This window comes from Protopterus annectens, chromosome 12.part0 (assembly GCF_019279795.1).
Source record: "Protopterus annectens isolate FY-2018-M chromosome 12.part0, PAN1.0, whole genome shotgun sequence".
Classification (NCBI taxonomy): Eukaryota; Metazoa; Chordata; order Ceratodontiformes; family Protopteridae; genus Protopterus; species Protopterus annectens.
In genome coordinates this window covers 1,067,155,374-1,067,227,462 of record NC_056746.1, presented here as the reverse complement: position 1 = coordinate 1,067,227,462, position 72,089 = coordinate 1,067,155,374, and positions in this window count along the sequence as shown.

The window sequence follows — 72,089 nt, the reverse complement described above, 5'->3', positions numbered from 1 at the left end:
TGTCTGAGGCCCACTGTCCACTATACCAACATAGAAGGTATGTTACCCGTGGGGTATGATGTTGACTCTGTCGCTTGTTACAATGTGTATAGGGGTCCCGGACACAGTTAGTTGCACGTGGAGCACCTCTGATGCATTGTGCTAAGCAACTTGCCAGGATGTGTGCAAAACATAGTGGGATATGGGAACCCCTCAGCTGTGGGTGTGCCGGTCCAGGTATGTGCCTGAAAGGTATGGTCTGTCTATAACCTGTTATTGCAGGTGTGCTTTGCAGAGCCTAGAGGCAGGTCCCAGTTACTGCACAGATGTTTGAGTGGTGCATTATAAGGTGTGCCTTGCCTGCGTGCGTCACAGAGGAAGATGTAAGCATTGTGTCACATGGCCCCATGTCGTGCCTGCCAGTTACCACCCTGCCGGTGACAGTTATTGGAAACTGTGCAAGACAGGCAGTATAGAAGCAGCAAGAGCCTTACATGTGAGCTGTACTCCCAGAGCTGACAGGTGCAAGACATCTGTGCCACAGCATTGTGTTTGACCAGGACAGTCATAGCGGACAGATACCACATGCCTGTGGAATGACAATAGGAGCATAGGCAACTGTTGAAGTGACACAGTCGGTCATTGTACAGTGGTATCGTGTCCGGACGAATGCAAAATGCTCCCCAGGGCTAGGCCCACACCCTCAGGGCTATAAGACTGGTGAGCTATTGCATGTCCCTGCACACGTAGTCTGTGAAGTGGCATCACAGGGCAGTCACACTAACATGGTGAATGACAGACATATCGTACCTGGTGAGGTGTGGCATGGGTGCATAGGTTATGTTGCAGAAGCAGTTACCCGACAGCAAGATGTAAGCGACTAACGCCTTGTGTAGCCTGCTGTGTGGAACTGCAGTGTATCTCCCTACAGAGTCAGCTATGACTGGTGTGTTGTGAATGTTATAACTCACTATTGGCTGTATGTGATGGGCACACATGAGTCTGTGGGCTATAAGCTGGTGATGTTGTCTTCCATGATGGGGGCTACCTCTGATGCCTACAGTGAGTATGGAGACGTACTGCACAAGTTGTCCTCATGGGTGTGGCCATTGGTGTAGATCATGTGAGACTATGTGACGGTGGGGTGTGTTGCGAATGTTACACATCCCCAAATGACTGTCAGGTGCAGTCAGGGTTGGTGACAGCATTACCCCCAGCCATAGCTGTCAGCCTCCTGTCCCCAAACTGAGGAACATTAGCCCTCATACCGTGTGACAAATGGGCGAAACGTGGAACACTTACAAATGGCTTACTAACAGCGTCAACTAGGAAGGGCATATGATGGCTAAAATAGGCTGGTCTTACATATAAAAAAGATATTCCAATGAATTAATATGATTCCCATCTATTTAGCCATGGCTAGCAGGTAAACTATTTACAACAATGAATGTGTGACAGACCCTTCCAATGTGGAACCTTGAGGAACATGCACCTTTTAGAACCCCAAATGAGGTACGTTCCCCGTAATGAGGTACACCTGAGAGCTATGGGCCCAGCACGGCTGCAGAAGTGCATCCCCCACAGGCTGTAGTGCCGTATGTTGGGAGGTGAGCATTGAATGTGTACATGAGACAATTGCTCTATTGTCATATGTACGACATATCCCTCATATAGACAGGCAGTGGCACTGGTACGTGACAGTTGGACATGCCTGTATATACAACCATGTCCCACAGGATATGTGCGTTACGTGTGTACAACAGCTGTCGTACCTTAAGCAAGCTGGGAAGTGTAGGACAGCCAGTGTACCTGTGGGAAATGGTGTGGAATGGGTGCTATAGTAATCAGTAGCTCATGACATGCTCACATGTTCTGAGCAAGTGCCTAGCATGACCATACAATACAGATAGGGTGTTGGATAATATCAACCCACAAGTGGTGATGACAGTCATTTAGGGTGGCACTGCACTATAACCCTGCTGAGTATGGTGTGCATGTCCATGAACCATTAGCACTGTAGATGTTAGCAGTACAGATGTACAAGACAGCACAGATATTTGATTACAAATACCTTTGCATGTCACAGGAGTGTTCCACCAGTGGCCTGTTGACAGACTCACAACTACAAAAGGTGCAAGAGTGACATGTGCACAGCACATCAGTGCCAGATACAGTAGAACAGGGTTAATGTGTTGTACCCCACCCTCATTGTAGCCCATACCACACAGACAAATGTTAGGCATCTGTGTATGTAAGGCTGTGAATGGCCATGACCTATCAGTATAGCTGTGTCAGTGTTGTGAACAACATACAGAATGGGCTGTGTGGGTGAGGTGTGTGACATATGTGCACAGGCTGATGGATGATACCAGCAGTGTCACAGCTAGGTGAACATCCCTGTACCCATAAACTACTACTTAGGCTGTGGTCAACATTATGGACACTGTGTAAGGGATGGTGTTGTGCAGTGCACCCCCCGACATGGTGACATCTCCAGGCCCCTTAGGTAGTCATATGAGGTACCCATGTCATGTCAGGGTGACATCCATGAGCACAGAGATCACTGGACAGACATATACAGCACTGTGGTGACCAATATTGGATCACATACCACCTGTAAGGGGTAATGGTTATGCATGGATGTGCGATACCAGCCTTCACAATCCACACCATTACTATGCAGCATGCTGTCTACCTTGCAGAAGGACATTTGCTACACCATGATGATGGACATGCTACATGTCCATATCCTGATTTATATGACATATGTCATGGACAGCCACCGTCCTAATACTAGGATCGCCACAGGCTGGACAGATCCCTGTGCCATATATGTGACATACTCCTGTCATACCATGCAACCCTGTCCATCAAAACTGCACATGTCATCCCAGTCATACATGGTGTGATGGCCGCATGTTAGATGTACTATCAACTGACTGGATCAGTAATGTGGCACTGATGCACCTTGCGGTGGCACAATGGCTGTCTGTTACAGCATGGAAACCATGCCTGCACATGCTATGGTTGATGACCATCCCTGCGAATGTTGTCTGACTAGCCATTGTGCCATGTGTATCACATGTGCAATACAGGCGATCCATGGCAGGATGTTGAAAAGTTGTACAGTGCTGTGTAGATGTATATGGCAAAACACATGCATGTACAGGTGTCCATGCGCATGTGTGCTTTGTCACTGCTCAAGTCCATTACGGCTGTGTCTGTGTTGATATGTGACATATACACAGCATCCAGGTCAACAGTAGTACCGTGGACACATCGAGGCATGTGCAGATAGGTAAGAATACATGTGCAGGCAAATAGACATGCCCACAGCAAGACAGCATTTACATGGAGTATGAACACTGTAATGAGGTGACACACATATATGGTGATGATATCCAGTGCATAATGGGTGTGACATGTGTGACACAAACACGTCAGTCATGTCAGTGTCATGATGCTTTGCAAAGATAACTGTGCAGATGTAGTAGATGTCATAGAAATGTATGTGCAGCAGTATCTATGTACATCTCTGAAACTGTGACCTGTCACCATCATTATGTCTTACAGATAATGCCCCATACATGCCACCCAGCATACACCGGCCAGGAGGATGATGTCCTCATCCCACAGCTCCATGACAACTATGACTTGTTGTTCAGCCATGTGCCACAGCATGCCCAGCAGCGGGATGACCTGTGGCAGGATCTACGCAGGAGGGTGAACGATGTGGGTGGCCATAACCGCACCTACCAGCAGGTGCGCAGACACTGCATGGATCTGATACGACACGCAAAACAGCATGCCACTGCAATTGCCAGGGAACAAGGTGGAACAGGTGGTGGGCCACCAACCCAGCCCCCACTCACACACACTGAGGAGCTACTGGCCAGTCTGGGGACACCCAGGGAACAGCATCCAGAAACACTAGCTGCCATCGTGGAGGTGGGTGTCTCCCAACCAATGAGTCTGGAGTTGCCTGGTAAGTCAGTACTGCACATATGGCTATTATATCCCATGTAGCTGCATGTGTCACTGTACATTATGTAAAGTAACAACATATGCCAGGTATGTGGACACACATGCTGCATACTACAGTATGCTATGTTGTGTATGCACACATGTGCATACTATATGCTATTACACAGGTGAATGTGTTCACATGCACAGTGCAACCTGTGGCTGTCATACAGTCATGGATAATGTTCATACTGGTGTGTCACCCCTATACAGGTACCTCTGGTGTGCCACACAGACATGGGTCCATTGCAGGTGAGACTGTCATCAGTATCAGGCATGTTACAGTTTAGATCTATTTGCCATGTGGCCAGTTAACACTTGCACACCTGATGTTTGTTCCAGTCACGATATGCAGGTCGCACCACCCTTCATTCACACACGCCACCCATGTGCAATATATACAAACGTAATGATACACCAACTTGAAACCACAGTACTTGTCATTGTGACATGTGTGGTCAGCTGTGCATACAACGGTGGAGGTGTTCTACAATGGAGGCATATGTAGTATGCATTGGAACAACATGTGTGGTACACACACAGTACCACACAATGAGCTGTGATATGGGCAGCCCACAAGTGTCACCATTGTGTCATATGCCCCTGCATTGGGTGCACACATTGTGATGTGCCACCTGACATGTCCCAGACATGTAGTGTTCTGTCTGCAATATTGTCACACTATCACATGACCTATACCCCACATACCAAACATACAACCCGTTGTCTGCATAGCCCTGTGGATTGTGACATATCTGACATCTATGGGTGTACGTCATATGGGACAACACAGACATGTGGAAAAGATGCCCATCACACACAATTGGCCAATACATGTGCACACATGGCCATGGGGGATGGCCAGAGACATGCAGCCACACAGTACTTGGGATGTGTATACACCCTGTTGCACATTGTCCACACATGGTCCAATTATAGCCTTAGTTGACCAATTATACAGTTGATGTGGTACACTGGACAACCTAAAAGCCTGTGCACAGCTACTGGAGGTGTCACTGAAGTCTACCATATACGATCTGTTGAACATCACGACTGTGTTGCAGTTATGGCTATGCAATGTGTACATATTATGCATTCTACAGCAACATGCATGCCTCATGTTGCCATGCAATGGCACAGTGTCTGTACTTCACACTGTATAGCAATGTAGACAGCTCACACTATCTTCCCATGCTCATGCACATTTGCTAAACATGCATTCTATCTGTAGGGCATACACACAACACTGCAATGTGAAGCCCATTATGATGCTGTACATGTGTCAGGACACCATTGTGTCAAACATGTATGCATGTTAATGCACATGTCAGCAGATTACATGTCAAGGTCACGTCAGCCATATGTACTGTTATCCTGTTCTGGGCCACATGGTGTATCACGGGGATGCATGCATACTACCATGATTGTGTGAACTGCATGGCTACTGATATGACACCTGCTTGCTGTAGTGTGCACCCCAGGGAGGTATGCTTACTAACACTATTAATGTCTGAGCTGCATGCCCTCTGCTGTATCGCAGGCATGCTGCATGCCATCTGACAAATCACATGCATGGTGTGTCTGTGTGTGTGTGTCTGTGTGTGTGTGTGTGTGTGTGTGTGTGTGTGTGTGTCTGTGTCTATTGTACTTTACAGTATTTCTTTGCATTCACAGGTGATGTAGGTGCATTACCCTCCTGCGGTCCATCTGATGTTAGTGTCCCCACAGATACTAGTGGTGATGAACATATGCATGAGGTACAGGCAGGGTTGTCAGGGGCTGAATCTGTGCCAATGGTTACCATCCCAGCTATGTCCCCCTCTTCCCTGCACACAGTTCTGCTGCCAACACATACCGCATCACCGGTGGCCATAGAGGAAGGACAGTCAGCGTCTGTTGGCATGGAACAGGAATGCGTGGTGGCTACAGAAGGTGTGTCTACACACCATGGTGTCAGTGTAATGACTGTAGATGTGCCACACAGGCAGGTGGCCGGTGCTGCTCGCAGGAGGACCTCTGGCAGACATGCACCTGCAGGACAGAGCGCAGCAGCTGGTATCACCAGACACATGTTCCAGACTGTAATGGCGGCACAGGCACGTGCTGAACAGCAGAACAGAGAAGGGCAGAGGCTGCAGAGGGCTGCTATCCATACCCTAAATGACAACATCCAGGCATTGGCAAATGCTCAACAGCAGATTGCTAATGTTCTGGATAGGCGATTAGGTGAAATGGTCGGAATCCTTGACCAAGGCATGGCAATCCGCGAGCAGGAGCTGTCTGTGCTGGAACACCTGGTAGGAGTGAGGCGTAGGCCACGTGGACGTAGGCCAGCAACACCACCTAGTGTAGGTCGACGTGAGCGTGCCACCTCACATGCCCGCTCCCATAGTGCCGGTAGCAGTAGCAGTGCAGCTGGTGCTGCACTGTCAACACCAGGACACAGCAGGCCACATGGACGTGGCCCTGGACGGTCTCAGCGGGGACACGGTTCCAGCGGACATGTGCCGTCGAACAGTAGCCACTCTGTACCTCCACCTGGTAGTGCCCATGCAACCCCAGGCAGGCACAGGTCACGTGGCCGTGGACAGACACAGTGAGCTGTACAACCTGCACTGTACAATCTGGGGCTGTCAATTATACCCCGTGTAGGCATCACAAATGGCAGAACTGTGTACACACATACACGCACACAGCAAACACAACTGTAGGGTTTCACAACATCCACATGCATTCTGCACAGACATGTCCAGTCAACTCACCGGCCCTTACACACACACATGATGTTATCCATTGGTGCAGCCTATGCCCCTGGCAAACATATCACCCTGTGCATATGATGAAGCCTGTGCCACATCCCTGTCATCCACACCATCGGTGCAGGTTTATGCACAAATATTCTGATGCACAGGGTGAACAGCATAGTGAGAGGTGTATGTAATACCTGTGTATGCATGGTGAGGGATGTGTATGTTGCAGTGGTTGTGTGTGAATACTGAGAGATGTGTATGTGACATAGGTTGTGTACTGTCGACATGCACCAGTCATACCATGTAGTGCAGGTGCAGCATGCATTGTGATGTGTTCACGGTATGTGTCTCGGTTACATCTGTAGCACCATGTTGGTTGTGATACCCTGGTTCCCTCCTATGGTGTACTTGCATGTGCCTACAGGTAGCAGTGTTTGCAGTCCCCCACGTGTAACTGTGGAGTACACACAGGCACTTCTGGCAATATCAGCATGCTACATGTGCCCTCATCCTGACTTTTGGACACACCAACATGACACAGATGTCCGCACATATACTGCACCTGACACGTGGTTGGTGCCACAGGCTACACTGGACAGAGACGTGACATACATAGCAGGACACATTACAGGTATGGTGACATGGTGCAGGGGTTGTACACAGCGGCCTGGCCAATGATGATGTGAGGTGTCACTTGGTAGCTGGAGGCCACACTGTGCAGCAGTAGGACCCTGTAACAGTACGGGAACATGGCCGCATTCACGGGGTGTACACCACTATAACGCACACCCCATAGTGTGCAGGTGGGGACCCTTGCCTGTGTGGTCATCACCCTCACAGTACTATGCACCCACACAACGTGTCACAGAGAAGGGACATGCACAGGTAGCCAGTATGGCTGGGACCTATGGCATCAACAGGGTTGTGCAATGCATCACCATTACGGGTTAGTCACCACGTGGGGCTAGTAATCATTTCCCACCATATATTAGCATACACCCTCACACCAAGCACCAGACATACATACAGACACACACACACTGTGGTGACCACACATGTGTATACAGACAGCCGACGTGTGTGATGCACCACACCGGCCGACGTCATGCTTCCCACACTGACGTATGTACAGATCTCTACAATGGTGTACAGGGATGTGTAGCAACTGGGACATATTCCCCACGATATGTGGCATCCCTGGTCACACATTCGGACACACATGGCAGTGCTGGGAATGATATACCTGCCATATGATGACACGTTTGATAGACATGCAGCGGTATTGATTGCATTATGTGTACCAACGCTATATCTAGCAGATGTGCTGCTATATGCACACGGGAGGTTGTAGGTGTTACAGGTGCCATGTGACATATAGTTGTTAACACCTGACCGCTGTGTATGCATTATGTCAGTACCGTCACATAACAGCGACATAGCATACTGTTTGCACATGGCATGATAGGATGGTGCGTGACACAACTGTGAGCCACCCCCTGCACACATACATCTAGACAGGTGGTTCACCACGTTATGTACACACATCCCTCCATACGTGCTGTTTGTATGTCACCGTATACAGGTGTCAATGATGGGTCTGCATTGCGTCTGCATTGCGTCTGCATGTTGTAGGTAGGTGCAACTATGTTACGGACATCGGCCACTGCACATGCATGGTTGCTGCATGCACAGTACAGATGTCACATGTGTCTCCTGTTGCCATGTTTGTATGCATTGCTATTGTTGGACATGTGTGTTGACATACATAACACATGGACTGCGGTATGATATCACGGGTGTCACAGGCAACCAGCACAAGGGTATGTGTCCAGATCAACACTGCTACCCCCTGTAATGTGAGCATTCAACAGACATGGGCCCACCTTCCATTCATGTGTGTAGCATTAATTAGGCCAGTGTTATGCATGTGGTACATTAAAGGCTATGTATGTATGTGTTGTGTGTGCAGTCCATGCACACATCCACACAATCACATGTATGACATATCCAGACGTGTGTCCATTGGTGTACAGCAACAGTCAGGTGTCACAGCTGTGTAAGGGCCGTGGTTTGTGTTGAGCCGACCTGTTCATGTATACTGGTATCATTGCAATGCATAACACCTGTTGGATCCCTGTTGGTACATGTGTACTCTGCACAGCTGGTGTACATTGCTGTACAGCCCAGTGGTCATGTGTCACATGGTGTTGTGGGACCGTAAGGCTGTGTAGTGCTGCACCGATGACATGGTGCTGACTTGACAGCTACAGTGTACACTGCAGTGTGTACGTATGTGACCTGCACCTGTGACAGCTGTGATGGCAGCTGTGTGTGTACAGGTCACTGCATGTGTGACCACCCTGTGCGTGAGGACAGTTTTACCTTACTGTGCCCTTCTGTACTGTGCCCTTCTGTGTGTACACTCCATCTGCATGCAAGATGGCCCTTTGCAACTGCTAAGTGTGTGAGCATGCCCAGTATGCTGTTGTGTAGATGGACACACAGTACATTCCACACTGCGCCCTTCCATGATTAGACCCCGTGTGCATGCAAGTTGGCCCTTTGCAACTGCTAAGTGTGTGAGCATGCCCAGTATGCCATTGTATAGATGGACACACAGTACATTCCACACTGCGCCCTTCCGTGATTAGACTCTGTGTGCATGCAAGATGGCCCTTTGCAACTGCTAAGTGTGTGAGCATGCCCAGTACGCCATTGTGTAGATGGACACACAGTACATTCCAAACAGACGTGTAATACTAAGCGTGTGGGCATGGCCATTGACATCCTGTATAGCCATGGTGGTCATCCAGGCAACCGATGTCCATTTTCAATGTCACGATGGATGTCTACATTGAACACACTGGTTGCTCTCTCGAAGGGTGTACTGTCTGTGGCACATCCAGTATCTATTTAGTGTTGTAGTGCTCCATAGATATTTAGTTGGCCCGATGACAGCACTGCTGTGTTTGTGTACGTCTACCTTGGGACAGTAATATACTTTCAGACTGCTCACTCTCTAAACATTCCCTATCGGCATCTTTGCCTTTGCGGATGATGTCACCCACCTAGAAGTATGCCTCTGGGAGTGCTGTGTTCAGTAATCTCGGTAGCGCGTTCTGTAAATGCATAATGCTGTAGTGTGTTAAAGTAGTTAGGTGTATGTTCAACTCCCGGCCCTTCCAAGTGTGTGTGTGTGTGTGTGTGTGTGTGTGTGTGTGTGTGTGTGTGTGTGTGTTTCCAGCTGCCTGGGGACACAGTAATGCTTTTAGATGCCTCACAACACATACATTCCCTATCGCCATCTTTGCCTTTGCGGATGATGTCACCCACCTAGAAGTATGCCTCTGGGAGTGCTGTGTTCAGTAATCTCAGTAGCGCGTTCTGTAAATGTGTAATGCTGTAGTGTGTTAAAGTAGTTAGGTGTATGTTCAACTCTCGGCCCTTCCAAGTGTGTGTGTGTGTGTGTGTGTGTGTGTGTGTTTCCAGCTGCCTGGGGACACAGTAATGCTTTTAGATGCCTCACAACACATACATTCCCTATCGGCATCTTTGCCTTTGCGGATGATGTCACCCACCTAGAAGTATGCCTCTGGGAGTGCTGTGTTCAGTAATCTTGGTAGCGTGTTCTGTAAATGCGTAATGCTGTAGTGTGTTAAAGTAGTTAGGTGTATGTTCAACTCCCGGCCCTTCCAAGTGTGTGTGTTTCCAGCTGCCTGGGGACACAGTAATGCTTTTAGATGCCTCACAACACATACATTCCATATCGGCATCTTTGCCTTTGCGGATGATGTCACCCACCTAGATGTATGCCTCTGGGAGTGCTGTGTTCAGTAATCTTGGTAGCGCATTCTGTAAATGCGTAATGCTGCAGTGTGTTAAAGTAGTTAGGTGTATGTTCAACTCCCGGCCCTTCCAAGTGTGTGTGTGTGTGTGTGTGTGTGTGTGTGTTTCCAGCTGCCTGGGGACACAGTAATGCTTTTAGTTGCCTCACAACACATACATTCCCTATCGGCGTCTTTGCCTTTGTGGATGATGTCACCCACCTGGAAGTATGCCTCTGGGTGTGCTGTATTCAGTAATCTCGGTAGCACTTTCTGTAAATGCATCATGCTGTAGTGTGCTAGGGCACTTAGGTATAAGTTCGATTCCCAGGCCTGCCAGATGTGTGTGTGTTGTGTGTGTGTGTTCATGCTCCCGTCTGCCTGGGGACTCAGGTTATGCTTTTAGACACTTCGCAACACAGATATATCCTTCTGACATCTTTGTCTTTGCGGATGTTGACACGCACCTAATAGAATGCCTGTGTGTCTGCTGTGTTTAGTAATCTCGGTAGCGTGTTCTGTAAATGCGTCATGCTGTAGTGTAATAGGGTAGTAATGTGTAGGTTCAATTACCAGCCCTGCCACGTGTGTGTATGTCTGTATCTCTCTCTTTATATTTATATATGTATATATAATCTATTTTCTGCCCATAACTGCTCTTGCATGGGCAGCTGACTGTTTCATGTATCGCGTATTTGCATAGCTTTCACATACCAATGGGGTATGTTGCAAATCCCAACATTGTCCATGCAACGTCCATGTTACGGGTGGTGTTACACACCCTTACAGGCATTTGCTGTATATCTTGGCAGACATCTATCCTTGCTGTACTCTCACTGTACTCGTACGCGCTGGAGGCTTCATGTATCATGGCCTAGTTTTGATGTGTGTATGTCTATTTGTGCTGTGTGCATGGCTGTGGGTATGTCCCACTATCATCATTTGTAAAGGTGACAGCCCTATAGGTACTTCATGTAGACTGCTGTGTCATTTGACATGTCAGCACATACCTGCGGACAGTACTGAACGTCCTACTGCAGCGCATTTCATACCTTCTGCGTTATCTTGCAGTTGATATTGCTGTTTCCTCACACATGTATCTGTTTCTGTTCATACCACTCCACCTCCTAGAGCAAATTTCTGGACAAGGCCTTATCTGATAGTGGGGCACATAGGGGCAGTATTGACATGTTGCTCTTACAAACGTAAATAGTTGACACAATAATAGGTTTTGCATTAGTATGGCTTTTCTGTCGGATTTGGTGTCTTAATCACATGTTTGTCATTATTTCATGTCTTCAGTTATCATGAAAGTGCCAGAATGTTACTGTTGTTACGTGGAACACACCAAACATATGAGGCAGAACTCTGCACATTCTGCGTAAATCTGTACAGTTGCGGAGTATGTGTCTGATACAAAATATCAACTTTCTGACACCAATACACACACTGTATGGCGGCATCACAGGCCACATGCCATTACATTTATATTGCAGGACACACCCACCTAGACAGTTGTATTCCTCACACAGGCCAACAGCTGCTTATCCACACTAATTGGTCTATCATGTACCGTATGTGTGCGCCGGTATTTGAGCTTTCCGTCAGTGGCAGAGCTCAGGTACGAGTATGGGGGACTGGACATTGTTACGGTGACACTGCATGACACCCTGAGGGACACATTACGTTTGTGTCTATTAACCTTCCACATTGACATTCACAGGGCATACGTTGTCATTCACATTTGTCGGAGTACATGCGTATGACTTGTACATGTTTTCTCATTTGTCCTGATGTCTTTCTTCCCACCTGTCCACCTAGTATCACTAGTTCTGTACATGTATTTTGGACAGGTTACCTTCATACCCCTAACCTGTACACATTATGGGTAAATGCCCTGACATTTGACCTTTGCCCTTGTTACATTTGTCATAGTAATGTGCCTTTGTGGTAAATTGCTGGCAAGGCATTACGAACTGTGTGGTTAGATAATAGTGACTGACATTTCCATTACATGATTAGTAACACTCATAACATATGTATTCCTGGCTACGCCAGTATTCTCACAACGTTCTGACTTTGTCTGGGGTATATCTAATATAGTTCCTATTTGTATTTCATGTACTATGCCTTAGTGCAGCTGTGTTATTCTGAATGTTTGCCAGTTATGGGTACCATCTTGGTCGTACGCATGTCCATCCATGATAATCGCCTACATGACACTGATATAGGGCCCTACATATTGCCAAAATGGTTTACGCAATATCCAGTGGATGGTTTGCCCCATTATTGAGAATATAGGCGTGTGCTATACCCACATCACTCCCACGGGGCGGGCCTACGAAATCTCTGCCAAACAACACCTAGGCCCATTTCTGCATACTCATGATTCCCATACCTGACAACCCTCTACAGTACCCATTATACATGTTTAATGTGTGCGGTACTGAAGTGTGGAGACACTTATATGCACTCCCCCTCTCCGGATATCAGTTCGTACGTCATACATTCTATCGACACATGTGTCATCACCCTTGCACCTGATACTGTTGCATGTACAGCTATATTGTATTTGCTGAGGTCACTTATTTTGCGTCAGTGTCGGTTGACACTACGTATGGATCAATTTTTGGAGTCCTGCAATGGACACCTATCTGCATGTTTAAAGTGTAGAACTTGCTGGACTGTCACTTTCTGGCCAATGGTTTGGAATGCAGTGGTTTATTCACCTTTCGTGCATGTTTGTTTGTCTACCCATATTAGCTATAACGTGGCCTATTTATGTACATATGGCATATCTATGGGACATAAGTCTGTTGTGTATACATATATACATGTACACTCCTCATTTCATAACCTGCTTTGGTTTACGTCTGTGGATTATGTGTATACACATATATCTATATCCATACCATACCTTTCCACTGTGCAGATTGTCGCAGGGTGTACAGCTGGTTGCCTCTTTATCTTCGGTGTGTTTTACATAAACCTGTGTCTATCTGGCAATGTAGTGGCATTTCATTTGAGACTTACGGTGGGGAATTCTGGCAAGCAGTTCAGGTTACGACTGCATACCCTTCAGAGAATCCATGCTACTGACACACCCATTATTCTATCCACTTTCTATGTTTGTTCTGGCACATATCTGGGGTTTGTCCCTATTTGTACCGGTAGTTTGCATGCCTTTGTCCGGTTTCATACTTTACGGGGTTAACAGGTTTGAGCCATGTATAACTAACGTGGGGGAAACAGCATTCATTTACTATGCTGTGAGCGGATCACACACGCACAGGCGCACTTCCATTTCCTTATTGTGGGTTACGCGCAGGTGCGCATGCATATCCTTATTGTGGGTTACATATGTTTACTAAGTCTTTGTGCTTACGTGAGCTTTATTACTTGTGACAGTACCAGTATATTATCTGTAATCCGGTTAACAGACGTATGCGAAACACACGTTCACCTTTACATATTTAACTGTCTGTACACCACAGACAAATTCATTACACTTTCACATTATATGTGCTGTAGTCGTAGTTGAACCGGGACTGCTTTCACGTTGGCCGGATGCTGTAACCACTATACGTTTGGTGTTCTGACTCATTTATATGCTTACCCATAGTACATAGCTACATTAACATATGCCTCACCGCTTCACTTACGACACAGGCATCCATTCTCCTGCTGGGAAAAATGCGGTACTACATGTTACACATTCCCTATTCCCTACTGCTCTGGACCCAAACTGCATATTTAATCACTGCAGGGATATTCAGAACCCAAAGGCTTATAGTCCTGACACATACAGGTCTTTAATTGTCAGGGTGTTCATGTGGTGATCTGGGTTTAGGCTTGTCCGCCTGGTGAACGGAACTGCCCTGACCATGTTCAAATGTCAGACAAAGCACATGGACAGGGTTTGTCCATTTTAAACATTTTATCTGTGTTTACAGACACAGGTGTTTGGGCACCTGTCAGCAGCTTATGATGTTGGCAATACATAATATGGGTGGGGGTGGTTACAATACATAATCCACGGTGAGTGGTGTTCCCATTCACATTTGACTATTTCCTGTATTCATTCTTACGAGGGTTATTATTTTGCACATGACTTAACTATGAATTAACTACAGGTATGCAGTAGTACAGTCAACATATGTGACGGTTTATTACAGTATAAATGTACAGACCTCTGTAATACTGGGGACTACCCCACATCCTTCACAACATGTCATGCTTATGTACATACTATTATTCTGTGAACTTTCGAAGTTTGTGAGAGCAGTAATTACATCTGTCCCTATTTGTCCACCCATCCTTTTAGGCTTTGTCCACATTTTGTTGCTGTAATAGGTTGAGAGGTGGTGTCGGTATGTGATTGAGTTGAATATATACTGTTGATAATTCAGTGGGGAGTAGGGTTACCACTTGTTCCTCTTTGTGAGGAGAGGTCCCACTTTGGACAGTTCTGTCCTGCGACGACACCTAAGACATGGCAAATGTCCTGTGATTTTAAGACAAATATATATTTCTTATTTTCTTTACTAGTTGCATGATACAGGTATTTTGTATCTGGAACACATAACTATTATTTGGGATAGCATAAGCTATTCAAATGCTATGGAATAAGCTTTTATCTTGGCATACAAGTGTAATTCTGTCCTTTGCACTGGCCGGGGGTATGTTTTATCCTGCAAATTCTCACATTTCTACAAGGGATGTCCCACCTTGGCCATCTAAACAGGTGGCAACCCTAGTGGGGAGACCTGCATGGTGGACAGCTGTTCCATCCTGCGTAGTATGTTTTGCATGTCTGTGTAGAAACTGAACAGTACCATGGCTACACATACATGTTTTGTCCAGATGTGTACAGTACTGGACACCATGGCGTGTAAACAACTCTGAGGTTTCAACAGGTTACTTATCCCACGCGGGATGTACACACATTTTGCGAAACATGAACACGCGGGCATTTGGATTTACGTAACTGTGATGGGATGTTTACAAACGTGGGATACATATTTGCAATCCTGACACTGCCTAAGACGATACTTCCTACTACATATGAGGAATACTCGCTATGTGTAGGTGTACGGCTGTGCAAGGCTGGTAGCTGGATTTGGTGGACATTCGGACATGGGTGCGGGTTATGTGCTATACAGGGGTTGTTGCGTATTGCATTTGCATGCATGGGTTCTGCTTTTGGATATCCCGGTTCCGCATATAGCATCCTATGTGTATGTGACGGTTATGTTCCTGTTCATGTGTATAGCACATTTTAATATACATATGTTTGTGTGTGTGTTTGGTATACAATTTGGACTGTCAGGTTTCTTTACGGTTGTTATATAGCCACAACTGCCCAGCTGTGTACTATCACTACCACTGTGGGACTGCTGGTGACCATGCCCATGGGGCTAGACGTGTGTATTGGCGGCGCGCTGACATGATGTGCTTCACTTCCACTGGGTATAACTACTGACAGTGCAGTACATTACGGACACACAATTTTAAATATCATTTGTTCCATGGACGGAAACTCATATTGTGTTGCGTGCATTTCTGTTTGGTTCTCCATTTTGTGTGGCCGGGAACTGTCTTGCATGCTTTGCATACGTTTCATTATCCACGGACACTGATAGATGCGATTACTATTGCAGGCAGGCTATAATATTCAGCAGTTTAGGTTGCTCATCGCCAGCTGACATTGACACACCTCTGGGCGCAGCTTAGTAACGCCCCATGCACTATTGCACGTGTCCTATGCACATGGATGTGGTGGCGGCGCACCTTCATTAATATGCATATGGTGCTACTACACCATTTATACGCCGCACGGCCGGCGCAGGCCTTACACTGGCCTTGCGCCGAGCTTCATGAATCCGGGGGATATTCTATTTGCAATAGTATATGATTTATCATACTCTGTTTTGATACTGTGCATTGCTTTTAGCACATCTATTTTTCTAAATATTTTTGATGATCTGTTTCCTTTTCTGCATTCTTCTAACAGCTATACTTCTTGTCTAACTTGTCTATTTGATACTTCCATGATAGCATTTTACTTATTCTTTTCATTCCTTTGTTATTCTGTGTTTTTGTCTTAACACTTTATCCATTACTAGTTTAGCTGCAAAGTAATATATTCTATTAATTTCTGTTATAGCACACGGATTTCTCTTAATAATCCTGATTACCATGTTCATCTGTTTTGCTAATCTCATATTTTGGTCTCATTTACTTTTTCAGTCTATTTCTTTCATCTATCTATTACTATTAAATCAAACAGGCCTTCCCTTATATCATTTTCTTCTGGATTGAGGCCATATTCTTTGCTTTCTGCTTCATGCAAGTAATCTACAGAAGGTTCCAGAAAATCTTCCTGTGCCATATCCTGTTCAGATGCACCCTCCTGCTTTTGCTGCTCCTTAATATGGAAATCATTTGGCCTATCACTCTGTAACATTACCTGTGTCAGAACTGCCACTTTTTTCTGCTCCTTCCCTTGCTGTGCAAATTTATCTGGACAATTGTGCTGGTCTCCTAAAGAAGGGTCCAGAGCATCACCATATGGCAAGTCTTCTTCAAATGTCTCCTGCTCTACCTGTTCATCCTTAATCTGGGGACTCCTATTTCTATCATGCTGTGACATTTCCTGTTTTGCATTTTCCACACTAAACACGTCACGTCTTAGATAATCCATAGTTTCAGTTTCTATTTGTTTAATTTCTACCTTACTAATCTTCATTTCTGCACTCCTGCCTTTGTTTTCTTTTGTGTGTGTGTGTGTGTGTGTGTGTGTGTGTGTGTGTGTGTGTGTGTGTGTGTGTGTGTGTGTGTGTGTGTATTCTGAAATGGTCAACATCTGCATGCTTTTGGCTGTATTTCTCATCAAATATCTATGAGATGTTTTTTTATTGATTAGTTTAGTTTTTTTCTTTGCATAAATATTTCACCAAACCAGATAACGTTTTATTTCCTATGTCCATGCTTATTTTAATAACCTCCAAAAAACTTTGGGTTTTGTTCTTTATATTTTCGCACTTCCGCTGTCTCTCCTTTTTCTAGGCAGTCTAAAGTTCCTTCATCTAAGTAATGTTTTTCATAAATCTATCGTACTAATGAATACAAATCTTTCTTTTGAAGCATTTGACCATTCTTCTTGTGCAAGTATTTTTCTTTCCTTTAATGTCTCTTTTAATCTTTTTGCATATCCTTTGGAAATTTGATGCTTCTTTCATAATAGTCGCAATATATAATGTCTGCCTTATCCTCCGTAGTCCACTTTATCATCTTAATGGCTCTTTTTCCATGTCAAATTTTCTGTTTTTTTGTGAACTACTTCCTCTTTCTACAATGATGCAGGGGGGCATCTAATTCTTCTCTACAATTTTGCTGATAAACTTGAAGAAACAGATACACCAAAGACCTATGCACTATGTCCTGTCTGACTGCACAGCAAACAGATCAGTTTTAGACACCTGTTTATTTCTGGAATATATAACTGAAAAGTGCATTCAACTGAGAAGGCAACCTTTCTCTGTATTATCTGTGGGCATAAAATCTACATTTGGTAGTATGAATATTTATATATTTGGAAGTTTATGTCAAAAAGAGGATTTGCAGAGAATTTGACTATTATTATTGCCACCCTGTATGAGGCCACATGGACCCAAGTAAAACATAAACAGGACAATTAACAGCAATTCTCAAAGCAAGTAAGGGTGGTTATTTTTAGTTTATATGGCTAATCTAGTCAAAAACTTGAAAGTGGAAGGTAAAGATCTGTCCAGAGTTACTAATTAGTTAGAAAGTGTTCAGCAATTACTTGTGTGGATGATATTGTCTTAATGGCAATATCCTATGCCTATTTAAAGAGGCAGATAAGATCCTTGGAGATTATATATCATACAATACCTGTTTAGAAACACAAGCAAAATGAAGCTGATAGCATATGCCATAAAAATAAACAGAATATAATTTTAACAAGAAAAATAAAAGAAAAAAAATCAGTAAGTAAGCACACAAGAAGTGGCTCTGTAACCATATGAAATGTCAGGTCTGGCTAGAGTGAGTCCCAAAATGCAGAGACTGAATGGTTGAAAGAGTAGACTTACATATGCTAAGTGTGAGATGCCATTTCTCAGACTATTCCCTTTTCTCTGAGGTATGACAGTCTCAGTGTTTGTATATATAAGTTTGGCGAGGGCTTGCTCTCCCCACAAATAGAAGTTTTAAGGAGGAGAGCGATTTTCGAGATTCATGCTTTTCTGGTTTTGGTCTTGCTTTTGTCTTTTCAGCATTTCGAGTGCCAACATTTCAATAGTGAGATCGTCTAGAATACATGCATTGCTATCTCTAAATAATTATCTCAAGAAGAATGTTATGTTAAGTAAAACTTTATTTTCACTCTTAATACTGCAGTTAATAAAACAGATAAAGATTTCTGGCAAAACAGATCAAGATGTTGTAAGAAAAAAAACAGCATTTTCACAGTTACATGGAAAAATAGAGCCAAAACAAAAGCATAGAGCATCTGATTATCTTAAGGGAAAGAAAGTTAAGAAGCATGTATGCAAGATACAAATTAAAGATTCAAAATTATAGTCTATGAACAAACAGAATAAGTAGTATAAAGTTATTGGTTCATAGGTAGTTACTCAGCATGAAGACCCTCGAAGAGCTACCAAAAGGTTTGTAGCAGAATCAAGAGACAAGTGTTTCCCAGAGCACTGTCTGGTTAAGTGACTTGCTCAGAGTCACACATTAAGCATTACATACTTGTCTCGAAGAGTTGAATAAAAACAGTCTAACACATGCTGTATTGAAACGTCCTTCACGTGAATTTTATAGGTAAAATATGTTTCAAAAAGTGTTTGCCTAAGATGCAAGGGAAAACTACTCAGAAACTTTGAAAGATTTCGGCTGGATTTATAGAGATATGTTGCATTCTAGAGTAAGGCTTGTGCTGCGTCACAGTGATGCATTGTAGCACAAAGAACACATATATCCAATGGTTACAAAGTATACATCTGAACACCTAGTAGTATTTTGATGTGGAAGTCTAAGCAGTGCTAAAAAGCCCCACGAAAACCACATCAGAGAAGAGTAAGAGGTAGGATGTATAGCAGTGGAATGAATGCTGGCTTTTGAAAGCAAACCTAGTAAGAGTAGAAGCCTACATACGCACATGCAAGAGCAGGCTGTCAGCAAGCACCATATAATAAAAACTTACAGCACAGTGTAAAATCTACTGTGTGCTGTCCTCTCACCTGGACACTTCTTAGTTCCAAGAAAGGGGGAAACAGTGTAGAAGACAGCTGGGAATGGGTGACTATAGTAAGCGGAGGTACACACACTGGGAAAGCATGAAGGAAAAGCAGGTGGAATGCAAACATTTTATTTAGTGAGAATGCATTCTACATACATGTGTGTGTGTGCATATATATATATATATATATATATATATAGAGAGAGAGAGAGAGAGACATAAAAGGGATGATGTTTAAGGTGACAAGAAAACAGAAGAAGAAAAGATGGGGAAGGGTAGCAGCAGGAACAACATATAAACACACAAAAAAATAGTAGAACTGACAGTGGATGCACACACTCTATGAAGGATAGGCATGGACTGGAGTTGGAGACAAACAAAAGGTGTACAATTGGTGAATGTAGAGAGTCAGAAACACACAAGGGACTAGTTATAACACAAAAGTATTTGAGACCCATCAGATGACTGAGAGGGGGTCAGGTGGCCATTGTTTGGGGCCTTGCCTAGATGTACCAAAGGTCTCAGCTGTCACCTGATCTCCAACAGCCAACATTGTTAGCTTCTCAATCTGCCCTTGCTAAAAGACAAAAGAACAAAGCAGCCTTTTGGTAGCATAGCTAGGGTGGGGCAAAGGGGGACAACTGCCCCAGGCACAAAGTATTAGGGAGTGAGATTAGCCATCTGTTCCATCATCCCAATCATTCTTTTTAAAAGGTAGTATTGCATTTGCAGTCAAACCTGAGTGCTGTTGCACTCACTGTGTGGTCTAAATTGTAGCAACTGCTTTGGGTGGTGTTTAGCCACTATGGAGAATAGCCTCAGGCACTTCTAAAGTCAATTATGAATTGACAGCCTTCACACACAAGTGCAGCTGAGATACAGATAGAAGTGAAAAACTACATTCTTGCATGAAAGTAAAATTCTGAAAATGGGGTCACAGTCTCACAATTAACCTACAGACCCAGATATAAATGCATGATCGCAGAAGTTTGGAAATACACCCATTGACTCATAACTAAGTCACAGCCCCACGTGTAAGTTCAAGTTAGCACAAACCAAAAGAGGGTACCCAGAGCCTCTCAACTAAGTAATCATGCATTACTCTAGGGAATGCAGCAGCACCATGGCAAATAGACAAGCAATAGGGGCAACACATAGCCCTTAGTAGCCCACCTGGAATGTCCTGGTATTTATCAGAGGAAATAGCCTGTATTAGGCATAAAGTTTTGAATGACTGAAATAAGAATTAAATTACAATTTAAGAAGCTGTCTCAATGCAAAATGCTAACTATGCTATTTGGGATCTTCCTGCCTAGCCTCTGTTTCCCACAGATTTTCAGGGTGGCAATGCCACAAGTCATAATATTGTTGGTTGAATTGCTAATAGGTTTAATGGATGACAGTGGTCTCAGTGAGAACCTCAGCCAGGTCAAACCAGGCCTCTTCTATATGAAATAGGCCTGCACAGAGTCCCAGCAACCACTCTCTAAACTGGCTGAGTAGAAGAAAGAGCACAATCTTGCTCTCATTAGCACAACAGGCAGACATTCCTCATGGGGCTTTAGCACTGGCAGCTATCACCTCAAATATCATATAGAATAAGATGGTGGCTTGTCATTCTTTCTGAATATGCACTGTAGCTTTGGAAGTTAGTGCATTATCAAGATTGTCTATCCCCAGGCTATATTAGTATGTCCTAAACTGGTATGCTGTGTTTATATGCTATGGGAGCACTTGTTGTGTGCCTCCAAATGTGCAACTACAACATCACTTCCCATTGTCACTTGTGATCCCTTACCTATGCTGCCTGTGAAGCTGAAACTTATCCTGTATATCAGTGTGAGTTTCTGTGTGGCAGCCACCCCAGATGTTACATGCACAGAATCTATCTATCTATCTATCTATCTATCTATCTATCTATCTATCTATATTTCTATCTATCTATCTATCTATCTATCTATCTATCTATCTATCTATCTATCTATCTATCTATATATCTATCTATCCATCTAGATATTAATCAAGTTAACCAGTTCTACTATTCCAAGTGATTCTTTTTAGGAGATAAATGAGGTCATACTTAAACTACCTAAGGAAAATTTGGCTATTGTTTTGGAAAATTTCCCTATTCTTCCATTCTCTGCTTTCATTTCCAAAGTGACAGCTTCTGGAAGGCCTCATTGGAGGAAAATTGAGTTGACAATGTTGTTGAAGGAAGAATGCACAAGACAATCAGAGCAGAACTTTCAGGAGGTGGATTGGGCAATACAGTTCTTTTGAAGATGTTGTCAGAAAGAGAACTAAAGGAAGGCAGCCATGTGTCATGGGGCAATTTACTGGATAACTATAGCCCTCATAATGAGGCATGGAAGCTATTTTCAGTGCCAACACTGCTGTGGAGGACAGTGATAACATTGCTTATAGCAGTGACTATGTGAAGGAATTGTGTGGTCTGGAAAAAAAAGGATTTCGATGAAATGGAGAAGAGTTTGGATCGTGGCAAACTGCATGGTGTAGATGACTAGTATGACACAGTCTCAAGGAATGTAGAGACTGCCAATATAGGAGGGTAGAAACCCGAATCATATGCATCCACAGTCTGCAAGGGGTAGTGTGTACATAAGTGAGAAGACAGACTGTGCACTGGTAAGGATTTTATCAGAGAAAGATTCTACAATAAGCAGATATGAAATCTGGGAAAATATTGTCATACCATTGTGATTTAAGGTACAAGACATGATAACATTAATGCATTTGGGGCTAGACACAGTTTTGTGACGTGACTTTTGAAAAGCTTTTTTTTGCTGAAAAAGTTGTGACTTTGGCTGATAAAAAATGTTTTCCTTTGGAATAATTACATAATAGTCCTAAAGAATTCTCAAAGCAAGAACAAACTGCACAAATCCGGTATTCTGAGCTACAACAAATTATCTTAAATAATATAAAGAAGAATATGATGTCTGTGAAGTTAAACAAATATTGAATGAAAGGCAATTATGTATTGGAGCTTAGAAAGTCCCAAAAAGGTATCAGAAAGCTTTTAGGTTTGAGTCCTACAATGATAATCGAAATGAACGCAATCGTTTTTTTCTCTGTACTCAGTCTACTACAGGTTACTGAAAGGCGATCTGTGCCTAGCATATAAGACATCCTCAGATCCAGCTCTGATGGACCTCTTGCACATCTGCAAGATAAATGGCATCAAAAACACTAGAGCCAAGGATATGAATTTTGGCTGTGACATAAACAGAACCTGGTGGAGGGATTGAATTGTGTCTCAAAGGATCCCTAAGCTATGGAAAAAGCTCCCCAATCTATGTGAAGTATAGTTCATTCCTGACCCTATTGAAAAGAGGCATTGATCACTGGATGGGAAACTACAAATTCACCCCTGGACTGGGACCTATGTCTCTGATGGACAGAGTAAATTAATCCCCAACTAACATACTCCCCACACATAACCCTTAGCTACCTCTTTACTAACAGACCCCACCATATAAGCATCCAAGGAATTTTGGGACAAAACTGGGTTGGGTTGCATGGATAGGATTGTAAAGTCCCTGGTGGTCATTAGCTCAATATAATCCTATGAACCTATGAGGCATCAACAGAATGCATGCATACAAGGAGAAACTCTATTACATTTTGAATAAATCATGTCATTATTGTGACATGTTTGAACACTTGATTAACTATTGCACAAAAAATGAAATGCACAACATGTAGTGAGGTGAACCATATGGCAAGACAATATAAAATGATTTGTTCAGAATGTACTAAAGAGAGGCTTGTGGGTAGACTGTGAAGTAAGAAAATAGGAAGAGGCACAGGATGAACAAGGGATCCTTCAGAATGAGAAGGACAATAAATTGATGAAAATGAGAGTAAGTGGACTGATCTAGAGGAGGAAAATCAAAATGAATACAGCGCAGTGGAAGCAGAAATGCAAGCGAGAGATTTGCATGTACAAGACATTGCAGTTAGAAAATAGCTATAATGAAGAATGTGACAGTGGTACTAACCTAGGACAGAAAGAAGAAAAATATGTCTATAGGAGATACAGAATTAGAAGAAGGAAGCATAAGATAACAAGTAGCATGATTCAGCAAAAATATTGCCCCAGTCCCCATCAATAAACACACAGCACACCAAATGACATTTGACAACCTTTATTAAAATTCCATAAATATAACTTTGACCAATTTATTAATCACAGCATAAACATCCATATAACTGCTAACTTGGACAGCATGACCCCACTTACCCTGAAGAAATAAGCAGCATCCTTGCCTCCACTTGCTTATTTTACTTATCAAGCAGCGTCCAACCACTCACTTGCATTTCCCAACTCATTGAAACAAACATCCAACACCAGAGGGGGAAGAAAAGAGGGACAAGCCTACCCCTCTTTTCCACCCACCAGCCTTACCAGGCTGTACCCCCTCCTTCATAACAAAACTTCCAACCAAAACCTCCAAAACAAACCTTACTGTAAATTAAAATGTTGAAGCCAAACATCATTCGTTGTACTCCATCCTCTCCGAACCAAACTGAATCCCTGTTATCAACCACTCAAAGCCCTGCCATATAAATACCCAAAACCTCCAGTTGCCAAAACCACTACAATTAAACTGATGATCCCTTACAAATACCAAAGTGATACCCATACCCTTGTATAACCTCAGTAATCAAACATATCCTCACTTATTCTACTACCAACAGTAGCTTTCAAAACATTTGCAAGTCATTACCTGCCAAACGTACCACCACAGACTAAAATCACAGCACCATCTGAAACAAATAAAGCCCCAATTACATGCCATCCTACCTAAACTGCAATGGCCTTCTGCCACCAGGAGGATATAATAATGACCAAAATGAGATTTCCTTTTCTAAAAACAGCTAGTTACGAAAATAAAATTGCCAAAGATTCCAAAGACAACCACAAGGCATTCCAAATATTCCAAAGACAACTACAAGGCGTTCTATAACTATGTCAAAAATCTAAATGGCAATGCTCAGATCTGCTCTGAGCTACAACAGAATGGCATTAAATATACTAATCCCAAAGATATTGCCAATATCCTGGCAGATCGATTCAGTGCCAACTTCACCCCCCTCTCACCCCCTAAATGGCCCATCTCAATACTGGAAGATTGCCAAATTCTGGTAATAATGGCGACACAGGTAAAAAACACACTCTCCAAAGCTAAGAATACAGCATCCATGGGACCAGATGACCCCGGGCTGTGTACTACATGAACTACAAAATGAACTGGCACCTCACCTAAGTGTCATGTTTAATCATACCCTCACCTCAGGCTTCGTGCCCACTGAGTGGTGCACAGCTACAGTTATCCCACTCCCCCTCCACAAGGGGTGATCCACCTTGGATCCCAGGAACTACCGCCCCATCAGTCTGATGAGCCTAATCTGCAAGGCCATGGAACGTATTATCATGGAACTTATAAACAAAGACATTGGCAACCTTAAAACACTGGACCCCACTCAGTTTGGGTTCGTGAAGGGCCAATCTTGTCTCCAGAACCTTATTGACTTCTTTGAATCAGTCTCCAGAGTCGTGGACGAGGGCAAGGCAGTCCACACAGCCTAGCTGGACCTCACCAAGGCCTTTGGCACCATCCCCCACTCTGGAATCACAGCTAAACTTACTAAGCTGGGCATTAATCCCTACGTCACTCGATGGATTGCCAACTGGCTTACAGACAGAACCCCCACTGTAAAAGTAGCTGACTCTAAATCCAGCTCCAGACAAGTGACAAGTGGAGTACCTCAGGGTTCAGACCTGGGACCCCTCTTGTTTTGCATCTACTTCTCTGAAGTACAGGCCAACGCTAAGGGACTCTGGCTAACAAAGTTTGCATTATTGAATCCCCAAATGATGTGGATACTCTACAAAAGGGCCTTACAGAAACAGATGCTTGGTGCCAGAGCCATGGGCTCAAGCTCAATGCCAAGAAATATATAGTTATCCCCTTTGGAAAAAAACATGTACCCATGAATTATCACATAGGTGGCAGTACACTAAACACTGAAAGTGTGATAGGAGACTTAGGGACACAGGTGGACAGTGGTCTCACCTTCAATAACCACATCACCACAACAGTCAGGAAATCCTTCTATGTGGCACACCTCATCACTAAGGGCTTTTCATCCAGAAAAAAAGGAGGTCATTGTCCCACTGTACTCACCCCTCATTAGACCCATTATAGAATACAATGCCCCATTTGGTATGTACCTCTCAAGACATCTGCAACAACTGGAAAGGCCGCAAAAATACCTCACTAAAAGAATCACAGGCCTAAAGCAGATGCCCTATGCTGACCGCCTTAAAATACACCAGCTATACTCTGTCGCATATCGTCTACTCTGAGGCAATCTCTGCTTAACATACAAGGCCATGTCAAACCCAGAGCTGTTGGACATGCTACACTTAAAGAAATCTCAATCCCTCAGAGCCACATGCTCAAGGGATCTAAATCTTGTTATCACAATAAACAAAACATGCTCGAGTGATAGGTTCCTGACCCAGAGACTCCCCAGACTCTGGAATAGACTGCCCATACATGTCAAGGAGAGCACCTCTTTGGCCCTCTTCAAAAGAAACCTTGATGATTGGATGGGAGAAAGGAAATTCGCCCCGGGGATCACGTCAGTCGCCCTGCTAGACAGGGGTCCAGGGAAGTAAATAGTGTGGGAAGAAATAGCCAGGGAATTGTTATGGCTAGGCTTGTATAGGCCCCAGGGCAGATAGCCTAGTACCAACCTATGAACCTATGAACCTATAAAGATCAATTTAATAGCAATCCAACCACTATACACACTGTCATAAGGCAAAAGATCTAATGACCAGAAGAGCATTTACTGACCAACAAACCACCCTCTTCAATAATTTTAATACATCCATGAAGCCAATAGCCCCCAGATTGTAACCCAATGAACCTCTGTTTCCCTAAGCCAACTCTTGCCACAAAACCTATATTGTCAATAGCCATAATCAGCCAATCTTCACACTATCAAACATATAAACCACCATCCAAGATTTAGTAACATCAGATAACCCTGTCACCTGCACAACTATACTAATCAGAGCTTAACCCACTTTTAATCCAACCTTATCCCGAAATTTCAGCCCTCAAGTTTTATTTTTTTAATATATTTCTTATTTAACACATTACCTTCACATCTGGTAAATCAAACAAACCATGGCCTACATCCACTAGCAACCCCAAGAACACAATGTCTTGCTTAGACCTTCATATTTCTGCTTATACACCACAATTCTAATGTGCCTTAATGAGCACCCAGTAAAGTAAGGTTACCTGTGACCTTAACTGTGCACCACTCCAGTGACTGGCATATTCACCCCAGCAAAATCTATCACCTTTCAAATCCACTTCCTTCAGGCCACCGGCTGATGCCCAGTCAACACTCCCCATCTGCGGCCTCATTGTGCACCACTCCAGTGGCCGGAACATCCATCCTAGCAGAATCCGTCACCTTTCAAAAAAAGTTGTTCATTATCCCAAATAAAGGCTCTGCACCAACCCAACTTTTCTGATGGGTATGCAGTCTGCACAGTGAGCATCCGTATGAACACTCCAGTGATTTGGCCAAAGCAAAAACGTTATGTGGAACAGATGAAACAATGACCAAAAGCCCAGACACACTGCAAACTCTAGGATAACCGAGAAACATGCTACCATACAGCACTGCAACTGGACAACCCCTAACTACTGATCTTACAAACTATGGCCAACCACATTAGAAATAATGCTCTCATGAAGGTAGCAACTGCTGGAATAAAAGGCCCTGAATTACCATGAATTCTAAAGGAAATTGAGTCGCTGTCATACCTTATCCCTACCACATCTCCCAACATGCATGAAAATCAATATAATGCCACTGTCAAAAAAGGTTCAAGGAAACCCCATATTAGGACTTCCAACTCTAGCCATATCAACCCCAAAGCCAAGGGCATTCTTCAAAAATATGTACAGTTGCGAGGTATGGATTTTGGAAGGGTGTAAAGTCTAAACAAATGCCTATAATTATTTCCAACTTCAATCTATAACAATTTGCCAAAAACCCATAATTGTATTAAAAGGGACCAAAACTGTGATGCTAAGCTCCAACTCTTACGTAGTTTCTAGGTAAACCGCATGGCCTGCCTCCCTCCCCTCCACACAAAGCATGTGCAGGAAGAGCTAGGCAGCATGGCAGTACCTGAGGCATCCACAAATTAACATATTATATTACCATGTTATTCAACACATACCCTGAAATGCTACAGCAAGCCCCTACAAGACAACCTCAACATTATACCTACTAAGTGTTAGAATAACTGCATCTCCTCAACACTTCAGACACTGCTCGAATCCCCCCGCCCTAAACCACTGACATTACATGAAAACATTTCAAGTTCCTCTACCTGGTTCTATCATAAAATATACCTTAGATATTTACCAAATAGCTAATTGCAATTATTATGGAAAGCAACTAATTCAATACTAGAAACTTCCCCCCACCACTAAAAAATGAAGCCTACCAACAGTTTCACTGCAACTGTGCATGCACAGAGAGCACAGCTCGTTAATGTTTATGGAAACTACCATCCTGTCAACCATGGCTCCCCTCCTCAGACCACCGCAACAACAGGCTAACAACTTAAAGAATTTAACACCACCACATACCTCTCAACTTCTTACAACAAGAAATTCAGGCAAAGCCATCAGTAATGGGGGGACAAAGGCTCAAAATAGGGACAATTTTAAATACTGCTCTTACAAACTTAGAAGGTTGACAGAATTACAGGTCTGGTGTTAGCTCCTCAAAAATTTGCCCACAGTTTGCCCGAAAACCACAATTTTATGAGCAACAGACCAAAACAAGAGGCAAAATCTGGACATTCTGCAAGTCCCTCCAAAAATCTGCACAGTTGAGAGGAATGCACCCCCACAAACCAACAACATATTCACCTATATCATTGGTGGGAAATATCGTACCTTACCACAAGCCAAAAAATGTTCCCCTTTCCAATGTAAGCATTACACCCTTCATGGGGAAAAGTTGAAGAGGTTTGGATGCCTTTTTCCCCGAATGGCCTTTCTCCTGATCCCATCACTCCTCATGCATGCTACCCCGCCACACACAGTTTCCTTTACTGCCCATTGAATGATAAGTACAACCTTAGTAAATGTGCTGATCTCAGACAGGAACGGGCAGAATTAAAATCTATAACTAACATCAATTTAGACTGCCATATCTTCCACTACCACTAATCATCAAATATAAAAAAATGGCCTTGTAATTTGTGATAACAGCTAAAGCTCCACCACGACCCCCACCTGAAGATGTCCCTGGACAAATTGGTTTGCTACCACATCTCATTTCTAAAGAAGAAAAAGGATAGTTAAATATTCTTAAGTTGAATGTTAATAATATTAATGGTGAATTAAGGAGCATGATACTATTATAAGAGGAAAAGTCTCAATATTATTTTTTAGTAGATGTTTAACAATGATATAGAAAAGCTCATTTCAAATACTGCAGGGAAATGATATAAAGTGGACATTTAGTTGTGGAAAATGCACAGAGACTGCTATTTTAATTAAAATAAAGAATGTGAAGTGTTATATGCTATGCTGGGAAAATTAGGGAGATTAATGGAGGGAAAAGAAAAGGTAGTAAGCCTTATAGTAGTAGTACATGCTCCTATAAATATTTAGAAGAGTACAAGTGTTTGAAAGGTTATAGGTTCTAACTAGGCAGGCAATCTAGGTGACCATGTACACCTTAGCCATGCAACCTAGAGACTATAACAAATGGATTTACCACCCCTCTCAATGGGGGTGATACTGCTCACCCCAGGAGTACATTTGAGAATGCCCATCCAATTATCAAAGCAGAGCTTCAAGGAGGCAAATGTGTTACTCTGGCATGATGAGGGAGCTTATTTCATAGGGATTCTTAGGTGAGGAACCTATCTCATCAATAAGTCTAGTTTATGTTGCCATAAAGATTAATGACTTTGGAGTGGGTTTTTTAATATTACCAGTATTTATGAGGTAGTGGACATCTAGTAGGGTAGGATTTTTCGTAGACCAGAAGTGAAAAAGAAGTCATTGCTAAGAGCCAATATGAGACAGAGAAAAGTAACATTTTTTTAGTCTCCTGAGGTAGCTGAGGGAACATGGTCCTTTGTTTACCTTTTTTCAGTTCTTTCTAGTTAGATAAAATGTTTGTAGTGGTGCATTCCAAATGGTGTATTGTAATCTATGTAGGAAGTACACGGGGGTTATGACATCCTTAGATATGGAGAATTAATAATTCATTCAGCAAGGTAGAAGGATTTATTAACTAAAGCTGATATGACTTTTAAAAATAGTTCATTTTTCAATTAAACTGCTTAGATCTATAATGATTGCATCTGCCTTAAGCAGAATTCCATTTATGTAAAAATCAGTAAGACAGACTTGTTTCTCAAAGACAAATACACTGCAATGTTTGGGATTAAGCTTTAGACATAAGTGCTACACCAAGTGTTTGTTTTAGTAAGCCTTTCTTTGAGGATATAAAAATCTGTAGGAATGTCAATAACAGTGCCCAGTTTACAGTCATCAGCAAGCTTATTTAATCATAGGCCTGTGTCATCTGCTTTAACATCAGAGAAGAAGAATATACCGAATAGGAAGGCAGAGACAGAGTCCTGAGTGACACCATCTGTGATGTGCCTTTTAGATGTGAAGATATTATCAGCTCTCACTGCATGTGTTGAATCAGAGAGATGGTTTGCAACACAATGGTTGACACAGGGGTTTATGTTTAGTCAAGTGAGCTTCTCAATAGTGCCAGCATGGGGAATCATATTGAAGACCTTAGCAAGGTCCATGTAAGCAGTATAGACAGAATGATTTTTGTCAGTGGCATTACTCACAATTAACTAGAATAGGAAGATAAGTTCTACCTTTCACAAGGATAAATTGTCCAGGGACATGGATTTATAGATCACCAATGTTATTTTACAGATGATGCTGGTGAGGCTAATGAGGGTGATATTTACCAGGGTCTGTGGTACATCCATTCTTGTAGACTGGCACTATGGCAGACATTCTCAAGAGGTTAGGCACATACCCTGTGAAGAGCCTAAAGCTGAAAAGGTTTACAAGGGGTTCAACAGTGGTGTACTTTGTCATAGCTAAGCGAGAGAGCCTAGTATATTGTTTTGGTCAACTGAACTATTGTTTTTGGTTTTGGATAGAAATTGTAGGATATGGTCCATAGTGATTTTGGTGGGGGGGGGAATAAGTCTAGTGATTAAAGAAGGGAACATAGATACGTTAGCACTGCAGCATGGAGGGATAAAGCCCTGACTGCAGTCCAGGTGACCAAGGTTTGGTTAGCATCTTGGGCATCTGTGGATCTGGAGGGAAGGATGGGCATGCCTATCACTGGGTGGAGGACATTCATCTCAACACTCCCTGAGGAAAGGTACAGTCCATGAAAAGGAGAGTACCCTTCAGATGATTCCTGGGTGGGTGTGGTAGGGGGGACAACAGGGTAGGTCAAAACATATACTACTCCCTCTCCCTCATGGAAGCAGTTGCTGGTGAGACCCCTACCCCCATGGATGCTCTTAGGTAACATGCTTATGCCACTCAGGAAATCAGCCTTCATCATGTGGATGAAAAAAGAGTGGATGATAGATTTAGAGATGGAAAGAAGCACTGGAGGACAAACTGGAAAGTATATGCAATGGCGAGGAAACATAGAGCTGAGTAGAAGGGGTATAACTGGAACTGAATTTGTCAGCTAGGATATTCTCTATAACTTCAGGATAAGAATATGTAGTACTGTTTGACCGGAACATAGGTCAGTGTTGGGTGCTACTTCTAATACTCCTAATAGAGTCAGAAAGTACCTTACAATTATCCTTGGAATAAGTGACTACTTTCAATCCATATCTTGCCTTAGTCTTCCTAATGTTTTTTGCTGGCCTACCTAATTACTTGCATTTATTGGTAGGTAGAAAATCTTTATATGAAGTAAGTAGGTATTTTTAACCCTCTTTTTCAATTTTTTTTAAATTCAGAAGTCCCAATATAGCAGCTTATTTATGAATTCCCATTTATACTTGTATCAAATGGGGAGGTCTCTGAACATCGATTATGATGAAAGCAGAATTCAAACGTACATGTAATGGCTGTCATGAGTGGGTCACAAAGTAGTGTAGTTTTGATTTTCTTCAGGCCCTCAGACATGGATAAAATGTTGTCTTTAGAGTATTAGCTGAATATGTTAGAGGTATTGGGAAGGACTGCATTAGTTTTGTGAGAAAAGATGAGAATTTGGTGGTCTGAGCTGATTAAAGGATGAATGACATCAGAAGGTTGAAGTAGAGGCATCATTTATAAGTTGCCACATATGCCATCATCACTGCTGGGAACTATTTGATCTACAAAATTAATGCTGATAAAAATCGAAGAACCACTGGACATATATGTTACTTGTTCTATAAACATTTTGGTTAATGGATGAGTAGTAAGTCATCCAGGACTAGCAAATTGAAATTAACTGGTGAAGAATTCCATTTACTGAAGTTGGTCTTAAGGTCATCAGCATACATTGACGGAGATTTGTAGTTAAGAATAATATGATAATTGGTTTTGTTTAGTGTGATAAAGATGCATGAGTCCCAAATCAGTATCATGAGAGATTTGGCATGAAGTATAGAGAAGCGGATAAATACAGACATTCTCCTTTGATAGGTGCAGTACCTTGACATGGTGGGGAGAACACTATCAGTACACAGAAACCAAGTTCCAGTAAGTATATATGTATATATGGTTTACCTCCATAAGGTCACGAGTCCATTGTATGATGCCCTAAAGTGAGAAGGTACAAAGGCAAGATTTGTAAATTTTGAAACACATAAGTGTGAATTCAAATGAGCGAATGCCAGTGTGAATTCGGCATTCCAAGTGCAGATTGCAGTACAGTGAGGATCGAGACATGTACCCTTTCCTTCACAGCAGTGGAATCTCGGAGTTAGTTTATTAAATTAGCAGGGGGTGTGGAGGGTGCAGCCCCCACGTGGGGGGTGCAGGGAGGCTTGCCCCCTGCATAACGGTGTTTGGAGACATCCAGAAATGTTGGGTGTTTCAAACACATATAACATTTCCAGATTGTGGGATTTGTTCTGTAGCACTTTTGCTGTTTTCAGCAGTGGAAAGTGCAGTTTCAGACATTTTGAGTCAGATATTTGACCAGTCGCATCTTTTATTTGCTACCTATTGGAGATAAATCATATATATATATATATATATATATATATATATATATATATGGATCTACTTCTAAACCTCAAACCTCATATAACCGAACTTCATTTTCATGAAATGAAAATCGCGAAAGCTTAAATACCTGAACAGCAAATTTTTCACAGGGTAAGTAAACACTTGCCCAGCATACCCTTTCTCCACTGTAGTGCAATCCCAGAGTTGGTATATATAGTTGAGGGGGTGTGCATACATGGGTTTTACTTACTTTGGTGTGTGTTTCATGTAAGTTTGGGCAAGCATTTACTTACCCTGGGACAAATTCACTGTTCGGGTATTTCAGCTTTCACTGTTTTCATCTCGCAAAATGAAGCTTGGTTATATGAGGGTCGAGGTTTAGAAGTGGATATGTATATATATATATATATATATATATATATATATATATATATATATATATATATATATATATATATATGTATGTGTGCGTGTGTTTGTGTTCAAATATCAAGAAGGCCTCAAGATCAAGTAATTATTTTGTTCAGACTCCTAGCATTGAACAGTTCCACCTTAATGTAAGCTGTATTGGATTTCACTAAGTTGAAATATCCTGTACATGGACTTAGTTTAAAAAAGTAGTATACTGCTCAGCAAGCTCCTGCCTGGTGCCCCGCAGAGTTCTACAGCAGCAAAGAGACAAAAGAGAGACGTTGGAGTGATTAAGAATCATTTTTTGCATTTCTTGCTGCCTTTAGCTAATTCCCCCTGAAACGCTGATTTTCTAGAGTTCCTGTGATTTAAAAAGCTTGTTTCAGCTACATATTGTACTTATTTTACTGCCTGCACTTTAACAAAGTCATTTTTGTGTTTAAATTACCTGTTTAACTGTTGTAGGCTACACACTCAAGTGTGATAGCCATTTTTGTGCATTTAAAGTGTTTTTTATTGTATCTGCTTTATTTTCTGAAAAAGACAAAAAAAAACAAAAAATATACTTGTTTTCTCACCTTTCTAAGCTAGTATAGTCCAGTTTTCAGGTTAGTGCTGAATTCAGGGCTGTGTTACAAGTTTCTGTGTTTGCCCATACCTTATTTGGATAGAAGGAAGTTTCTCTGTTCACTGTGAGAGAGGGAGCTTTGAGCAGCCTATCTGTCCCTGGAGGAGTGGTTTCAGCCCAGAAATTAGTAGGTTATTGGCCATTTTTGGGCTAATTTCTATCTCTTTCATTTCCCTGCTATAAAACCAGCATTTGCAAGGTCTTTGTGCTAGTATACAGCTCAGCAATCTCCTGCCTGGTGCCCTGCAGAGTTCTACAGCAGCACAGAGACAAAAGAAAGACTTTGGAGTGATTAAGTATCATTTTTCTGTTTTTTCTTGCTGCCTTTAGCTAATTCCGCCTAAAACGCCGATTTTCTAGAGTTTCTGTGATTTAAAAAGCTTGTTTCAGCTACATATTGTACTTATTTTACTGCCTGCACTTTAACAAAGTCATTTTTGTGTTTAAATTACTTGTTTAAATGTTGTAGGCTACACACTCAAGTGTGATAGCCATTTCTGTGCATTTAAAGTGTTTGTTTTTTGATTGTATCTGCTTTATTTTCTGAAAAAAACAAAAAAAAAATCAAAAAAATATACTTGTTTTCCTGCCTTTCTAAGCTAGTATAGTCCAGTTTTCAGGTTATTGCAGAATGCAGGGCTGTGTTACAAGTTTCTGTGTTTGCCCATACCTTACTTGGATAGAAGGAGGTTTCTCTGTTCACTGTGAGAGAGGGAGCTTTGAGTAGCCTATCTGTCCCTGGCCATTTTGGGCTAATTTCTATCTTTCATTTCCCTGCTATAAAACCCGCATTTGCAAGGTTTTGCCTGCCAGGCAGCGCCAATTAGCTAGGGTATAACTACTCCCGGCTCCACAAAGTCTACTCTTAATTTTTCCCTTGGAACTAGACAAACTATCAACTTAAGCACTCAAACTATTCACTTCTCATCCTGGCACTTGCTCAAAACTCATAGCAAGCACTAATAAACCTTAGCACTAGACCCACCTATACTGTAGAGAAGGACAAGGCTCTCTATTTGACCTTACCAGCCAATCAGTAAAACAGTTCACTGTACCTATCCAGGCATGTCCAAAGGGCAGTTTCAGGTGTACTCTCCAGTCCAGCTGGTGAATCTGAGCATTTTGAAGCAATGTTACAATTGCCTCATGTACACAGACAACCCTCTCCTCCTTCCACCAAACACTAATACATGCGAGAGATGCAATTATACAGCCAAACTGGAGGCTAAGCTCTCTCAACCCAAGACTGGACCAGGCAGTCAAGAGGAGAAGGGAATTACTTGCATCACACCACCAGTCTCACATAGACCTATGAAACCAGCACTGGCAAAAAACACACATAAATACAAGAAAACATACTCGGAGGCTCTAAATAAAAATTTTCAAAAGCATGCAAAAGCAACAGAGACATCCAAGCAACCTCCTCCCCCCAACACAAACCATGAAACACATACTTCACAAAACCAGTGTGCCGCACAATCACAGCCCTTAAGGCAAAATAACATACCCAACACACTAGCAATAGGTGACTCTATAGTCAGACACACTGACGTCCTACTCACTAGGCTAAACAAGGAGAAGGTTACTGTTAGCTGCCTGTCGGATGCTAAGATCCGCCACATAACACAAGCACTCAGGTCACTCCAGAACAAGTACAAATATGACTCTGTCATTGTCCATGTTGGTGTGAATGACCTGAGCCATACCTCCCTGGACTACATGAAAAGAGACATGGAGGAGCTCTCTGATCACGTAGCCCAGGCCGGTATGACCCTGACCCTGATTAGCATCCTACCCTCACCAAGAATTATACCACGGTATAGAGAAAAAATGATCATTTTCAACAATTGGCTAAGCTTCTGGTGTCATTCAAAGGGGATCCAGTGTCTGTCAGCCTGGGATGACATGCTCGACAAGCCATGCTGCTTTGCTAGAGATGGCTTGCACCTGTCACCCTTAGGCTTTCAAATACTGGCCAAGGCTCTTGCCACCCCCATATTGCCTTTTTTAGGCAAGGCTCAAAAGACAAACCCACTGCCATAAATAGCACAAGTAACAAAAAACTGAGGGTAATGCTACTCAATGCCAGAAGTCTAAACCTCAAAATGCATGCACTCGAGGCACACATCAGTATGGAGAAAATCAATATATGTGCAGTAACAGAAACCTGGTTTATGGCTCCAGAGAGCACCCCAGCACTACCAGGATGCAACTCATACCATACATTTTGGCCACAAAACATTGACCGAAATACAAAAGGCAGGGGAGTATCCATATTCATCAAGGATACCCACACCTCCAGGTTAGTGGCACAGCACGAAGCTTCAGAGATCATCCACATGCAACTAACAACAGGCAAAACTGCTTTTCAAATTATAGCTTGCTACAGATCACCCACCATGTCCCAGGACCCCCACTCCACATTCCTGGAAACACTGCGAAACATAAAGTTCCTACCAAACACCCTGTTATTGGGTGATTTCAATTACCCAAACATTAACTGGGAGAACTACTCAAGTACAAACTCCCTTGCCCAACATTTCATAGAATTTATAAATTCAAATGCCCTGGATCAACTGGTCAACACCCCCACCAGAGGTGACAACATATTGGACCTGGTCATCACCAACATGGGTGACCGGTGTTCCACACTGGAGGTCAGCCCCTCGCTGGTTAGATCTGACCATAAACTAATCACTCTGGATATCCACATTCCGCCACCACCCCCGATCAAAGAAACCACTGTGAAAAACTTTTCAAAAGCAAACTTCACATTACTTAAGACCAAGGTGGGAAGTTTCAAAGCCCCCATGTTAAAAGATAACACTGTCCAAGCTGCAAAATCCTTTACTAATGCACTCTATGGGCACCTACAAGAATACATGGATTGTGCTATCCCAAACAAACCAAGACTCACTCCCCCAAGAAAAGGAAACCAGTCTGGTGGACCCTTGCCATAAACAAGCTATACAATAGAAGGAGGAAACTAGTTCAGAAAAGAGTAAAATCCCAAAAAGGAAAGACATCCCTGATCAGTATCAGCAAGAAACTACATTCCCTCATAAAATCATCCAAGGCTAGCTTTGAAAGAAAAATTGCCAAGGACTCCAAAGATAACCACAAGGCATTCTTTAGCTATGTCAAGAATCTAAGTGGCAATTCTCAGATCTGCTCAGAGCTAGTGCAGAATGGTACAAAATACACTAAACCAACCGATATAGCCAACATCCTGGCAGACAGGTTCAGTGCAAACTTCACCCCTCACTCACCCCCAAAAGGGCCCATAACTATACCAGAAGAATGTAGTGCCCCTGAAATCACAGACACTCAGGTTAAAACAGCCCTCTTCAAAGCCAAAAACACAGCATCAATGGGACCGGACAGTGTCCCAGGCTGTGTCCTACACGAGCTCAAAGATGAACTAACCCCTCACCTAAACACACTGTTTAAACTCAGCCTCTCCACAGGCTAGGTGCCTACAGAGTGGCACACAGCAACAGTTATTCTGCTCCACAAAGGTGGAGCCACAACGGTCCCTGGGAAGTATCGCCCTATAAGCCTGACTAGCTTGGTCTGCAAAGCTATGGAGGGCATCATCATGGATCTCATTAACAGAGACATAGGAAACCTCCAAACACTGGACCCTACCCAGTTCGGCTTTGTTAAGGGCAGATCATGCCTCTTAAACCTGGTGGACTTCTTTGAGACTGTTACCAAGGATGTAGATGAGGGAAAGGTGCTCCACACAGCCTAGCTAGACCTTGCAAAGGCCTTCGACACCATTCCCCACTCAGGTATTATAGACAAGCTCACCAGCCTGAACATAAACCTCTATGTCATGAGACGGGTTGCCAACTGGCTCATGGACAGAACCCACATGGTAAGAGTTGTGGGAGCTAGGTCTGACTCTAAACCGGTTACAAGTGGCATTCCCCAGGGCTCAGTCCTAGGACCCCCTCCTGTTTGGCATATACTTCTCAGAGGTGCATCAAGCACAGGAGGACTATGGCTGACCAAGTTCACAGACGACTACAAACTAGGGGTTATAATTGACTCTCTGGCTGACACAAACATCCTCCAAAAGGGTCTCACTGAGACAGATACCTGGTGTCAAAACTATGGCCTTGAGCTAAATGCCAAAAAGTGCATAGTCATCCCCTTTGGAACAAACAAAGTACCCACAAACTACCACATAGGTGGTAGCCCCCTAAATATGGAAGACGTAATAAGGGATCTGGGGACCCAAGTAGATAGTAACCTCTCCTTTGATAATCACATTGCCAAAGTGGTTAGAAAATCCTTCTATGTGGCCCACCTAATCACAAAAGGGTTTGCATCCAGATCGAAAGATGTCATTGGGCCCATCCACCCATCACTCATCAGACCCATCATAGAGTACAATGCCCCATTTGGGATGTACCTTACAAGACACCTGCAACAACTGGAAAGACCACAGAAGTACCTCACCAAGAGGATCACTGGCCTCAAGCAGATGCCCTATGCAGCTCGACTGAAGAAACTCCAGCTGTACTCAGTTGCATACCGCCTACTCAGAGGTGATCTCTGCCTGATGTACAAGGCCATGTCAAACCCAGAATTGATGGACATGCTCCACCTAAAGAAAACCATATCCCCTCAAGCCACACACTCCAGGGATCTAAACCTCACCACAACAATAAATAGGATGTGCTGGAGGGATAGATTCCTGTCCCAGAGACTTCCCATGCTCTGGAACAAGATTCCAATCTACATTAGGCAGAGCTCCTCGCTAACCCGCTTCAAGAGAAACCTTGATGAGTGGATGGGAAACAGAAAGTTTACCCCAGGAATCACTTCAATGGCTCTGCTGGACAGAGGTACAGAGAACTAATCTAAGGGGGCAGCGAAAGCCAACACATTCCGGCTAGGCTTATAAATGCCTTCGGGCAGATAGCCTAGTACCTACCTATGAACCTATGAACCTAAGAAACCATGACAGCAGAAAATGTCTTAGCCAATATACTGGATCCCTAAGGAGGGAGATATAGCTGATTCCTGGCAGAACAGTCTGCCTATTGATCATTTCTATTGCTGACACACATTAGATCCTTATGGAATGAAGCAATGAATTAACCAGTTGTTAAAGTCAATTATTTTGTTTTGGAGTTGTGACATCATTGAAGTCAGGATATATCTCAAGTCAAGATTCCTTGGATATATACAGGGAGAGTTCAACCATGTGTTTCTGCATCACCCCTAGTCTGAAGCATCTGATTGTAATTCACCCCAATGTGGTATGTATGAGGACATACTTGTTTTCTGGGTAGAGGAGACTAAGGGCTCTGGTCACATAGTGAATCCTGGCACCAGAGAAACAGCTATAATCCTATCTTTGTTCAGTCTATTGAGTTAAACATCAGTTTGTCAAGCAATGGCATTGTCTATTACCAGTGCACTGCCATACGTAGCCAACCCCTCTGGATACCTTATGGGAGTGGGCTTGAAGCAACTCCTTTTATACATAGAAGAGGGTGCAAGTGAGAATGCATTTGTGGGCTTAGTGCTATACAGCTGAGGATTGTGTAAGGAATGCCTCAGAAGCTTTAGTAATAATTTATTTCTAATCTCAACATAAGTGAGTCTCCATGTCGGTTGCTGTAATGTTGTGGTAAGCTGCTTACTGACATATGTGGTGCTTCAGTAGCTAACATCCAAACTGAGAAAGTATTTACACCTCTCACTTGTTTTATAATTGTAGGATAAGTGTGAGGAATTGTTAGTAAGGATGAGACTGTTACTAGACTGTGTCAGAGTCCCTAGTGTGAGCAGACTGGAAATTGACTGACACAAACCAGTGAGTAATCAGATAAGTTACTAACTACATAATCCATGCATTACCACAAGGATAGAATTGGAGCCTGGACTTCAACAGTAATTTTCCTGTTGATGTCTACCTAGCTCTTACCTGTGCTTGTTTCAGTGCAGCTGCATGCAGCTCAGAATCAGTGTCCACCTGCTATGTCCGTCACTAGGAGCAAAGTGGTAGCAGTAATTCTAAACTGGTTCCTGAGAAGTAGGTCCCAGCCTGTCCAGCAATAACTAGTCTTGTCCCCAATTTTGCAGGGATCAGTAGGCCTGTCATAGTCTTCTCCTCCTAGATGCACTGGATAGGTCCACAGGGGTCAGAAATGTAAACCAAGTAGGTCCCAGTGAAACGGAAACCAGACCAGTTGGGGAAGTCCCAAACACACCCCTCAATCAGAGACAGACAGGATTCAATATTCCTCTGCTCCTTCTCACACCAGGAGCAAAATAGCAGTTCATGATAGTACAAATACATATAATATTAACAGGACATTTTAATTGCAATTGAAGCAAAAAAAAAAAAAAAACTACAATGTGTAAAACCTGTTATCTATGATGTCCTCACTCTGGGACAGTAATCAAGGAGCCTCAATCCTCACCACTGACTCTGGATAGGGACGTTCACTTGGAATACAAATGGATATCCTCAGTATTTCCAGATGCAGATCTTTTTGCATCAAGCTCAATTTCCCTTAAGAGCACACACAGAACATACTCAGCCTGGGGTCAGGGTGTCTCCATCTGTCTCCCTCCAGGCCTCCAATAAGACTCCCACTGGCACAGTTGTAGGGTTAGGTCCTCAGCCGAGTGTTGAAGCCAAGTCCTCCCGCACCCACTCTGTGAAACCAGTGCTTTGTGTCCCTGCTTCAAGTTGCTGACACACATACTCTTTGAAATTTAATTTTTGCACACACACACATATACACACACACACACACACACACACACACACACACACACACACACACACACACTCACACACACACACACACACACACACACACACACACACACACACACACACACACACACACACACACACCTGGGAAAGACTGGCACAGATTACCCGCTCTACCAACTTTGCCCAGACTATAAGGTGGATTCACTGCCACCAGTCAGTTACTATAAGACTCTTTAAAGGGTATCCAATTATTCTTGAGTGAAATTAATATTAATACAACTGGAAATGTTCACCAAATAGCCAGGCTTTCAGGAGTGGCCACATTTATCACCAAATAAATATATATAAATACTCTCAAAGCTTAAATATTTTCTAAAAGGACCAGCCCCAATGAAAATTTAAATATATTGAATAATAAATAATAAAAGAACATGAAAATACACAATATCTATTTACAGTAAACACCAGAGTTTCAATCACAGGAAATGAAACATTAAAAATAACACAGGTGGACAGGTTCACACATTTACAGAAAAACAATACTTAAGCTCACTATATTTTCCTGACTGATCTAAAGAATTATTATTCCCCTTCCAATATCCTCTGTTACAATATATACATTTCAGCAGTTACAGTAATGCATGTACATTTCTTTGTTTCCCAGCAGGGCGCACTGTTGATACATTTTAACACAAGCAACTTTACAAATACATTTTTAACACAAGCATCTGTACAAATGAAGAGAAAACAGAGGTCTTAGATATTGCATTTGGACAAAGACAATGGCCCTTATTCCAAAAGACTTAAACTCAGTGTAAGTGACCACTTACAATGAGAGCAGTCTGAGAGCAAGTGTTTTAGAATCTTGTCATGTGTGAAGCCTGTTTATAGTTAGCTTTATACCGAAGTAAGTCACTTACACTGAGAGCAGCTCATTTGAAATTGCAGCAAACTTACATTGAGAGCAACCTACTATGTTACACTGGGTCTATGTCAGATGATTGACTTTTTGGAAACTTGAAAAAATATCAAAGAGATACTAAGATCGAGATTCCGAAAATTTGAACATAAAAAAAAAAACTCAAAATCCACCTTTTTTTACATTTTTGCAGGGGGGCTGCAACCCCCACACTCCCTGCAAATTATATATACCATCCCCAAGATCACACTACAGTGAGGAAAAGGGTAAATTTCCCGATCCTTGCTGTACCATGATCTCCATTCAAAAGCTTTGAGTTTTCAAATACTTGATCATATGGTTTTGACCATATGGAGTTCGAGTTTCTGAAAACTTGATCAACTGACCAGGACCCTGTTACACCAGCACAAAACCTTTCACTTAGAAAAAAAATCAAAGATATAAGAAATTTGTGAAATTAGTGAGATGATCTTCAGGAAAAAAAGTGTATTTCATAAATTCAGGTAGCGTTGTCACCTCACAGTAAGACGTTGTCCTGTTTGATTCTCAGCTAGAGCGTCTTCTGTGTGGAGACATGCATGAATGGGCATACCTTCGTTGAAGGTTGTGCATCAGGGCCATCAACTCGGCACATAAAAATCTACTGCCAATTAGTAGCGGACCGGAGTTCCGCTGTGGTGACCCCTAACCGAGAAAAGCCGAAAGACACAAGTAATAATACTTCAATGTACTTTTTTAGGACATGCATATATTTTTCACATGCAGAAAGTAGTATTATTATCATGTATACTACTTAAAGTGTATCTCCCATGTTCTGAAGAATCTTTGTTTTGTAATGAACTCAATTTCCAGTTATACTCCTCGTGTTATAATTACAAGTGATTTTGCAAAGAATGAAGTTTAGAATGTGCTGTTTGTTTAGTTTCACTGTTTACTTAGTTGTTTCAGTTTTTTTTTTTTATAACTAGACCTACAAAATAATGGGACAAATTCATGAATGCCTATTCTTCATACTAAGTGTGTGTGCTTCTCTCACAGCGGTGAACAAGCTGTTTAGTTTTCATTAAACAGCTCTACACACTACATCCACATTAAAAACAAAGGTATTTGGCAGAATATGTTAATGAAGGCATAAGTAGGTGAAATACATGCTAATAAAGCAATAAGGCCAAGGACCACAGTTCCCAGCACCAGAGGCAGGGGCCAGCAGACACAGACGAGGAGTCAAATGAAGAACCAGCAGCTGTGAATGATCCTGGCATATGGAAGTATGCACAATATGCTATGACCTTTGATAAGGAGCAGAGGATAGCACACACACACACACACACACACACACACACACACACACACACACACACACACACACACACACACACACACACACACACACACACACACATGCACACACACACAATACATAAGTGAAAACCCAAGACACTAAGCACATACAAACAGTAACAGTGACACATGCAAAATTAGCAAACTTTACTTACCCATTTAATGGTTGTATTCTGTGAGCATCCAAAAGAGTCAACCCCAGATGACACAACTTGTAGCAGCAAAATTAATTAAGGTAAGTTATGAACCTGTAAAAAGAGATAGAAATGAATACCCTCATATGCAAGTATTGTATGTCAGTAAGATAAAACATGGCTCAGATTTACAGGGATGTCAGCAATAACCCAAGTGATACATGCAACATATACCAATCTGCCCAATACTGTGCATCACACATTAAAGTTGCCCTCAGCCAGGTGTTGCACTGCAAGTTCTTGTGCTATATTAATGCACATATGTAATACATAAGTATAACCCCCAAAAATTAAATGCACTGACAAACCTGGTACGGCTAAAGCAAATGTGTAACTTCTTGAAAGATAGCAGCATTAACAATGAATCAAGTGTAGGAAATGAAACTGTTAACATCTGGGATAAGCTTTGTTGATGTCAGGCATACACAACAGGATTAACGCAGTTTTTGGTCTAAAATGTAACCTTCACATTACTACTAGTTATATAAAAAGGTTGTCATATGTGTTCACATCTTCAAAGAAATGTTGCTATAAAGATATGCAACATTAGCTGAGGTTACCTAATCTAAAAACTACTATACTTTCTATGTGAACAGAAATGGACAAACTTTAGATGTCACAAAATGTTATTTGAAATATGTCATCACAAGTGGTTAAATAAATTATCTGTAAACAAACATCATATACTTTGACAGGATTTGCATAAAAGTCCCCCTCCCCCCAAAGAATAATGTAATTGCAGCAGTCAAATAGCAGCATCTCAAAAGTTGGAGTATTTAGACAGTCTCCTCTGCTGCAACATAAGTGCCTTAGCACTAGGTTGGGTTTATATAGTGCAGACTAACCCCTCCGGACATTGTGAATATGTAAATCAAGTGTCCACTTATTATCATTCATGAATCCCACAATCTACATGAAGTACAAGGCAGTTCAATATGGTTTGAGGAACTACAGGATGTTTGGAAGAAGCCCTAGCAGTACAGGAAGAAGTTTCAGAAGTGGTGTTAGCAAAGGGTTGCAAATGTTACTCAGTAGCAGTAGTGCATGAATTGATTGTGTAACACTCCTGGCACTCTGATTTACACTTTCTGAGGGTGTGTCAGTGAGAATAAATTTGCTAAAGAAATATGAGATTATCATGGCTTATGTAGAAGAGAAAACATTATAACAATGTCTGAATATGAGCTTAAGAGGTAACCATGTCATATCTAAACACCTTTCTAAGCATAATGCCATCACTTTACAAATATATTAAAATGCACTTACTGCACACAAAATAAAGAGAAGAAGATATTCTTATACATTCATTATCACTATGATATAACCTGTTAGATTAACTTTTGCAAATATCAAAATCATGCAGATATCAAATGTGAAATGTCAAAGTACAGCTTGAGAAGATGGATATATTGCTTCATTAAAATGTTAAAATGTCAAAGCTTGAGTATATGTGCTCTACTTTCTTTGTCTCTTAAACCCTTCTTTGTATGTGGCATATACTGTTAATCTTCCTAATGTTTCATGTTAATGCCACCGTATCAAGGCTCAAATCTCAAGGGTGATGTCTGTGTGAAAATAGGGATCCTTAATGTTTACATTTTCTTGGAATAAGACCACATAGCTGAAAAAACTCATCACTCAGACATTTTTTCTATCTTTTTTTTTATTGGTGTCATATTTTGCACAGAGTTTGGCTTTGTATGTCAATGACTGAAAGTCGTCACTAGCAAAGAATGATATTCTCTTCCCAAGGCAAAAACTCAATTTTTTATTTGGGCTACCATCAGTAGCACAAATGACTGGTGTAACTGTGAAGCAGGCAGCAGTCTGGACAGTACCGAGTGAAGAAACTACACCTGTTGATTGACAATCTCTGTAGTACAAGGTGTAAATACAGTAAGTTTGGAGAAAAATCAGAGGTAATGTTGGGTTCAAATCAAGATTAGTGATACCTTACCGCGGTGTCAAATTAAGTATTGCCACAGATTTTTTATTATGACTTGAACAGTCTTAAGTCTGCAGAATAATTGCCAAATATATTGCCTATAGTCATTGTGAATTGCTGCTACAAATATTTTGTTATGGAAGCTCAGCTATTCCTATAATTAATAATAACGTTTGACATGCTCTATGTAAATTATGACATTTTCTAAAGTGTAAGAAAAAATCAGTAACATGATGAATGTGAAAATATTTGTAATATATTTTGAATTGTTTATTCATATCTCCCAAGTAGTAATTGTGACTGTAATACATTTACTTTAAAAATATATTATGGTTACTTGTATATGGTGTGTCAAAGATGATCTTATGTAACCTCCTATGTCATCCATTTCTCAAGAATTGTCATCACCTTAAGGCTTGGTGATGAAAAACAAAAATGCAAGTTATTATGTAGCAAACAAATGTTAAAAGGATGAATGTGTTAGGTTACTTCCATAAGTGCTCTGTTCATTACTAGATATACCTGTTACTTGTATTATTTTGTTGCTTTTTTTTTTTAATTAATTTTCTTATTTATTTACTTATTTTTCTTTTTATGGCTTCTGCATCTGTGCTCGGCTTGACAGTGTGCAATAATGGTTCACTTAAATTTGCAATACAGCTATGAGTAATGATTGTTACATAAGTCAATATAATCTGTGTAAATTATGTTAATCATAACGATGATAGTTAAACTACAGTTTCATAGGTGTAATCTGCACAATATTTAAAATTAGTATGACTCATCTCATATAATAATTATGTGTATAAGGACAGTATGCCATGCAAAGTATGTATGGCACCTAGGCCATTTATGACTCAGGCCATGCAACTACATGCATATTAAATTTATTTACAGCCATAAATATTGCCTTTTATGTAGAACTTTAGTATCATTGCAAGTGAAAGTCACACACAATACAGGGATGTCTTAATTTGATCTTCCACTTATGTTGAATTTTGTATATCTCAACTTATAACTTAAAAAAGAAATTTTCCCCTGGCATTTTAGCCTTCTTTTTTTCTCATGGGTTCAGTCCTCAGGTGGCATTACTCCCAATTTGCATTATGTGTATCCTACAAACACATATTAACTCTAAACAGCAATGACTATAACCAGCATCATAAAGTATTTGATTATTTTACAGTGGAAGATGTATAAATAGGGTGAGCATTACACATGGCCAAGTCTCACTGCTATATTTCACTGATTGCAGTCATTGTTTGTCCTGTAAAATGTCACATTTTAATAAAGAATGTCCAACTTTGAACATTCAAAAAGTTGGTAACCCTATGTATGCTTACAGTGGGAAAGGGCTCCTCCATTACTTTTACCTCAAACAACTGCTTTTCCCCACAATGATGATGACGTCATGCCTTCATATATGATCTGTATCACAGTTGGGGTAAGACTTTGCCTGTGGCATGTGTGGTTAATATACATTTTTTTGTAGACTGTGGACTTAAATAGGTAGCTATTCAACTCCAACAAAGGATAACATAATGTAAGTGTACTGACGTGACGCATACAACATTGCATCAATTTATTTCTATCCATTTGTATTTTGAACAAAGACCTTTCAGCACAGTGTCAACATAAGAGTGACTTTCCATTGATTTATAAGTATTTTTCTGGCTTTCTATTTTCGACTGCTGTATTTTGCCTAAAAAGCAAATTTTTATTACTAAATTAGCTCTGCAAGTTGATTCACTGTATTTCTGTTTGTTTCTGAACTGTTTTACACTTTAAAAGTTTGTTTTTTGCTTAAATTAACTGGTAGGCTACACATTCAAGTGCGCTAGCCGATTTAAAGCATTTACTGTTTGTTACTGTATCTATTTTTATCTCTTTGTGAAAAAAACAAAAAAAAAACAAAAAAAATCCTTGTTTTCCCGCCTTTACTGAACTAGAATAGTCCAGTCTTCAGATTTTGCTGATCTCTGGGCTGTGTCATAGTTCCTGTGTTGTCTATATCCTTATTTGGATAGGAGGAAGCTTCCTTGTTCACCAGTGGGAGTGGGGTGCACTGAGCAGCCTATCTGTCCCTAAAGGAGTGGTTCCAGCCCAGAAACTTGTAGTTTATTGGCCGTTTTGGGCCAATTCCTAGCTCTCCCTGCTATAAAGCCCGCTTTAGCACACTTTTGCGCTTGTATACGACTCAGCACAGCTCCTCGTGGTGTCCTGCAGAGTTCTACAAGCAGCAGAGAGTGGAAGAGTGACTTTCCATTGATTTATAATTATTTTTCTATCTTTCTATTTTCGACTGCTGTATTTTGCCTAAAAAGCGAATTTTTATTACTAAATTAGCTCTGCAAGTTGATTCTCTGTATTTCTGTTTGTTTCTGAACTGTTTTGCACTTTAAAAGTTTGTTTTTTGCTTAAATTAACTAGTAGGCTACACCCTCAAGTGCGCTAGCCAATTTAAAGCATTTACTGTTTGTTACTGTATCTGTTTTTTATCTCTTTGTGAAAAAAAAAATCCTTGTTTTCCCGCCTTAACTGAACTAGAATAGTCCAGTCTTTAGATTTTGCTGATCTCTGGGCTGTGTCATAGTTCCTGTGTTGTCCATATCCTTATTTGGATAGGAGGAAGATTCCTTGTTCACCAATGGGAGTGGGGAGCACTGAGCAGCCTATCTGTCCCTAAAGGAGTGGTTCCAGCCCAGAAACTTGTAGTTTATTGGCCGTTTTGGGCCATTTCCTAGCTCTTTCTAACCCCCTGCTATAAAGCCCGCTTTAGCATGCTTTTGCGCTTGTATACGACTCAGCACAGCTCCTCGTGGTGTCCTGCAGAGTTCTACAAGCAGTAGAGAGTGGAAGAGTGACTTTCCATTGATTTATAAGTATTTCTCTGGCTTTCTATTTTCGACTGCTGTATTTTGCCTAAAAAGCGAATTTTTATTACTAAATTAGCTCTGCAAGTTGATTCACTGTATTTCTGTTTGTTTCTGAACTGTTTTGCACTTTAAAAGTTTGTTTTTTGCTTAAATTAACTGGTAGGCTACACACTCAAGTGCGCTAGCCAATTTAAAGCATTTACTGTTTGTTACTGTATCTATTTTTTATCTCTTTGTGAAAAAAACAAAAAAATATCCTTGTTTTCCCGCCTTTACTGAACTAGAATAGTCCAGTCTTCAGATTTTGCTGATCTCTGGGCTGTGTCATAGTTCTTGTGTTGTCCATATCCTTATTTGGATAGGAGGAAGCTTCCTTGTTCACCAGTGGGAGTGGGGAGCACTGAGCAGCCTATCTGTCCCTAAAGGAGTGGTTCCAGCCCAGAAACTTGTAGTTTATTGGCCGTTTTGGGCCATTTCCTAGCTCTTTCTAACCCCCTGCTATAAAGCCCGCTTTAGCATGCTTTTGCGCTTGTATACGACTCAGCACAGCTCCTCGTGGTGTCCTGCAGAGTTCTACAAGCAGCAGAGAGTGGAAGAGTGACTTTCCATTCATTTATAAGTATTTTTCTGGCTTTCTATTTTCGACTGCTGTATTTTGCCTAAAAAGCGAATTTTTATTACTAAATTAGCTCTGCAAGTTGATTCACTGTATTTCTGTTTGTTTCTGAACTGTTTTGCACTTTAAAAGTTTGTTTTTTGCTTAAATTAACTGGTAGGCTACACACTCAAGTGTGCTAGCCAATTTAAAGCATTTACTGTTTGTTACTGTATCTATTTTTTATCTCTTTGTGAAAAAAACAAAAAAAATCCTTGTTTTCCCGCCTTTACTGAACTAGTATAGTCCAGTCTTCAGATTTTGCTGATCTCTGGGCTGTGTCATAGTTCCTGTGTTGTCCATATCCTTATTTGGATAGGAGGAAGCTTCCTTGTTCACCAGTGGGAGTGGGGAGCACTGAGCAGCCTATCTGTCCCTAAAGGAGTGGTTCCAGCCCAGAATCTTGTAGTTTAGTGGCCGTTTTGGGCCATTTCCTAGCTCTTTCTAACCCCCTGCTGTAAAGCCCGCTTTAGCATGCTTTTGCGCTTCTATAAGACTCAGCACAGCTTCTTGTGGTGTCCTGCAGAGTTCTACAAGCAGCAGAGAGTGGAAGAGTGACTTTCCATTGATTTATAATTATTTTTCTAGCTTTCTATTTTCGACTGCTGTATTTTGCCTAAAAAGCGAATTTTTATTACTAAATTAGCTCTGCAAGTTGATTCACTGTATTTCTGTTTGTTTCTGAACTGTTTTGCACTTTAAAAGTTTGTTTTTTGCTTAAATTAACTGGTAGGCTACACACTCAAGTGCGCTAGCCAATTTAAAGCATTTACTGTTTGTTACTGTATCTATTTTTTATCTCTTTGTGAAAAAACAAAAAAAATCCTTGTTTTCCCGCCTTTACTGAACTAGAATAGTCCAGTCTTCAGATTTTGCTGATCTCTGGGCTGTGTCATAGTTCCTGTGTTGTCCATATCCTTATTTGGATAGGAGGAAGCTTCCTTGTTCACCAGTGGGAGTGGGGAGCACTGAGCAGCCTATCTGTCCCTAAAGGAGTGGTTCCAGCCCAGAAACTTGTAGTTTATTGGCCATTTTGGGCCATTTCCTAGCTCTTTCTAACCCCCTGCTATAAAGCCCGCTTTAGCATGCTTTTGCGCGCTTTTGCACGAAGTTGCGCAGCATCGGGCCGCGCCGGTTAATCAAGCTTAAACTATTTCTGGCTCCGCTAAGTCTGCTCTTCAATTTTTCCCTTAGAACTGTTCTACTTTCTATCTAAACAGTCTATTCTCTATCTGAAAAGCCCAGAACTTCATCCTAAAAGCATTTTATACAAGCAAAACACTCTTAAACAAAAAGAAAGCACTACATCCACCTACAATCCCCTTGAGTACCCATTTCCCTATAGGTCCTTTCTGACTCAGTTACACAGCAATCCTTTACACTATTCTAGCATGTCGAGGGGTCAAGTACTGGCGTCCTCTCCAGTTCAGATGGTGAATCTGGGAATCTTGAGGCAATGTTACAACTGTCTCATGTACACAGACAACCCCCTCCTCCTCCCAACAAATACAAATATATGTGAGAGATGCAACTATATAGCCAAACTGGAGGCTGAGCTCTCTCGACTCAGTACTGGCAAAACCAGTCAGGAGGAGAAGGTAACCACACACACCACAAACCCAGTCTCACATAGACCTATCACAACTGCAAACCAAACACATAAACATACAAAAACATACTCGGAGGCTCTAAATAAAAATCTACCAAAACAACAGAGGCCTCCAAAGCAGACATCCAAGCAACCACTACCTCAAAACATAACACATGTAACACATAGTTCACAAAGTCATTGTGCCAAACAGTCACAGCCCTTAAGGCCAAACAACATGACTGATACACTTGTAATAGGTGACTCCATAGTCAGACACACTGATGTCCCACTCACCAGACTGAACAAGGAAAAGGTTACAGTAAGCTGCCTGTCGGGCGCTAGAATTCGCCACATAACACAAGCACTCAGGTCACTCCAAAGCAAGTACAAATATGACTCAGTCATTGTCCATGCCGGTGTGAATGACCTGAGACATACCTCCCTGGACTACATGAAAAGAGACATAGAAGAGCTCTCTGATTATGTAGCCCAGGCCGGTATGACCCTGACCCTGAGCAGCATCTTACCCTCACCAAGAATGATGCCACAGTACAAAGACAAAATGATCAGTTTTAACAATTGGCTTAATTACTGGTGTCATTCTAAGGGGATCCAATGTCTGTCTGCTTGGGATGACATGCTTGACAAGCCATGCTGCTTCACAAGGGACGGCTTGCACCTGTCACCCCTGTGCTTCCAGATATTGGCCAAGACTCTTGCCACTCCCATAGTGCCTTTTTTGGCAAGGCTCAAAAGACAAACCCACCTCTCTAGAAAACACAAGTTGAAAAAAACTAAGGGTAATGCTGCTCAACGCCAGAAGTCTAAACCTCAAGATGCATGCACTTGAAGCCCTCCTCAGTATGGAGAACATTGATGTCTGTGCAGTGACTGAAACCTGGTTCAAGGCTCCCTAGAGCACCCCAGCACTACCAGGTCATACCTCATATCATGCTTTTCGGCCCCAAAACTTGGACCGAACCACAAAAGGAGGGGGAGTATCCATATTCATCAAAGATACCCACACCTCCAGGTTAGTGGCAACGCACGAAGCATCGGAGACCATCCATGTGCTACTAACCGTAGGCAAAACTGCCCTACAGTTTGTAGCATGCTACAGACCACCCTCTCAAACTCAGGAACCCCACTCAGCTTTCCTGAAGACACTGGAGAGTATGAATGTCTCTCCAAATACCATCATATTGGGAGACTTCAACTACCCAAACATAGACTGGGAGCATTACTCAAGCCCAAACACCCTAGCCCAAAGGTTCCTAGAATTCATAAACTCAAATGTGATGGAACAACTAGTCACCACTCCCACAAGAGGAGATAATATATTAGACCTGATCATCACAAACATGGGGACACAATGCTCCACACCGGAAGTATACCCTTCATTGGTGAGATCAGACCATAAATTAATCTCACTGGAAATCCACATCCCCCCCCCCCCCCCCAGCAGAGAAGGCCACAGTGAAGAATTTCTCAAAGGCTGACTTCACACTTCTTAAGACTGAAGTGGTATCCTTCAAGGCCCCTGGGCCAGTGGAAACCACAGCCCACACCGCTGAATCCTTTATAAATGCCTTCTACGGACACCTTCAAGAATGCATGAATCATGCAATCCCAAATAAAACCAAGACCCATTCCCCCAAAGGCAGGCGTCCTGTCTGGTGGACCTCAGCCATTAATAAGCTTTACAACAGGAGGAGGAAGCTACTACATGACAGAGCAAAATCCCTAAAAGGGATGGTATCTCTGATCAGTACTAGCAAAAAACTACGATCACTCATAAAATCATCCAAGGCCAACTTTGAGAGAAAAATCGCAAAAGACACTAAAGACAATCACAAGGCCTTATTTAGTTATGTTAGAAACCTGGGTGGAATCTCCCAAATATGCCCAAAATGACAAAAAATACACTGAACCCACAGACATTGCCAACGTACTGGCAGGCAGGTTCAGTGCAAATCCCCCCCCCCCCAAAAGGACAAATATCTATCCCAGCAGAGTGTAGCCTCCCTGACATCTCAGATGCCCAGGTGAGAGCCGCCCTCTCCAAAGCTGCAAACACAGCATCAATGGGACCAGACGGTGTGCCAGGTTGCGTGCTACATGAACTCCAAGAGGAACTAAACCCACACATAAGGCTGCTGTTTAATCTTAGCCTTACTACAGGATACGTGCCCAAAGAATGGCGTATAGCAACAGTGGTCCCACTCCACAAAGGAGGTGCTTCTACGGACCCTGGAAATTACCTCCCCATAAGCTTGATGAGCCTGGTCTGCAAAGCTATGGAGAGGATCATTATGGAACTCATAAACAAAGACATTGGGGACCTACAGACACTGGATCCCACCCAATTCGGCTTTGTCAAGGGCAGATCCTGCCTTTTGAACCTGGTCGACTTTTTTGAAATAGTCACTAAGGCCATTGATGAGGGTAAGGCAGTTCACACAGCCTACCTTGACCTTGCAAAGGCCTTCAACACAATACCCCACTAGGGCATCATAGACAAGCTCACCAGCTTAAATGTAAACCCATATGTCATAAGATGGGTTGCAAACTGGCTCAAGGACAGAACCCATAAGGTCAGAATTGCTGGAGCCATGTCAGACTCTAAGCCAGTCACAAGCGGTGTCCCACAGGGCTCGGTCCTGGGACCCCTCTTGTTCGGCATTTATTTTTCCGAGGTGCAAGCTAACATAGGAGGATTCTTGCTGACAAAGTTCGCAGACGACTGCAAACTGGGCGCCATAATTGATACTCCAGCAGACACAAGCACCCTTCAGAAAGGCCTCATAGAAATGGATAACTGGTGCCAGAGCCATGGCCTTAAACTGAACGCCAAAAAATGTATAGTCATACCCTTTGGGAAAAACAAAGTACCCACAAATTACCACATAGGTGGTAATCCATTAAGCACGGAAGTAGTAATCAGGGACCTAGGGACCCAAGTTGACAGTAACCTCTCATTTGACACTCACATTGCCAAAGTGGTTAGGAAGACCTTCTATATTGCCCACCTTATCATGAAAGGATTCACATCTAGATCAAGAGAGGTCATTGTGCCCCTATACTCTTCCCTTATCAGGCCCATAACTGAGTACAATGCCCCATTTGGGATGTACCTTACCCGACACCTACAGCAGTTAGAAAAACCCCAAAAGTACCTCACCAAGAGGATCAAGGGTCTCAAACATATGTCATATGCTGCCCGGCTGAAGAAACTCCAGCTCTATTCAGTCGCACACCGCCTACTCAGAGGAGATCTATGCCTGACATACAAGGCCATGTCCAATCGGGAATTAATGGACATGCTCCACCTCAGGAAATCCAAATCCACCAGAGCCACGAGAGCGAGAGATCTGAACCTCAACACAGAAATAAATAGGACGTGCTGGAGGGACAGATGCATAACCCAAAGGCTCCCTACACTCTGGAACAGAATCCTAGTCCACGTTAGGCAGAGCCCCTCACTGACTCTCTTCAAGAGAAATCTTGACGAGTGGATGGGAGATCGTAGATTTACCCCGGGGGTCATCTCTGTGCCACTACTAGACAGAGAGGCACAGTAAACTAAACCCTAAATGGGCACAGTATTCTCATTCCAAGGGGTGGTGAAAGCCACACACACTCTTGCTAGGCTTACAAATGCCCTAGGGCATATAGCCTAGTATGAACCTATGAACCTATGAACCTATAACTGAACCACCTGAGCCATATTTTACACCATCAAGTGGCTAGCCATGCCATGTTGTGCAGTCTGTGATCTGTGTTTTCCTCTCTTGAGGACACTACTCATCACAGTAGTTGCCCAAAGTGGTTAGTTTATACAACTCTTCCCCCTATAGGGTACCATATAGAGAATGTGCTGCTGCCCACAGCTCTATTCACTTGTGAGTTTGTGATGGAAACACTCAGCATGTTTTTGGAGGTGAAGGTATGCATAGCAGTGTGGAGAGAAAGTCATATTCCAGATGACTAGAGAATAAGCGTAACTGTGCCAGTGTTCAAGCACAAAGGGGACATCCACAACTGTGGGCAGTACAGCGGGATCAAACTGTCACATTGCATAAAAGTTTTGGAGAGGGTGATTGATAAATGGGTATGCAGAGTAAGCAGATGAATTGTTTGGATCAAGATACAGCACAACTGACCTAATGTTTGCAGTGAGATGGATTGTTGAGAAGAAGCTAGAGGTGAAGAAAGAGTCCAGCTGGGCATTCCTGGACTTGGAAAAGGCATATGACAAGGTCCCATTAAAACTGATTTGGGTAGTGCTGTGGTGATTTGAAATCCCAGAACCATTGGTAGAATTAGTGCAGGTTATGTTCAAAGACCCAATGACTCAATTGTGAACAGTGTTCGGTCTCACAGAGGAGTAACCAGTGGGAGTGGGTGTGCACCAGAGTTCGGCTCTGAGCCCACTGTGTTCACACTGTTGATGGACTGCATTAGCAAACAGGTTGGAGGGGACAGATCAACAAATTTGCTTTATGCAGATGACATGGCATTACAAGCAGACTCTGAGCAAGAACTTCAACAAAGGACAGAGGAATAGAATGTAAAACTGAAGGCAGATGTGATGAAACTAAGTTCAGATAAGACAGTGATAATGGCACTAAATTGGGGAAGTCAGAAGAAGCTGAGAATTGAGATAGAAAGGAAGATATTGGAACAGGTTAATAGCTTCAAGGTATTTGGGAGCAGTGGTTGAGGAGAAGTGACGTCTAAATGAAGTGGTCAAAGCTAGAATCAGAAGGGCTACAGCCAACTTGCACAGAATGTCAGGTGTAGTGTATGACAGAAAAATTCCAAAGAAGCTGAAAAGTAAGGTGTACAAAACAGTGGTGCAACCAGTACTACAGTATGGTATAGAAACCCAGGCAGTAAAGGCAGAGCAGATAAGGAAGCTAGAGGTGATGGAAATGAAATGTCTAAGATGGGTTGCAGGATGCACACTGTGGGACAGATGAAGACATGAGGACATAAGAACAGAAGCCAAAGTAGCAGAAAAGATCAAAGAGAACAGACTAGGATTGTTTGGACATGTACAGAAAAGCAAAGACAATCTGGTGAAGAAGATTTGGGACAGACAGGAAGAAGGTAAGAGGAAGTGAGGACATCCAGCAAAGAGGTGGATGGATTGTGTGAGAGAAGATCTGCAACAGTCAGGCATGAGTGTTGAAGAAGGCAGAAGTGCGGCATTGAATCGAGACAGATGGTGACAGTTAACACGGCACCCCAACCCCATGTAGAAAATGGAAAAAAAGGGGGTTGATGATGATGATGATGATGATGATGATGACCTTTCAAAACAGTGGTGATTTCATGCCATTCAAATAGGTGTTCTGTGATGCTTGGGGTGAGGGTGTTCCTGTGGTTCATGCAAGTAATACTGAGTTGAATACTGGATCTATGCAGATCAACAGTGGTCAAATCTAGGACTGTATACATGCAAAAGAATATGGACAGGCATAACCAATCAATAGTGATATTGGTAAATCACACTTGTGTGAACAGTAACATTGCTACATCCATATGATCCCTTGGAACAATTTGTATTGGATAAATTAACATCAAAAGCCTTTCTTACTTCACACCTTAAAGTGTGTTCTTTGTGAACAACCTACATTAGTATCTCCTATGGTAGACACAGTTATTACACAGCTCTATACAGTGGATAACATGATTGGTAAGTGTTTGAATCTGCTAATGTCTGTCTGTCAAACAGTTGTGACAGACAAGAGTGGCTTAGCCAAAGAATGTAGATATGTCACATTAAGAGGGCGACTTATGGGAGCTATACCCATTACAATAGGATAGTGATGTAATCCTTTCAAGTGTGTTCTTCATGACACATCAGATGTGCATCTCTTTCTGTGGCATCAAAGGTTTATACACCCATCTTTGATAGCTGACCTTAGTATGTGGTCATGTCTGGCAAGATCTAAATGCTGAGGATGTCAGTAAATGTTCAGTGGCATTATTTATTTCCCCCAAAATAATAATCTCTATTGCATGTCTTCATACAAACATTTAAATATCCATTTTATTACTTATGTTGCTACATACATACATACATGCACAGCATGCATGAACAGTCACAAATGTTCTACCATTCACGACATGCTCATTTTCAGTGGAGACCCGGGGAGAAAAGCTCCTCATTGAGTTACATTTTAAACAGCACATGCAGTAACAAAAATACATTCAATATTACATTAATATAAGCATTGGATAAAAAAATCTGATGTACATTTAAAAGTTTCATTGTATTAGTATTTAGTTTACAGTGGTAATAAAGTGATAATGAGGACAGTAATCCTTCTCTGTGAGACTGATATTTTCAAAAAGAACAAAATAGATGTCTAAGATGGATTAAAAAAAAACAGTAGGTAATATAACATAGGATGTAACAATCTGAGGTATGTTGAAAGGTTATATACTGTTTGTTCAAAGTTTATGCTGGCAAAAAAGAAGAGGTGAGATAGTATCTGGAGATTAGTATTAGAGCAAGAATCAATGAAATAGAGCTTGTTTTGTAAGGTATGAAACCAACAGATGAGAAGGAGAAGTTGGAGAAAATAGATGCGGAGGGGAGATGAGAGATGGGAGGTAAAGTCTGGAGAAGGTAGGATAGAAGGTATGACTAGAGGAAAAGTGCAGGTAAAAAATTTGGTAGGGTCAAAAGAGATGAGAGAGGTAAAGTAGTGGGAGGGTGTATCAATGAGGGACTGAGGAGAGAAGGAATTATTGGATGCAGGGGAAAAAGTGGTTCAGGGGGAATAAGTGCAATGGCAAGACCAGGTTTTCTTTAGGTAATCTTGTGTGACAGTTTTACATTGTTTAGGGTGTTTAAGGGACCTAATTTCTAAGGGCAGTTGGTTCCAGGATGTGGCAGGTTTATAATTATAGAGGAGGCAGACAGTTTTGGTCTTGGGTTTATAAATCTGCAGCAGGTCTTGGTCAGAGCTACGTAGAGACCTCATAGGTGAGTATTTGGATATAATACAAGTAAGGCTGAGACAGAAGGAGGGCAGGTATAGTACTGAGTGAATAATCTGGAGTTGATGTAGTAATGTCAGCTGGGTGTGACATATGTTATTGTAGTGTCATAAAGATCTTACTAATGTTTTTTAACAAGATTCACTTCAGGGCTAAATATCAATTACAACATCATGGTACACTGCATTCACATGTGCACTTTGATACACTTTTTGTGTCAACATATATGGTGCGGCACTTGCACTAGGAAGGACACACATCAAATCATTGATAACACTAACATGGCTGTATCATACTCATAATTATTGTAGCCTGACATTTGTTACATTTACCCAGTAGCTAATGTATTAACACTATAATTCTGGCATGTAATTTTAATTTGTCTAAGTCTTGTCTGAGCTACCTATCCATTTGTGTTACACATAAATGCATCCATACACATAAATTGATCCACAGAATGACATTTAGTCACACTCAACCCATTTGTCAGGGGACTGAATACATTTGAGTTGCACCTTAATTTATGGGCATGTTCACATATGTCACAAGAATAAGTGTTTCATTTTGCATATACTTATATCACATCTGCTATAGTAAGACAAGTTAGTATGTTTATCAGATCATTATTTTGTTTATGTCCTGGTCAATGTGACAGAGACACACCTGTTTATGCATCATGTCTTTCTGTATTTTGCTACATACATACATGCACAGCATGCATGAACAGTTGCAAATGTTCTACCATTCACAACATGCAACTTTTCATCACTTAATACTATTATTGGAATGACTGCACAAGTATCCACGATTCTTCTTAATATTTTCATATTTTCACAAGTGTGAACATTGTCATAACAACATCAGACTGTTTTCTTCGTATACAAAAGGTAATGAAAGCCTTCCACATTGTCAGAGGTGTGAACACTGCCATAACATCATACTGTTTCCTTTATATACATAAGGTAATGAAAACCTTACAATTATTTAACCTGCCTGCAAGTTCTAACAGCAACCATGTGGATGTAATTTAAAACCCTTGATCACTCCCACAGTATACATTACAATGGCACAGTATTTCCATACACCTGCCACATGAGTGTAACAAGGCATTCTTAATATAATCATGTGAGTACCACAAATTACTGAGTATGCCTCAGGATATGTATAGTGGAAATGTACAATTAGGTTTTATAACTGTATAAACTAATCTATATTTTATATTAACATACAACAAATGCTTGGCTAATAAAATTTTAACTTTACAAAAGCCTTTCTATGGTTACAAGTGACAACAAATGACAATAAATTGTCCCTTTCTGGAATGCATAAAGCAACAGTTGTAGGGTTGGTTACAACATAAATAACTTTCTGGATGCACATCTGATGTGCAGTAACTGTAGCGTATGTGTATCTACTTTCCTTGCTGTTATCTCAACTTAGCACTTTAAAGACACTTTATGTGTATCACATTTACTCCCCTTTGTTACACAGGAGCAGTGTTCCTCTCACATATTTTGTCAGCATTTCCTTTTTATTGCTGTATCTGTCCCCAAGTGAACAGGATTACTTTTATAGATAAAAATATATTTAATCATTGTTATATGTATACAAACGTACTTATTTCTAACTACACTGTCCTCACTCTTGCCTCTTAATTATGTCGTTTAACTTGCCCTTCTCTTGTATTGTGCTGTCCATGAGTGCACATTTACTGTGCACCTGTTCAAAGCTGTTAGCAGATATTCTAGCCACAAACAGGTGCTGAATGTGTAGGCTTGCTCAGCAGTTTCAATATTCAATGAGCCCTGTTGTTTATCATGCTGACATGAACTGGCATGTCTTACTAGTTGCTAGGCAATGATTTATATACAACTGAAAAGCATTTTGGGTAAGGAAAATCAACTTACTTTTTTAGTAGAACAGTATCTTCCTTACACTCTAATTTCATTACTACTTCATCACATCTTAATTTTTCAATCTAAGATGTTCTACCTGTAAGACCTACCTGACATCTTATCTTTCTAAAAGTAAGGAACTCCTGTTGGTGTATTTATCATGTAAATACAATAGTCTATATATTAATTTAGGTAGTGAAACATTGTGGCTCTGGCATTCAATATGTTATAGCACCAGGTTTCAGCTCCAAGTAAAACAGTTAGGGTACTGTCCTTATCAACCAAATAAAATGCAAACATAACACAGTTTTGTACCCAAAACTGTATAATCTGCGATTGTATGTCAGAAGCAGGCTATGTCTAGCCCCAAACATTTGTAACTTACAGTTGTTTCAGAACTTGACCAATATATTTCAAAATAATTTGCAGTTCCAAACTGACATAATTTTAAAAGAGGAGTTCATTATAATGTTCAAGGAAAAGAAGTACTGGGGTTGTTGAACCCAGTGGTATATTTATGTTTGATATTTGTTTTGGGTGTTGCATTCAAGAAAGTGCAATAATACTATGAGGATAAGTAAATCAATAAATGAGAAGATAAAAAATATTTGGCAAGAATATAAAGGTAAGAAAACAAAAAGGATATTGAAAGAAAATGATATTCAGGAATATGATAAAAATAAGATTATAGAAGATACATATAAAATAAGTGAAATGAGAAAAAATGCAGTTTAAAATATGATAGAAAATATTATTTAGGTTGAGTTTCCAGTGAAAAGGATTAAGCAATCCCAAACAAATAGATGTGATTTAAGGAGGTTTGGGAATAGCCCAATTTTTATGGAGAATTATATTGAATATATTGCCTGTTAAAGCACCTATGTAGTGTAAGAGAGAGGAAATGCAATATATATACATAGAGCGCATGAAAGATTAAATGACAAACAGTAACTTTGTTGTGATCTCTGTCCGTATTTTTTACAACAAACAGAATGTACATATGTAAATATTGCTGATAAGAATTATTTTACTGTTTCTTTTTTCACAAAATACTACTGGTATAACAATGTTTTACATTATGTATAATGTCATTATTTGTTTGTCTTAATTAAGTGGAGCTTTTCTCCCCGGGCCTCCTCTGTAAATGGACCTCGTCCAGTCAGACCATCCCGGTTAACAAATGTAAAATACAATAAATAAATAAATAAATAAAACATGTGATATTGTAGTATATACTCTAGAAAATGTCAGGAAAAGAATTTGATTTAAAATAGTTTGAGAAAATGAATACAGATATGATATATCGTCTGCATGAAAATATTGGTAGTACAAATGTGGGGATGTAAGGAGTGAAGTCTTTTGTTAGACAAAAATATCACCAATATTGTTAGTCATGATTATTATTATTGCATCGCTATTATTACTATTATTGTTAATGTTGTTATGTATACTACTAGGTCTTACTTGCATTTATTATTTTCCTTCATGTATTTGTACGCATTAACCTTGAAATGACCTAGGGTCTGTCAACTATCTGAAATGGTTTCTGTTTTTTGGTCACAAAAATGCAGGCTAAATGACATCCTCAAAGAAGTGGACTCCAAAGGTAGACATATTATCTCTTCCCCCCAGGATATTAATGTCTTAAGAAGTCAAAAAGGTAATAAACTCACAGGATATTGGGGAACTTATATTGTTTACAAACATATTCTGGTCAAATGGCAATAAATTTGGGTAAAGAAAAACAAGCCTGTAGAACATTTTGAAAATTATTACAATCAAAGAGTTATGTGTTGGCAATCCAAGCTGGAATTAATCCACAGCACAGAACAAAGATATGCCCCAGTTTTACTTTATTTTGGCAAGAGGCATATACTTCGAGAAACTTGTGGTCATTCATTCAGTCAGTCATTTATTCTTTCTTTGGCTCATATCTCTCAATTTCTCAGCTCAAGAAATCTGGATAAAGCTAAAAATAATGGGGGGTTGGGGTGGGGGGCAAAGGCCTAAATCAGAAACAGATTTTAAACATTGCAAATGTAGAAAATTGATAAAGTAACACGTTTTGTCATTTGCTTGAATGTTCTGAAGTACTTGAATTTTAAAATTCAAATGTCTATCATTATTTGGTAACTTCATTCCTCAGAGTTTATTTATTTTTTTATTATTTTTGTTATTTATTTTACATTTGTTTACCGGGAGAGTCTGACTGGGCATAAAACCCTTTTTCAGTGGAGGCCCAGGAGAAAAGCTCCACTGTTAGTAGACAGTTTTGTTAGTAGAAAAAAATCTTAAATACAATGAAGGTATAATAGGAAAAAAAAACTTCTTAAAATACAAGTAAGTAAAATAGTAACACACATTCATGTTGGTAAAAGAGTAAGCTAGGAAAAGTTTGATGAGTGAGAGACATGACCACGGATCTTAGATAATGCTTCTAGAAGACAATTTTTTTCAATAGTAGGAGGTAATGATATTGTGAACAATGCGTACAGTTAAGATAGCTAGTCGTATATACAGGTATATTTGTAAACAATGCACACAGTTAGGATAGCTAGTCATATATACAGGTATATTTGTAAACAATACACACAGTTAGGATAGCTAGTCATATATACAGGTATATTTGTGAACAATGCATACAGTTAAGATAGATAGTCATATATACAGGTAACATAGCAAGCTAGAGACTTAATGTCTACTAAATCTAAACAGTGAGAAGCGAAAGTAAACAAATGTAGTCATTCAATGCTCATTACATAGGTTATTAACAATTTGTTCTTTTTCAAAGAGCTAGTTCATGGTACGGACTACCCATTCCCAGTACTGTACATGTACAAGTCCAGGTATTGGTTAGATGTGCTTTAACGTGATGCTTGAAATTTTTTAAACTAGTTAAACTTCTGATTTCGAGAGGCAAGGTGTTCTGCAGTTTAGCAATGTAGCAGGAGTATAGAGAGTCACCTGTTTTTACTCCTGTTACTTCAATTAATGCTTTATTAGTGGATCTTAGTTGACGGGTACTTTTACGTGGGTTGAGGAGGCCTTGTAGAGCTGGAGTTTTTTGGATTTATAGAACATTTGGTGGGCGTTGTGAGTATGAGTTGGTGGGGGAGTTCTAACCAAGATAATTGTCATAGAGGCTTGACATGATGAGTTCTAGTAGGACAACTAGTAGCAAACTTGGCTAACATATTATAGCAAGCATCTAGCTTGCTTAGGTCTGATTTGGAGAGGTTGGTAAAGATGGTTTGTAAAGAGTTGGCGATAAACACACATTTTATAAGAAACATGCCAAAAATATGAGGTAAAAATGTGGACATTCTGTGAAAATCTGGACTGTTGGAAGGTGTTTCAGCATTTGAATAGATCAAGCAATCTTGTCTGAGCAGCACAGACAATAGCAGCTGAAATATAAGAAAGAGCTCATTTTGGATATATGACAAGAGTACCAACACAAAGCCACACTCTGACAAAGGAACTAAAGTTGTGATATTACATCTAGCTTATTCTAGAGCCCTGGTCATCCACAGAGGCAAAGAGAACTATTTGCCTGGGAAGGAAACCAACCAAGTTCTACCCTGGAAGTAAGTAGATACTTGACAAATCATACCACAGTGGATTTGTAAACGATTACCTTCAAGTGGTCATAGAACTCAGGAATGCTTCTCAAGTGTTCATCAATGACCAAAGGTCATTAAAAAGAGATTATGCCAAAGTAGAATTCCTTAATGTAAAATAACATATTTATGGACATAACAAATTGTATTTACTCATTAATAATGGAAATAAAGCGATTTAAGTTATTTTGTTTCTCCCCTAAATAATTAATTATGTACAGCACTTTAAGTTATGTAATTTACTTTTAATAGTGAAAATAAAAAAAAAACATGCATCCATTATTTCATTTCATATAAGAAAATAAGGAATGCTACCACAATAATACCAGTAAAAGAGTAATCAATCACAAATTACAAAGAAATTGCTGATTACTTTTGCAAACACTTTGCATAATGTGGAGGAGAAAAATGTAGATCTGAAAAGGTATGCTATAAATCACACTAAAAAGATACTTGCCCAAAAATTCCAGAGATTAGTGCATTTATGAATTAAAGAAAGTAAAGAAAATGCTTTCATGGGGCCTATTATCCTAGCTATTTTAATAGTAAACTTATTAAATGACCTATTACCAAAGTTACATTTGATTTTTAATAACTTACTTGAAACAAGGACGGTTCCAAATACCTGTAAATAATCAAAAAAAAAAAAAAGAGAGAGAGAGAAAGCATTTTGACATTAGTAACAATAGGCATGTGAGCCTAATACCACTTTTATTTGCACAAGATGAAGACATGGTCATACTACTTGCCTATATGTAAGCCATAGGCTGGACAGCATGAGTATTCAGCATTCTAATGATGAGGGCTCCAGTTGTGACTGATTGCACTAGCAATGGTCAATCTGTGGTGGCAGTAGTAGAAGACCACACTCCATGTCCACCACACAACAGCCTAGCCTGGGTTCCTGGCATCTTCACATTTAATAGTCAGCTCCTAATATGTGGGCAACACTAGGGCTCATTCAGCAGATATGTATGGTTATCATATGGGCAAAGTATATTGCTAGCCAAGCCAGCATGATGCGGTGTGTGACTTTTGTGAGGCTGTCATCCAGCACTGCCATTACTTTGATGGGGGCTATAGTATACCATACTGCTGTCATATTCACCACCATATGGAGGATAGCAAGTATCACTACCAATATTCTGTCCATTAGCATTGTCTGTGGTTTGGCTGAGTACATATATGGTGTGGTAACACTGACAGGACATTCCAGGGTACACAGACTGCTCCTGCACATCTAGAAATATCTAACTCTACCATTCCATCTTCTCAGCAGAAATATTTGACAGCCATCAAGGATAGGACACCTCATCAGCACACTCCATACATGCCTGGCAATGCTACATCCCTGTCATGGGGGTCTATAATACTGACTTATCAGGCCAGCACAGTGATCCCATGTTACAAGTATCTTGAAGGCTGTGGCAGGGAAGTACTGTAGTACCCCCCCAACATATCCAAGCATCAGAACCAGGCTTTCAGTATACCAAACATGCACACTATGTTGTTTTTGGCTTCCATGTGGGCAATGTTATACTGCATTTCAGCCATAGAGTGTATGTCCCATATGCGAATTACCAACCATGGCTCTAGTGGGTATATGGCATTACCTGAAAACCAGTGGGAACATGGAGTGGGGAGGTGAGACTTTTGTATACACTGTTTTTGACTCCCTGTATGCCTGGTTACCACATTACTTTCACTTTGCAACTAGGTGACCCTGTTGGATTTTACTACACAGGAAGTAGCAATATAGATTATCTTTATGCCAGATAGGCTAATCATGGGCACTCTTATGCTGCTGTGCAGATACATTGGTTATCAATGGCAATCAATGTGCACTGCACTCTACCTGTCAATTGATAGAATGATAACCCATCCTATTGATATGATATGGGTTCCATAATTGTAATCTGAAGCACTTAGTCCTTTGGTAAAACAGGTGATGCCACAAAACCCAAGCATGGTGATAGTTCTCTCTCTGGTGTCAGTATATTCTCATAAGACAACAAGCCTTCATTTGTATGCTAATATATATACATTTGCTTATGTCTATTCCTTACCGTTTCCTCATTGCTCAATATCAGTTCTTGCTACTATGATATGCAACATGCCTGCTTTGGCCACTTCTCATGCAACAGCTTACTGCTTACTTTGCAACCTGACTATGAATGCTGGCCTTAGTTATGCTTATGTTTTATAGACATGAAAAATGTACAATGACAGTAATTATATCCAACCCACTGGTTAATCAATGGACCTGAAATAGGTTCAGTGCAGGGTTAAAAGTGAGTGTGAGTCACTTGGCATGCAGAGGGTTACTGTAATAATGCTTGCAAAAATCAAGTGGAACATACACAGTGAAGTCGAAAACATAAGTAAAGTATTTCACTAAGTTAGTGATGGGAGGAGGTACAACTCTATATAAGGTAATGATCTTAATATTATTTAAAATCTGCCTCTGAAAACTGCGTACACAATAGACTGCATTTTAATCGTTGTAGCAGCACCACATGAAGCATTTGATAGTCCATTTTATATAATCTGCACATAATTCAATAATTCTTGGTCACTGTCTTATTTTGAAAAAAAATACTACAAATAACAATAAGCTCTGTCTCTAGAAGTGCATTATGTGGCAATAAGGAGACAGTATATGACTACTATCTATGTCACTGCCTCTGAGTGACTTATGGGATGCAGATTCTGTCTCCAGTTTTTCCCCAGCTGTCCAAGGATACTGGGACAAAACTCCACATGATATGGCAATAGAACTGACCACAGAACAATATGTAAATGTTCTGCTGATCATGCACAAAACTGTTGATAATGGTGGCTGTCATAATGGTTAAGGTGTTTACCTCACAGGCACAAGGTACATGATTTGATTCTCACCTTGGGAAGCATGTCTGGGCTTAGAAAGGCCCCCAGGGGTTGTTAACCTAGTAATCACATATGAAGCTATGTCACTGAAATAACAAGTGTAGTCACTAAAAGTCTGATTTGGTCTTACAGTGAAGTCCTACTTATCTTCATTAGGTGAGCTAGGTTGCATTCCTGTGCAGTACTTGTACATGGCTGCAAGCTATCCAGCATCATTTCTGTATCTAGTTATTGTTTACCTTCCCTTGTAATTCTCATTATTTCTTTTTTATATCTATCCCAACCACCTGCCAAGCTGGAAAGTACCAGGACCGTCGAAATGGAATCACTCCAGTGTCAAAGTGACAGCAAACTCAGAATAAGAATTATATTCTAATTACTAAAAATTGTATAACTCGTCAGTAACCTAAATAACATAAATGCGAATTCACTTTCACCAGTTATAGCATGGTTAAATAATTAAAATTCTAAAAGATAAGCCAAGTTATGAAAGCAAACTTTGGGTTCTCATTATTAGGGTAGGTGTGCAAACATTGCAGTCAGTTGTCTTTAGTGAACACAGACTCATACTGTATTGACTCCTTTCAAGCCTCGTAGTAATAGCATGCCTTAAAACAATAACCTCTGCGTGCTTCAGTAAGTCAGTAAGTGTCTCCATGATGATTTATTTCTCAGAAATAGAATGGTTAATTGTTATAATGCTGTTACTTTTTTAATTTAATTACAGTGGGACAAGACTGTTTCCTTAATCTCAGTAGATACCTATGTTTTCAAATAAAAGATATCATGAGAAAGTCCTACGACTTTCTTTTATTTTAGTATTCAGTCATTTTTGATAGTTTTCATGAGCGATGATGGTACAATGCCTGTAGAGTTCCAAGAAAATAGTAATTTGAAAAAGATTTGCCTTGTAAAACTGAAAATGAACATTATAGTACTTATCTGTCTCTGTAACCCATCATGTTCTTGGGGTTAATTAGATGGCAGTTCCTAAAGCACTTCAACTAGTCTATTTAGTTACTCGTTATTTAAGTTGTGTAAACAAGTCGTACATGCATTATAACATCTGTTTGTGATATACTGCAAATGTATTTCTGAATAATGAATTTAGTTGAAACACCAGTAAGTGGTAAAAGGCAGTGTGTATGATTAATGTACTAATGCTACACCGTATCTAACTCAGGGCATTTCGTCTGTGAGGTACTCTCTTTCTGTAAAATACAGTGACTTTGTACTTAGTTGAATTAAACAGGATGGTATTGAGATATGCTGCTCTCACCCACATATAGAAGTAAACATTGCCTTCTTTTCACAAAGGTGTTTTTTGTAATAAAATCATTATTTGGCAAAAAAATGTTTTCAGCAGTCAAGGAAACAACTGCATTTTAATTGACTTCTAATCTATCTCATAATACAAAAAAGTAATTATTTCACTAATGAAAGCTTAATATCTGTGAAGAAGGGACACTGTTTGTTTACTTGACATTCATTCTTTTTCCTGGAAATGGATTTTATAGACTTAATAGGTAACATTAGATGTTATGTGATCCTATCTCGCCTACATTCTGACTGATGGGTTCGGAGCCGATCCCTCGGCTCCGACTCGGCACGCTTATGCCAAAGAGCGAAGTCTCTTATTGGCTGAGCTTACTATATCCCAGGATGCACCACTACCAGTCCCCCAGATCTCGTTTGCCGCTAACCTGCGAAGACGTGGTCTCGAGCTGGCTGAGCTGAGTAGTTATTTTAACTAACTTTTTCTGTCAGTTTTTGCTGTTTTTCTCTCAAAAAAGCTGTTTTAACAGCTATTCTTCTCATTGTTGTTGTGATTGGTGGATTTGTTGAAGATTTTTGTTGTGTGATTGGGTTGAGTTTGGCAGGCCCCCTTCATCTAAGGCCTTCCCGGTCAATCAACCCTACTATACATATAGTGAAAAGGCTTTAAATTTTTTGTAGCTGTTTGTTCTTACAGGGTTTTCAAAGTCCCCTGTCATTTGCGAGCGATAACTGTAAGCCTATACTTAGGGGTGTCACCAGTAATTGTATTTTTTCAGTCAGATTACTGAAATTCTCCCCATAATGTCTCAGAACCCTAGGCCTTCGGGCTTTAAAAAATGTATAAAATGTAGTTTTAAAATGTCCATCACGGACGATCACTCGCTCTGTGTGTATTGCTTAGGTGCAAAACATTTACAGGAATCATGTAGCGTATGTCACGCTTTTTCCTCAAGGGTCCTCCAGGAGAGGAAAAATAAATTAATTCTTAAGGGGTTAATTAAACCTTCTTTTGAAGAAGCCTTGGCATCCTCTCCTTCTCCGGACAAAAAGAAAAGGGCGTCGGTTCCGACCAGTCCGTCGGATCCGACCGCTAAGAGACATAGGCAGGCCTCTCCTTCGGCTCCAAGGACTTCGGAGCCGAGGTCGGAACGGTCTGCCTCGATGCCACCAGTATCGACTCCTCTGGCGGAGCCGATGGCTGGGGCATCGAGAGGCGGGTCACCTTCGTCGGCTCCACTGGTCTCGGAGCCGACAAGGGTCGCCAGCTCAGACACTTCCTCCTCGGCGCCGAAGTCCACCTCGGCACCGATGGAATCTGGTGTGTGTATTCCCTCGGCGCCGATACTCATCGAGTCACCTCGGAGCCGGTCCCCTAGCCCTTTGGGGCCGTTGGAGAGGCCGTCTCGAACCCGTTCTGTTTCCTCTCGGTCTTCGAGGATGTCAGATTCTGATATAGACAGGGTGCTCCAAAGACTGTTCCAGTCCCCAGTCTTCCAAAAATTTGTTTCGGTTCCGACCCAGTTGGCTTCGGAGCCGATGACCTTGGCCCACCCCATTGCCATTCCTCCTCCGACTGCTTCGGCTCCGTCGGAGCAGGTGCTGTTGGAGCCGGTGGAGATCTCAGGGTCGGCTCCGACCCTTACTCCAACCCGGGCCTCGGGTCCGAGTTTAGTACGCTGGACTTCTTCAGCTGGACCCGGGGGTGATGTTTCGGGACCTATGCTTTCGGTTCCGAGCCTCCCCCTCGGTGCTTCGGCTGCGGGACTTCCGTCGGCTATCACGGCTCCGGGGTCCGGACACTCCCAGGATTCTGGGGGTCCGGCTTTCAGAGCCATGAGGAGTGCCTTGGCCAAGTCCTCTTCGGCCATCTCTCCGGCTTTACCGGCACCTTCCCTGGGTGTGGAGACTGGGTCTTTGGCAGTTCCCCTCCTCCTGAGGGTTCTTCGGAGTTCTCTTCGGAGGAACCCCCAAGGAAGAGATCGTGCAAGAGGAAGCACGTGGACTCCCCCGAGTCTATTACATCAGACACTGATCTTGATGATGCAGAGGGGTCCCCGAAGTCGTCCTCGGATGATGTCTCCTTTGCAGACATCTTAGAGATCCTGAAACAACGAGGTGGCTGGATATCCAAACCCCCCTCTGCTGATGAGTCAGTGCTCCTCAAGGCCTTTGGGGCTCAGCCCTCCGCCTCCTGGGTGTCTCCGCCCTTCGACGAGCTTCTGGATTTAGTTTGTCGAAGGGCGTGGGAACATCCAGATACCGTGGAACCAGTCCCTTCTCGTCCAAATAAATTTTTGTCTGCTCCCCCCCGAGAAGGAGTTCCTCACTAAAGGCGTGGCTGTAGATGCCATGGTGGTGGCATCTGCTACACAACAGGACGTGGCAGAGGCTTCAACGTCCATCCATCCTCCTAATAAGGAGTCTAGGAGTATGGACAGGTACGGGAAGCGCACCCTGACTTCAGCGGCCTTTACTTTAAGGTCTCTGAATTATTTGGCACATTTTACCAGGCTTCAGAGGGATCTGGTCAAGGAGTTGTCAGATTCCTCTCGGGTAACCTACCTGAGCAGCTAGCCCAGTCGGTTAGCTCTCAGTTGGCTATCCTTATGTCAATTTCTAACTCGTCCATGAGGCTCATTTCCTATGCGGCCGAAGGCGGTAGAGCGGCAGGCACAGGCGTGGCTCTACGGAGACAAGCCTGGCTCCGCTTGTGTCAGTTTGCGGAGGCCTTCAAGTCTTCCTTCGCCGACGCTCCCTTTGATGGGTCCTCCTTGTTTGGACCCAAGGTTAAAGACACCCTTACCCGCTGTGAGCAAGAGGGAAAAACTTTATCTGCCGTAGGAGCCCGTTATTCCACCCCCTTTCGGCCTTACCCCAAGGCTAAAGGAGGGGGGAAAATGTGGTTCCGCAAATCTCGTAAGTTTTTCTCCCAACAGCAGGAAGATTCCCCTTCCAGAGGCAGAGGACGGGGAAATTTTTCAGGGAGACACCGTCCCAGAGGCGGCAGAGGGCCCCGCAATTCTGGAGACCGCGAGTCCTTTCGTGGCTCTTCAGCCTCCCACACGTCATGAGGGATTGCCCGGCTGTGCTGCTCTGGAGCCAGTCGGGTGTCGTTTTGCCAAGCACCTAAAAGCCTGGGAGTCAATCACTCAGGACAGATGGGTGCTTCGGATCATTGCCGGAGGTTACACCATCCCATTCACATACTCGCCCCCACCGTCCAAAAGAATCCCGGACCCACCACCCAGTCAAAGGGAAATGGCAGCCGCAGAAGCTTTAAAGCTGCTAGAAAAAGGAGTCATCCAACCGGTCCCCACAGACCAGATTGGATCAGGAAATTACTCCAGGTTCTTTTTAGTGCCAAAAAAGACAGGGGACCTGAGACCAATATTGGATCTCAGCAGACTGAACCAATCCGTCACGAAATCCAAGTTCAGAATGGTCACGTTACAATCCATTCTCCCATTATTGGAGAAGGATGTTTGGATGTGCTCCATAGACCTCAAGGACGCCTATTATCACATACCGATACATCAGGCGTCCAGGAGGTATTTGCGCTTCAGCCTGGGAGTCAGTCATTACCAATTTTGCGCTCTGCCCTTTGGTCTCACCACAGCCCCCAGGGTGTTCACCAAGTGTTTGGCAGTAGTGACGGCTCACCTGAGAAGTCTTGGATTCCAAGTGTTTCCCTATCTGGACGACTGGCTCCTGACTGCCACCACCAGGCATCTACTAATGGACAACCTCAAAGCCACCATCTCCTGGGTATTACCCTGGGGATTACATTCAATTGGTCAAAGTCTGTCTTGCTGCCCTCTCAGCATAAAGTTCATAGGAGCAGAGATAGACTCAAGATTGATGCGCGTCTTTCTTCCTGCCGAAAGGATCCAAACTTTACAGGGCCAAGTTCAAGCCCTGATCTCGAGATCCAAAGCCCCAGCCAGGATGGTTCTACAAGTTTTAGGCTCAATGTCTGCCACGGTTCTTCTAGTTCCTCTGGCGAGATTGCACATGAGAATTCTTCAGTGGCTATTGTCAACTCAATGGTCCTTTCAGGATCTTCCTCTCAATCATCACATCATGATCACGGAAATATGCAAAAGGGATCTTCGCTGGTGGCTTCAGACATCCAATTTGGATCAAGGAAAACCCTTTGTTCTTCCCTCTCCAGTGGTTACCCTGACGACAGATGCCTCCCAGATAGGGTGGGGGGGGCATTGTCTGGGCAGGCTAGTTCAGGGCTCCTGGCTTCCAGACGAAGCTCTCCTCCACATCAACGTGTTGGAGATGAGGGCTGTACTTCTATCCCTACAGGCCTTACACAAGTTTCTTCCTCAGGGCATCATTGCCATCCACACAGACAACATGTCGGTGGTCTGGTATCTGAACAAACAAGGAGGGACCAGATCGTACCCCCTTTGCAGAGAGGCCATGAGAGTGTGGGAATGGGCTGTAGCTACCAACCGCTTCTTGGTAGCGACCCACATCCCGGGAAGGTCAAACATATTGGCAGACAAATTGAGCAGGACAATTCTCTCTCCTCACGAATGGTCTCTAAACCACACAGTAGCAGCTCAGGTTTTCAGGAGATGGGGGACGCCGTGCTGCGACCTATTTGCAACTCCACTAAACACCAAGTGCCAAAGGTTCTTCTCCTTAATCCCACATCAGGGAGTACCAGCTATGGATGCTCTAGCACAACCTTGGCCAACAGGGCTACTTTATGCCTTTCCTCCAATTCCACTTCTCCCCAAAGTTATTCAAAACCCTTCTCAATTGGGGTCCTGAATGATACTAGTTGCCGCATTCTGGCCTCTTCAGGTATGGTTGCCTTACCTGAAGAAGCATGCGTGGACGATCCGTGGACTTTAGACCTAATTCGGACTTGCTAATCCATCAGTCGGGACATCGGCATCAGTCCCTTCAAT